The sequence below is a fragment of the Sinohyriopsis cumingii genome, chromosome 14 (genome assembly GCF_028554795.1).
Source record: "Sinohyriopsis cumingii isolate HCF-2022 chromosome 14, ASM2855479v2, whole genome shotgun sequence".
Lineage (NCBI taxonomy): Eukaryota > Metazoa > Mollusca > Bivalvia > Unionida > Unionidae > Sinohyriopsis > Sinohyriopsis cumingii.
This window is the reverse complement of record NC_142974.1, coordinates 39529317-39601405: the sequence shown is the minus strand read 5'-3', so window position 1 is coordinate 39601405 and position 72089 is coordinate 39529317. Positions and strand designations below refer to the sequence as shown.

Here is a 72089-nt window from a genome sequence, read left to right as displayed (position 1 = left end):
TTAACAATTTTTCAGTCATATCGCTACGATGTCTGCAGTGTGGCAGTTTTTAGTGATGTCTATGCACTGGGGCTTCATGCCGCAGACATGTGGCATGATGTCCCACCCAGTCACATTCTCCTGACACCGGGCCGACCAGTCTACTTGGACCTCTGGATGTACGCGGCGTGCAGGTGATTGTTCAATAATGTATGCAGTTGCTCTTGTTGCTTTTTTATATCATTCGTGCAGTTCGCTATTTTACGAATTGGACCTCACCACTGTTGTCCCGCTGGCGCTGCTACTTGTTCAACTATTGCTTTTGTTGACATTCTAAATTATTCAACACGTGCCGCAACTTCCTTTCTTGATTTAATCAGCGGTGTAAAATGTTTGTTCAAAACCACCACAAAGTTTTCCTGTGCTATCTGTCGCGACTTTATATCAATGACACCTCGGTGGCCTTCTATAACATCACAAATCAGTTCTTAATTTTCACGAGCGTCTTTTGTGACATCGCTGGCAGACATTGTATACACTTGTTATGATCGTTAAATTGTTGCATGCAAACAACCGCAAGATATTTATCCCCGTGATTGCAAGTTCCAGCCAAATCAATAGTGAAAAATCTATACTGGTCATAGTGATCCGCAAACATATTATATATATATATATATATATATATATATATATATATATATATATATATATATATATATATATCGAAATTCATCCCATGAATGGTTGGCGACACAACAAATCCAATAAATATTACCAAGACCATGCGCGTCAATGTCACACAGTATCATCATCATGTTACAGTTGACACAAATTACTTGACGCATGTGTACGTGTCGTTGAGCGAATAAATCAAGTCTGTTTTATTATGGCAACCTCATGAAAATATTTGCGCGGGAATAACGTGGCAATCAAGTATCACATCATCGTACACTACAAGATAATTTTCGTTTGCATCATCAATGGTAGGTGCTTAATCGATGGTGGACGCAGATTCGTTTGCATAGATTCTCAATAGCTTGTCAGAACACAACATTATTCATGAGCGTAAACAAACCTTTCTTAAACTCATTTGTGGCCGCGATGGGCATATCCGTATTCATCTGAATGTATGGGGCCATCCAAGCGTGCCAGTGAAATTCAAGCATTCGGTGGATCTTGGTTATACGCATACCCAATGTAAGATACAGCTGGAGGTTTCGCACGTGTAGTACCTAATTGTTTCTCGTCCAAAGAATCGTTACTAATTTGGTACATTCAGTAAATTTAAGTCAGGATTCATCAACAACTGCACACTGAAACGGGGTCGACCATGTGTCAGAAACCGGCAACGATTCTGGCGCTAACGGTAATTTCGTCGTGTACAATATTTTAAATGTTCCTGATATTCTAGACAAACTTCAAAGAACGATCCGTGGTCACTGATGATGTAATCCGTGTTTTGTTTGTCACTGTACCTATGAATAATACACAGAAACACATCAACGTGCAACAATTGCATCATTCTCATTCATAAGGGTTAATGGTGTCTAGATCCATGATGTAACTGTTAGGGGCCATACCTGTCTATGTGTGGGTTGTTAGCGCGAGCATATATCAGACTCTCCTTAGAAATCCCGTCACGAAGTGATCGCTCAATAAACAGATGTTGTTGAATGTCGGTGATCAATTCCAACTTGATTTTGGTTTTGGACAGCATTTCCCAATCTATCTCTAGCAATGAAAAGTAATGTATGAACCTAACTTTTACACGTGAATGGAATTGTCACGAAATTTCTCAAACACATCAGCGAGCAACAACACATTGACCCGCGATAAAAAGCGTGATAGTTATCCATTGAATGTTGACCAAACTTTGTTTGCATGTGCCTAATCTACTTATAAGACACCTTCGCGAGAATGGGATGAATGAAACGCTTCAATCGGTGCACACTGAGTTTCAGCAAATTTGTCCCAGTTAATCGTGCACTCGTGTGGATACACATCTTTTCTTGTTAACACAGGTCTGTGTTAATTGAATAATACCTACAGGTTATTTTTAAGTTTTCCACCTTAGATTGGTCACTCACGTGTCCCGAGAACGAATTAAGAAAACTGTAACTAATCAATGTGTGACTGACCCATCGGAAACTTTATATATTTTCCCATATTTTTTACATTTTCCCATGACCTGGCTGGTCGTAGAGGTGGAACCGATGACTTGTGACAATCCACTGCTCTTTTGGACTTTGCAATGTGCATGCCCGTCCACTAATTGAAGTTATGGTCTCATCTCTTCCACTGTTTGCTTTGTTTTCTCTGTCTTCTCACTGTACCCTGTATGATTGTTGTTGTTGTTGTTGTTGTGGGGTTTAACGCCATATTTCAGCACACGATAGGCTATACATGGAGCACAGTATTAATGGTGGAGGAAGAACCCAATAAAACCCCAGAAAGAACCACCGACCCACGAAAAGCTACTGGCAAGCTTTCTCACATACCCACATTGGCTGAATCCGAGACTCGAACCACCGCAGGCAGCGGTGAGAAGGCAATGATCCGTAACGGAGAGCGCTTTAGACCATTCGGCCACTCGGGGCCCCCTGTATGATTGTGTTTGACAGGCCAGATAAGCATGACACGTGACCATGCCATCTTTGCGTTTCTTTACCGTGGTGAGCAGATCTTAATATGGTCGGATTATAATGCGTACCTCTTGATTAGAGACGGGTTTAAGTGTGAGATTGTCTGGAACCTTCAAAAACATCTCGTCTCTGAAGCATGAATTCCTCTTTATAGTTTTGCTAGGGTCCATGTCTTTCATGCATACAGGTGTATGAACATGACTAGGAAGCGTCTAGCTTGATCTTGGACCCAAGCGTAATATTCATGTACTTCCAAATAGGCTTCGGTTTTGGCAGTGCGGTTGTTATTAGCGCAATCCGGGACAGAATCCCATGTTTTGAAACTTTACTAGAGGCTATAGCACCTAAGTACTTGAAGTTTGTAACTGTGACCACTTTCTGTCCATTCACTCTTATTTTCTTTTGGATGCCACTCAGGTTGTTTGTCATTAGCGTGGTCTTTTCAGCGCCGATCTCCATCCCCTAGCATAGTGTTGCTTGGTTGAGACAGTTCACTAAGGCTTCCAGTCCTTATTCACCTCCTGCTAAATGTTGAAGAAAATTGGCGAGAGAAGGCACCCATGTCTGCCTCCGATTGTGGTTCTAAGCCAATCTCATATGTTGCCGTTGACAACAACTGCGCTAGTCACTTTGTCAAAGAGGTCTTCTATGGCGCTGATTACCTTTGCGATTATCTGGTCTTCAACTACATAACAGAAAAGAGCGAAAACCAACAAGTTTTGTGAAATTCAACAAATATTTTTTCTCTCTGGAATACAAAGTGAAAATTTAAAAAAGAACTTACAGTATTACGAATTAAATCCCAAATAGCGCAAAACGTTCCATCACAAGTCCTAATGAATCAATATTTAATTAAATTCCAGTGGTGCTCGAAATATAATCCAGCTGTGAAGGACTTGATGTGCCTGTAGTCCTAAATGTACTAATGTACCAATGGCTCGAAAAATGATGATTTATTAACAGTCTTACAATTAATGACAATACTGTATTCCAAGATGTCCTTGTCTGATTTCACTGTAATTCAAAATTAATTGTTCCGTCCAAGAATATTACTGCGTACTTTGTAATTCCAGAGAATAGTAATTTGAATAAATAAATTCAACCCAAATGAAATACTTAGCAAAACATTACAAGTTATTCTGCTTTTGATGTTATCGCAAGAATGAATAACTTTTAAAGTAAACAAGACAAGATAAAAAAAAGAAAGACACAAAAAAGAGACAGGATGTTGGTCGAAAGTTCATTTCTAGAAAGTTCAACGCTGTAAATATATAAAAAATATGTTATTAAAATTATAATAAAGAATGGGATAAACATCAGGTAAAACAGGTTTATTAATGGGGAATACAAATATTCTGGATCCTGACACAAATAAACATGTTTACTTCAAATTGTCAACGACCTTCATATTAAACTCACAGAAAATATTATATATGTATTATTAAATAATATTTTTAAAAATCTTTTATCTACGTATTATCTATGTATCTACGTATTATTTCTTTACAAACCGCTCCGGTGGCCTAGTTGTTAGAGCGTCCAACTCCGATGCGAGAGGTCGTGGGTTCTATCCCCTGCCGAGTCATACCAAAGACTTATAAAATGGTACTAATAGCTGCCTCGCTTGGCGCTCAGCATTAAGAGGCTACTCTTAGGATTGGTCGGTCTGGCGTCAGAATCATGTGAGTGGGTGGGACATTATGCTGCTTGTCTACGGCATGATGTCCCAGTGATAGACACAACTATAAACTGTCACATTGCAGACATCGTAGCGATATGACTGAACAAATGTTAAAGCTAAGTTAACAATCCAAAATCTCTCTCTCTCTCTCTCTCTCTCTCTCTCTCTCTCTCTCAGCAGCAGAGAGGGTGAACAGACCATAGAATTCCGACAAAACAAATAAAACAAACAAATAAAATCATCTCGTAGAAAGGTCAAGATTTTACAAATGAACTTTTCCTTGAGATGTTTTATTTCTGTAATGACCGATTGTACTAATAAAACCTCAGTTCGAAATAGTAGCTGAAAAAATAAAGTACTCTACGTGTTTATTTATTTCTTGTTTATTTTTTTGACGACCAACGTTGGTAGGTACCCTCTCTGCTGCTCCTCTTCTGCTGATACTAATTAAATTATTATGTTATAATAAAATGATACATCCAGAATCTCATACTGCAAGAACAGCTCGAGAACGATTAGAAGCAATTAAAAAATTTCTTCCTGTCAAAGACTCATTTAGAAAAAATCTACAAGCGCAGCAAGAAGCACGAGTTGAGTATGAAGAAGAAACTAAAAAACTATTTAAACCCGTCACTGCAGCTACTGAGAAAGTTACAACTGTCATCAAAGAAGATCTTCTTCCGGTATCAGAAAAAATAGCAAGAAGAACTAAACAGGCAAAGAAGATTTTACGAGACCTTCCAACTGACATAGCTGCAGCTCAACCTCCACCTGTTGGTGAGGAAATACTTGAAGGTATTGGAGAACTTCGTACTGAAGTCGCCGATGTGAGAAAAAAACTTGCATCTAAATCCAAATCAGCAGGAGAAAGCTTAAAATTAATTGCAAGATTTAACGAAGGAGTTGTTGAGGAAATTAGAAAAACTGAAAGAGAGAAATTACCTAAGATGATATTAGATAATATATCTGATAAATCTAATTTTTTAAAACCCTTTTATGGAAAAACAGGTGATGATGATTTCATTAAATGGATATATCGCGTATATTACAATAAAAAACAAGCTAGAGGTCAAGAATTTAAAAGATTTAATGAAGAAGTAAATAGACTTAGAGGGAGACGGGAACAACTAGGACAAGGAGAGTCCTCCCAGTATCAGCTTCCTCCACCTCTGCAACAAATAGAACAACAGCAATCTTCTTCGCCGCAGCAAAGGTTGAAGTCGGAAATTAAAAGGGCTAAAGAGTCACTTAAATCACCCTCCTCGAAGAAAATTTCTTCACCTTTACGTAAAATTTCTGCACCGGATATAACATTTGCACCGATAGATTCACCACATGGATTTCGAGAAGGTGACTCACCCCCGGCCACCACTGAAGTACTTACTCCGGTAATGCAACCACCAGTATTTAAAACACCTCAAGATGAACCTAAAACAGGATCTGGTTTATGTCCTGATAATATCATCAATGACGTGTCACGGTTAGAAGTTCTCATAGGAGGAAAACGTGCCGGAAATAATTCACCAGAAATAACCAATGAAGCAGCTGATATTTGTCGGCGACTATTTCAAGGTGGTATCATGGATATCGGCGTTTACCGAGAACTTATTGATGAGCTCGTTGATGATTAGTCACCGCGATTAGATAAATGGTAAATAAAATAAGATGATTGTGCATGATAATCATCGTAAACCCACACAAGTTAGAGCGGTAAACTCACGATTACCAATCTATAGTGTTATTTACGGAAATGGACTTGGTGATGTCATTCAGGGATTATTTACAAGGATAGCTCCAAAAGTAGCACCTGTTGCAAAACAATTATCGATGAAGGCTATTGATATTGTTCGTGATAAAGCTCCTGGTGCAATTGTCAATGTTGCTGGTAAGGCGTTCTCGGCGATCAAGGAAAGACTAGCACGATTATTGCGACGAAAACAACAATCACCGGTGAAACTGGCAAGTACTGAGGTGATGCCCGCAGACGTAAGTAAAATAATAAATCAAGCTGCAAATCAAAAACTAGCGGCGATATCTGAAGAAGCAGAAAAAAATATAACAGCAAATTTAATAGCAGGAAGTGGTCTTCGTCGACGATGATCATCATTTGGAAAAATGATAATTATAATAAAAATGTTCAGGCGCGAATCAGACCCAGTATTTGATATGGAGGCACCTGTCCTTAAGTATGAATCTATACGTGATTATCAATTTTATTCTTATGACGCAAGACTACCAAATCAGCGGGGGAGAATCGAATTACAGGTTCATGATACAAGTAGATATTTCTTGCCCGCTGAAGCGTTTATTGAAGTAGAAGGTATACTTGTAAAGGAGGATGATACGGCATATGGTGCCAATTTGCGTGTTGGTTTTGTCAACAACGGAATTATGGCACTGTTTGATAGCGCCACATACATGATTGATGGAAAAAATATTGAATCAATTCAGAAGGATGTTGATGTTGCTACAACAATAATTGGTCTGGCGAGATATTCTGACGACTTTACAAGATCAGCTGGTCCAACAATGATGTTCGCTAAAGATATCACCGACAACGCTAACCATAATCAGTATATCAAGGTACTCACACCACGGGATACTTCTGTTGCTAATCAGGCAGAAGCTGCCAACCCAGACCGTGAAGGTAGACCAGCAGGCGAATTTGAAATCATAAAAGATATTGCCCCGACTTACAACTTAGGGTTTGCAGCACGCCGAGCGGCGCTGTCGGGAGATAATAGAAATTTTTCGTGTGCAATTCCATTATCTCACATCTTTGGATTTTGCAGAAATGTTAGAAAGGTAATCTTTGGAGCTAAACACACAATTGTGCTCGTAAGAAAAGGTGATGATAATGATGCAATCTGGCGAGGTGCTGGTGTTGCTGATGCTGGTAAAGTAGATATAACAAAACTTTCATTGTGGATGCCAGTAATGACACCATCTATTACTGAAGAACAAAAATTACTATCTTTTATGGATCAAGGTGGTAAATCATTGCTATCATGGTTAACAGTAACCACAGATGCTGCTCAAAGTAATATTAATGGTTTATTTACATGGCATATAGCATCACAACAGGGTGTTTCTGCACCACGACATATTTTTATTGCACTGCAAAATATTAACCGGATAAATAATCAACAACTTTCACATATGATATTTGATAACCTTGGAGTTAATGAAGTTTCCTTACGGATAAATGGACATCAAGAACCAACAGAAAATATACATCTAAATTATGCACAAAATCATGTAGCGCGCGCATATCATCGTTTGATGTCATTCATGGGACGTGATCAAAATGTGGATACCGGTTTGCAATTATCACAACTAGATTTTAAAGGTCTATATTCGATTTATTATTTTTCACTAGAACATCTTGATTTATCCAAACAATCTGTCGTTGATATACACTTTCGAGCTCATGTTACTAACCCGCCAGGTGGTGGTGCTTTCTACAGAGCGATCGCGGTCATACTTAGCGACAAAGCCATGTTACTTGAAGGTGGTAGTGGTCGAATGAGGGTCGTTGATGCACCAGTGGAAAATCTTTAATCGTGTTATTTAGAAAAATATATTTTATATAAAAATGTCGTATGGTCATGTTAATGTTACTCTGACTCCCGGTCAGGTGAAAAAGCTTCAGTCAAAAACCGCCAACAAATGCGGAACTAAAATATCACTAAAACGAGATCAGATTAGTGGTGGTCCAAACAAATTATCGTTGACAAATAATCAGATTAAACATTTCCATAAAGCTCTGGAATCAAAAACTGGAGTTCAATTTCATCTCTCCCCGAGCGCCATCAAAGACATGGTTAAAACGGGTGGTATATTTCCACTTCTTGCGGCCATTCCGGCATTAATAGCTGCAGCTGCTCCAACCGTAGCAAAAGCGGCCGCGTTAGGTGCTGCTGGAGCGGCGGGTAAAAAAATTTTTGATAAAATTACTGGTGGACGATATAGCAAAAAAAAGGGACGCGGTCTAAGATTGCCAGGATCTCGTTGGGGGAGAGGCCTAAGGCTTCCAGGATCATTTCGTTAGACGTTCCAGCATCAAATTTTGATTTACTTGATGCTGCTAAAAAATTAAAAATATCTGCCTTTAGAGGTGTTTTTATGCGAGATCAATTACCGAAACAACCAAACAAACTAGAAACAGGTATTATTAATCTCGACGAACGTTCTGGACCTGGTACTCATTGGGTATCATACGCGGTTGATCCACGTGGAATCGTTTATTTTGATTCATACGGGTTAGCTCCACCTGTTGAATTTATCAAGTATGTCGCACCACTTCACGCAGGAACCTCTGGTTCCAAAGTTTGGTATTCAACGCTACCCACACAAACAATGACAGATCCGCCAATATGCGGCCGTGAAGTAATTAATGTACTCGACGCTATATCAAAATCATCCAGGCCGCCACATAAAGTCGTGCACGATTATACAAGCAACCGATTTGTTGCGCGTAAAGCATTTTAAACAACGGGTCTTATTATAATGGTTGACATTTACGGAAGATCTTCACGCGTTAAGAAAAAGCCCGGCGACGTTGATCTGTCGAAGTATGCGACTAAGGATGACCTTGCTGATATCATGAACCTGGCTGGAGTTGACCCAGATGAAGTTGTTATTTTTCAAGATCGATATGGTAAACTAAAAACCAGCAATATCAAATGGAATGTTATAGTTCGACGAGTACTTGGTGCAGTTACGGATAATATTCCCGTGTTTACTGACGGTGGTAGAATCAGAGATTCAAGTATGTCACTTAAAACCATCAGAGATGAAATTGCAAAAAGTGTTGCTAATCGCGTGAGAAACACCGGTGACACAATGACAGGTGAACTTAGCATGAACGGGAACAAAATAGTAGCTGTAACAGCTCCAAAATCTGACACCGACGTCGCAAACAAACTATACGTCGACGACGTGGATGGAAAACTATCCACGCTGCGGGCCGAGTATGACGTTCACACGGGCGCGTTTACAAGGCTTCGAAGAAATTTTCAGAAAACCGATGATGCCATAAATAAGTTCTTTGGAACTCCTTCCGTCATTGACATGAAACTCGTTGATATCAAAACTGACCTAGACACGATCAAACGAACACAGCTAGACATCATAGCGGGAATTCCTGAGATTATCAATAAAACCAATTTGATTAAAATTTCAGCTGAAATAACTCCCGGGCATATCACAAACATCGTATGCACGGTATCATCGGGATTTGCAACATGGTCAAAGCAAAATAATACTATCAAATATACCGCAACAGTCACTGGCGTGTACAGGCTGTCTGTGTTTAGTGCTGCAAAATTTGAAATATTTACAACGTTTCCATGGCGTCATTCCACCGACAGGTTTTCCGGGGTTGTATCTGTTATATTAAATATCGGAACCGAAGAAATATTTATTCTGGAAGCAGCTGATAAGACATTAACCGCAACATCTTACTGGTGGTGTTTGGAATTTGTAGCTGAAGCACATCAATTGGTTACTGCATAAAAATATATATGGACGGTGCACAATACAGATACAATCAAGCGCGTGAATGGCAGGCGGCGCTAAAAGATCAAGTCGATCAATATACAGTAAAAGTAAAAAAATATCGACGACGATTGGTTATCGTTGATGTGACTGTTTATTCAGTATCCGCTGTTGTTGCTGGAACCGGTGTAATATTATCAGCGTTGACAACGATGGCACCAGTAGCTGTAACTATTTGTATTTCAGCAGCAACAACTATTGCAGGTGTGCTTAATATCATCACAAAAAAAATATGTACTTGCACGAACGAAAAATTATCCGATTACAAAATAAAATTACATACAGCGACGGTAGCATACTCGAAATTATCCTCGTTGTTATCAGCAAGTCTCAGTGATGGAATTATATCTGATTTCGAATTTTCAATGATAACCAAAATATACGACGAAGGTATCGGTATTAAAGATACAAGTATCAATAATGACAGAATTACTCCAGCAGATCGTGACCAACACAACTCCGCCAAAGATAACGATGATCTCGGTAAGTTCAATTAATCCTGAATTTAGTGTTAATTTTCCTACTGCAATTCCAGTAAAAGAAATAGCACTAGCACAATTACGAGTATATTACAGCTGGCCAAATATCAGATCAAAATCATTTAATGGTACACCAGCAAATAATTCGCTTGTATTTGCTAACAAGAACAAACCCGATGGAACACCTGACTGGGTTGTTGTTGGAATACCAACTGGCAGTTATGAGATTGAAGAGATCAGTGAGGAATTTCAACGTAGAATAAAATCAATAACGGGAAAAGAAGCAAAAATATCAATTAATGTTCATGAACCCACCCTGTCCTCGACAATTGAAATAAACTCGCCTGATTACGTAGTTGATATTTATAAATCTTCAATCAGATCCGTGCTAGGATGGCCTGAAATTCCCAGGGTGTATGAAGGACCACCAGAACCAACGAGGGGTGATTTTACGTCAAAGACCAGTCTTCGTCATGATATTAAAATGAATTCAGAATGGTTAGATTACATAGAAGTAAAACCAGGATGGAGGGGGAGGGCACCTGTATATGATACTAGAGCTCTTTTTTATAATCTTAATGAACGTGTTATTGCTTTGAATATTGATTCTATATTTGCTTCAATAAACTTAGACCATGAAATACAGGTAAATAATTTACGTGATAGTTTTCAAGAGTATTTATTTGATTCAACATCTGCGCGCGATAATATTATTAGGTACATAGAAGTTTTAAATTATATAGTTAATTCTTCTGAAGTTATCTATAATAGAATTAGAGATATGGTTCTTAAGTCATCAGGCGATTATAAAAAATCCTTCGCAGCCAAGTACAAAATACCCGAAGCTGACATTGTAACGTTTAAGTTTCCTGATTATAATCCGGATAAATTAAGAAAATCTGTCAATGATGTCATTGATGAGTTTTTTCCTAAAATACATGATGCATGGAGAAAACTAGCACCATATCCAACCGTTCTCAGATATGATAATGATCCACATGGCGGCGGAAGACACGTATCTCCGGGAATCGTTAATATAACACCGACGGTCGCGGTCAATCTGGTTTGTGACGTAATCGATGGCAGCTATCAAATAGATCTCGGAAGATCAAATCAAGCTCAACAAGGATACATCCTGTACACGTTCACACCACAAGTTCCCCCTGGAAGTTTAATCGTGCAAGAACCAACTAATCCTGTGTATTTACGGTGTCACAATAATATGTTAACACGAATCAATTTTAAGCTCACAGACCACCTTAATCGCTTAATTGACATACGTGGAGAAGAACTTGTAATAAATCTGTATGTAAAGTCGTAAGACTTTTATCGTAGATCTTTGATTTTAAAGATCCAGTAATGTACCAGCACATGAGGGTTTTATACACTTGAAAACGCGCGTTTTCACAAAACAGAACAATTTAGTCATTGATGAACACGGAAACGAGGATTTCTTATTAACACAAGAACAGTTAGATGAACTCCGGCGCACTCCTGCATCAAAGTCGAATAAATATATCTGATGAGGTAATTCATCTTTTTTAAAATGTTTTATTTTTTTTCTGAAAATTTGATCATTTTCACATAAATAAGAATCTTCGATTCTAAGTACCAACTCACCCATCAGAGTTATAAATAAATAATAATTCAGAAATAAAATAATAATTCAGAAATAAATAATTTGTAAAATTATGAAATTTGTACAATTTTATGCTTTTGATGGGGTAAATGGTAGTCAAAATTAAGAAATTTGTACAATTTTATGCTTTTGATGGGGTAAATGGTACTCAAATTAAGAAATTTGTACAATTTTATGTTTTTGATGGGGTAAATGGTAGTCAAAATTAAGAAATTTGTACAATTTTGTTAAATTTCAGTAAAAAAAACAAATTAATTCAGTAAATAAATAAATTAATTCAGAAATAAATAAATTAATTCAGAAATAAATAATTTGTAAAATTAAGAAATTTGTACAATTTTATGTTTTTGATGGGGTAAATGGTAGTCAAAATTAAGAAATTTGTACAATTTTGTTAAATTTCAGTAAAAAAAAACAAATTAATTCAGTAAATAAATAAATTAATTCAGAAATAAATAAATTAATTCAGAAATAAATAATTTGTAAAATTAAGAAATTTGTACAATTTTATGTTTTTGATGGGGTAAATGGTAGTCAAAATTAAGAAATTTGTACAATTTTATGTTTTTGATGGGGTAAATGGTACTCAAATTAAGAAATTTGTACAATTTTGTAAATTTGATGGGGTAAATGGTAGTCAAAATTAAGAAATTTGTACAATTTTGTTAAATTTCAGTAAAAAAACAAAATTGATTCATTAAATAAATAAATTAATTCAGAAATAAATAATAAATAAGAATCTTCGATTCTAAGTACCAACTCACCCATCAAAATTGCAAATTGCATGAATAAGAATCTTCGATTCTAAGTACCAACTAACCCATCAAATTCAGAAATAATATTTCTGATCAAAGATCTCAGTCATCTTCAAAATTACTACTCTGGATCGTTTCACCAGTAACGAAGTTACTTTGGATCGTTTCACCAGTAACGAAGTTACTCTCTAACATAATTTTTCTTAATTGTCTTATACGGGTACTAATCGTTTTCTTTTCCTCGTACTCGTGGGATAATAACGACTTAATTCTTTCTACGGCGGCAGAGAGAGGAACGAACTCCTTCACATGATCATCTTCTACGGTAGCTAGCGACTGAAACATTGCCGCCTGAATCCGCTTCATGAGCCTGTATTCAGATGATAGTGTGTGTGTCCCCTGGGTTTTACGTTCTTGTAAAATCTCAAAGTCAGAAACTATTTTTTCAGGATTAAGTTCATCAGATATATTAATTCCATCTTTTTTCAATTTTTTAATAGCAACAATTACATCATTGATATTTTCATGGTTCATTATATAATATATAAATCTTTAAATAAAAAAAAAAAATATCCCTAGAACCCCTATCGAGTGTTTAGCGAGTTCGTCGGGATGTTTCAAGGACAGCACAACCAAGAACTCGTAGCTTGCCACCGCAATCTACCAAGTTCATTAGGCAAATATTCCCTCTACGAGAGCCCCTAACCCGCCAAACAACGGTCTAGAAGGCCCAAGAGGGAGGACGGCACAATCCTCATTAAACTCGTAGCTTGCCACCGCAATCTACCAAGTTTAGAGGATATACACATAACATATAACTAACTAAGGACAGCACAATCCTCATTAAACTCGTAGCTTGCCACCGCAATCTACCAAGTTTAGAGGATATACACATAACATATATACAATGAAATGGATATATACAATGAAATGGTTATATACAATGAATGAAGAGCCCCTATCGAGTGTATTAGCTAGCTCAGATTATGAATGAAGAGCCCCTATCGAGTGTATTAGCGAGCTCAGATTATGCATTGGACGGCACAAACATATAACTTAACTAAGGACAGTACAAACATGTACGCTCAGCAAAAATCCCACCCACAATAATTAATCCAGTGGGTGATACGAAAATATGTATCAACCACAAGTCAATATTGTGGTTGAATTTTGCTGAGCGGGGGGTTTTGCGGTTCCCCCACTATTATAAAAATCGCAATTATGCGCACACCACCGACAAATTGTCAGCCATGGGGGTTCGATCCTGGACCGCGAGCGTCACAGTCCAATACCATACTGATTGAGCTATCAAACCTTGTTACGAACATATATTTCGGAAGTTAATATATAGCTAAGGAATCAATATTTACACTAAAACAGCGGTTTCTGAATAATAACAGTTTCTGAATATAAAACAGCGGTTTCTGAATAATAACAGTTTCTGAATATAAAACAGCGGTTTCTGAATAATAACAGTTTCTGAATATAAAACAGCGTTTTTCCTAAGCAGACTGCGAATCAATAATAACAGTGGCATGAACACACCTGCAGATCGATTACCATGACAACGGTTTCTGTTCTGTACCTACACAGCTTCCTTGCGGATCAATAACATTATCATGATTTCTCGTAATGTTTTATGATGGGAAATATTTAAAAACCATAAATAATACTTCTACGAGTAATTAATTACGATGTAATTAGTTAAACTGACTAATTACGATCATAAAAAATCAAAAATCTACGAAGAAAACTATATATTACAAAGTAATCTCCCTTTTATATAATCAAAAATTCAGTAGTGTATGGAGGACATACTGTGACATAAATTAAAAAAATTAATTCAATGTGGTGATGATAGTTAATAATGTGGTGATGATAATTATTGATACTGAAAGGTAATTTTCTGTTTATATTTTTTCGAGAAAGCGGTTTTATATATATTTTCTGCCACTCTTTGTACTGATTGTGGGTGAATATCAAAATATTTCGCAGCAGAAGATATTGAACGAAATATAACTTTTTCGCCAGTTTCTATGTTTGTGGAAATTACCGCCCTCTTTCCGATTGTCTTACATCTTCCAGTATTACCACATGCAGAGTTCACGCTTCGAGTGACAACACGAAGGTTGTGTAGGGAGTTATTTTGAGTATCCCCGTCAATATGATCAATAACAAGACCGTCATTGATCATCCCATTATGACATTCATACGTAAATCTATGACATAGATAATGTTTTCTCTCCCCAGCAGTAAACCTTAGATAACCATGATTATTAATACAACCAACTTGTCTCTTCAACTTGCAGTGTCTGATGATACCATTAATATTTGATTCATAGTTTGTTATGACAGGATGTGGGACAAATTTATTTTGCTCCATTATAATAATATTATTCGTTTAAATCATTGTTTGTCTGAAATCTTGATATATAATCCTCCACGGATTTTATAGCGTTTTCACCGCTATTATTTTTTTTGTCATAATATCTTTTAAGTTCTCTGAACCGTTTTTAGCCGCACTTTCCACATAATTCTGTTTTTCCTCGCACTCCAATACCACACCGCAGACATGGTATTGGTCCTAGACTTCCTCGTCGTATGTTTTGTGAGTGCATCCAACAAAATTCCTTTCTGCAGGATTTGTTGCATCGATTTACTAAGCCGATCATCAACCATCTGCATTGAGACATTGTATATATATATATATATATATATATATATATATATATATATATATATATATATATATATATATATATATATATATATATATATAATTTTCTTTTTTTAAATATTTGTTTTAATTATATGAACGAGTTTGAGAGATTATCCCAAACTAGGCCTGTTAAATATAAATTCAAGCTTGACAGATTATCTTCTGACTTGCCAGTGCGAGATTTGGTTGATCCGAAAAATAAAAGTCTGATCTCGAAAATTCACGACGCCAAGAAAGAATTTTACACGGATGGTGCATCTCATACATGGTCAACGTTCAAGATCATACGCCTTGACGGAGTCAAGAAAGCTGACAAAGTCACGGACGCCACAATGAACGACAAGCGAGCGGCAACTATCATTAACTACATCGCTGAATACGAGGGCAATCAAAAATATTTCTTCAGAGTAAAATTTATTGTATTAACAGAAACAGGTAGTTGGATTATCCGTGACAAATATGATCCTGTCCTTGGCAATAATAAAACTGTCATATTAAGTAAAAATTCCAGACCGGGTCTACTGACTGGTATTGACAAACCGTATTATGAGCGAGCATATCCTGTAACAGCGGTTATTTATGGAATTTATGAGATAAATAAAAAACCCAACGTTGATAAACTAGCGCCGATGAAATTTTCAAGGTTAAATTGTGTAGCCGAACGAGTAATAGAACACTTTACAAACGCGATGCGTGGAAATGGATTAACTGATTTAAGGCGTGAAAAAATAAACTCGTGGGCTGATTCAGTTAAGGATACCGGTGCTACAATAAAAGATGTTGCTGAGTTAGGAAAAATATTAAAATTTCCAATAACCGTAGCAACAATAACGGGAGAAGTACTGTACCAATCGAAATATAAATCGAAGGGAGCTCCAATAAATATTATCGATCATAACGCGCACGCATGGACTAACGCAGTAACAATATTTCCACGTGATCGAACTGTTAGATTTTACCCCACAGATATGTTTGATTTTATCAACGAAATAAGTAAAACCGATCCTGTATCGGTATGGTTATTTAAAAGTAATGAAGAAGGTGAATTTGATCAGTTTGTCAAACCAAACGGTGAAATATATCGAACAGAATCCCTCCATGACGAGATGAAAAATCTCGCGAAGTTTTTAGAGTGCAAGCACGCGGAAAATACTGACAAATTACTAACTAATTGTTTTACCGTTCCATCTGTTGCGGCTCATTTCGCCAGAGAGAGAAATTCATGGAAACCAACACGATTTGATTTACTCGAGGACGTACGCACAAGTTGCGTCGAATATGGACATGGCGGATTATGGAATACCAAATATAATTACAATGATGTTATTTCGGTTGATATGGTTGCATGTTATCCAGGAAGTTTTCTGGGATACGGAGATTGTTCTGTGTACTTTGAAAGATTTGGTCACCCAACAAATGAGATGACGCGAGTGGCAATTAATGGACCATTACCTGATTTTGATCTGACTGGATTCGCCTGTATTGAATCATTCGAGTTTAACGAAGATCTTCACAAGATTTGTTATGTTTGGTTTGGCAGACATTTTTGTGAAAAACGTTGGGCACCTATACTTTTGTTGCGATATATGCTAGATTGTATGATACTGACATCGTTGGTGGTCAGTGAGGCAATTATATCATATCATGCACAGACCAAAGTTTGGTTGCCCATGTCAGATTCTGAAGTTATCAGCGAGTTTAAGGAAAAATATCCTGATGTTTCCGAAGATGATATTCCTAATAAACTCAAAACCGCAAAAGATCTCGGTAGAAAAATTATAGGTAAATTTACTCAAGGTGGTGCATATGATTATAAAAGACATCATGCACGATTAATTTTAGATGATGCCGAGTACGATTTTATAATCGCTGATACAACAGCGAAAAATATATTTGTAAATCGAGAAAGTGTTTATTTATCCGACGGAACAAAATTAGGTACGATCGTTAGTTACATAAATGACGTCTCCCCACAATATACTCATCTAAGATCTTCCATGTTGGCTTATGTTTCTATAAATTTATTATCGATGATTAATAGATTTCCTGAGACCGCAGTCAGAGTCGCAACAGATTCGTTTTATATTTCAAGTAAATATTTAGAACCTGTTATGAAATTTACAAGTAATGATGAACGATGGGGTTCGTGGAGAATAAAAAAGGAACTATTACACAATTATGCAGAATCAGCAGATGTTCCAATGAGATATTTTTATCGTAGGGGTAATAAAATATCAGAAATGTCGAAAGCACCATCGTTGAGTGATCCAATAACCAGATATAAGACAGTATATCTCAATGGACCTGGTGGATGCGGCAAAACAACTCGAACGATTAATGTTTTTAGAAATTCAGATATAATCGTGCTGACACCCACACATAGACTCGCACGTGAGATGAAACAGCGGCAAGTACAATCGTGTACGTATCATAGTTTCTTTCGGTGGCGCGGAGATACATGGACTCCTGAACGGATGGGAGAAAAATATATACCTAAAATAATTATTTGGGATGAGATATGCACGGTCTCATTGGATACATTAAAAACGTTTCTTGATTGGTTGTTCACGAAAAATACCGCTATAATAATGTGTGGCGATCATGGTCAACCGCCGCCTTTTGTTGGACCATCTCCACATGATTGGTTAAAAAATTTCGTTGATTATTACGAAGAAATAGATGATGATCATAGAGCTCTTGATGCAAATTTGAGGGAGTTTAAAAAATTAATCAGATTACAATCAAACAAAATTCAGTGTGAAATAATACGTGGAGTGATCTCAGAGACATCAATGAGTGATTTTTTGAACTCATGGAAACCCAACGATTTGATCGTAGCAAGTAGAAAAATAATCAGAGACGCTTTACAACAACAGTTATTTCAACTACATAAAGAACAATATTCAGAACTACCCGTACCGTTGTGTTATAGACCATCAGATACACGAAAACAGAATATTAATGTTGATATTCCAGGACCCTTGACAGAGTCAAGGAAACAGATTCTCGTATTAAATGATATTGTCGCCGTTGATATCAGTGTGGTCGAAGATGCATTACGCGCTGACAAATCTCCATGGGTGTTGGGATACGCTATGACGATCCACTCGTCTCAGGGATTAACTATTTCTGACACACGAGTCTGGATTGTAGACGATCGCATCGAGTGGTCAAATTTAGTTTATTTGGCGGTATCGAGGGTCAGAAATATATCTCAATTACGTAGAATCATAATTCCTGAAATCGTTGATAAATTTAACATCATCGATGATGATATAATAAGAAAAAAATTAATCGGATACAAACAATCTGATAAAAAAAATAAACACGACTTTGATCTTGATGTTGAATTTATTATTGAGTTAAAACAGCAGCAGAATAATCATTGCGCCAGTTGTAATTGTATAATGTTATGGCGGTATTCGAGTAATGATTCAAGACAATTTACCGTAGATAGAAAAGATAATAGTCGCGGTCATACACGAGAAAATACCATGTTAACCTGTCTCGAATGTAATCGACGTAGAGGCGCTAGCGCCTTGAGTGCAGGCACCCTTAGCGCTAGCGCCTTGGGTGCTAGTTAAGTGATCGCGGTGGTAGTTGTGTATCCGCGGGAATTATTTGTAGTTGTTCACGTGTAAATCCACGCTGAGGAGCGGCCAAATCTAATCTGTAGATTGCAGGTCTACCTGAGGATCTTGTCACGGTAGATATTTTGTGTGTGGTAACACTCCAAATAGGATCAGTTGCTCTCGCTTTACCACCTTCAAGTTCACCAGGCTCATATAAATATCTGACTGTAACATCACCCAATATTTTTTGTTTTTCAACATCTTTTCGTTGTGTTGGTATATTTTTTTTTGTAATTGCATTAATGGATTTCATGTTGGTTGTTCGTGTAATCTCATTATTTAATGCAGCTATCACGTTTGGTAATCTTGCAACCCATTCGCGAGATCTTTTATCCTGAATAAATTCCCTCGCGTATTGATATCCAAATAACCGCTCAGCAAGTGTTCGATTAAATCGCTCAACAATTGCTTGATCACGGTGAATTGCAGTATGACCTTGTCGTATTTTGGTATTATGTCGTTTCATCAGCGATGATACTGGACCAAGAAATTCCTTACCAGGATCAACCTGTAGTAGCTGTGGCCATCGCAGACCACCTCGTGGTCCGAGTCCTCGTTGATAAATTCGTTCAAACGCATCGGCTACTTCAGATGATTTTTCGCTGATAGCGGCTCTGCTTCTTTATATCTACTTGCAACATCAACTACGGTTAACGCATATTTGTACGTTTTTCTACGCACAGTATCATGCGGTAAAAACAGAATATCAGCTTGATGAACTTCATTAGGAACACTGACATCGAAATACGCGTACTGAATTTGTTTAGGACGTGGTAGATAAATTTGCCATATTGCTTGTTTGGATAACCACGCTTTAGCAGTAGAATGTTTAACCGCTGCTGCATCAGCGAGTTTACCAATTGCTGATTTGCCTCTCCATTATCCAACTGGTGAATAATAAATCGATTCCATTATTAATTACCAGCCCCAATCGCTAATTTACCTTTCATCGAGGATCTTACTAACCAATTAGCTAATGATTCTCTAATATTTTTATTTTTTATGGAATTTAACGCGTGAATTAATTTCACATCTGCAATATGCCTATCTTGTAGATTTTTACTCTTATAAGCTACATCATGAACATGACAAGCTCGATCAATAGCATTTATTGGTTCCTCACCTGGTTTTGGTTGATCTTGATTATCGAGCCTGATATCAAGTCTGGTACCAGGACCGCAATAATTATATCCCGGTAGATGTTTTTTCTCCACTGTATTTAGCCCATGGAGCACCTGGAAACTTTGACATCAAATTAGCAATATCACCACCGCGCTTATTAGGTAAAAACGAAAATTTCTTTCTACCGCATATAGAACATTTTCCACCGTACGCTATTTTTTTGTTTTTTGTTATAACCGTAGCTAAATCAGTAGTTGGAGTTTTAACTTTACAGCGTAAACAATATAAATTCATGTTATAATATATATGGATATAATTGATTTCTCAGCAACTCGGCAGCGAGAGCCAGTTAAGCATCATCCTGCGCTACCGAACTCCATCAGAATGATTATCATAGGACCATCTGGATCGGGTAAGACGCAATTATTACTTAATCTGATAATGAGATGGTTGAAATGGGATAAATTATATTTAGTAGCACCATCCGCTGATGATCAACGATGTTATGATGTACTTAAAGATTTCAATGAAAACGCCGATTACTGGATGAAGATAATGATGTTATAGAGTTTATAACCGATATTGATGAAGCACCATCCGTAGATGTTTTAGACGGATTTATTAATAATTTAGTTGTATACGACGATGTGATGCTAGATAAACAATCAAATCCAGCCAGAATATTTTCCCGAGGTAGACATAAAAATACAGACGTAATCTATGTTACTCAACGATACACACAAATTCCGAAGGTGATTAGAGACAACTGCAACATTTTAGTTGTGTTTAATGGCGTAGACACACACACGTTGCGAAATATTCATCAAACTTGGTGTGGTGGTGACATGGATATAATTAAATTCAAAAATTTCTTCTCACGAGCGCAAGCTACTCCGCATGGATTTATAACAATAAATTTACATGATCCAAGAACAAGATATCGTGTGGGTCTTGATAAAATATTTGGGTAACAGGGGTGATGATAAAATTAAATTTAATTAAACAGATATCATTAATATAATGAACAACTGTGCGTGGCTGCGTCAAGGAACCACTAACAAATGTAATAAAAAATGCCGTGGAGAATATTGCAAGAAACATAATTATCTTATAAAGAAAAACCCTCATGCTGGTCCACGAAGTTGTGTTGGTTGTAACAACGGTGTTAGAGGATTATATCAGATTTGCAAAAATTGCGGTGGAGATCGATATCGAAGTTTGATGATATATTATAAACACAGAAAGAACATAAATCCAAAAATAGAAAAACCACCATCAGAACTTGAATATTACTTGAAACATAGAACAAATAAAGATGAAACAAATAAAGATGAAACAGATGAGGAAAAACGACAGCGAGAACGCGTTGAAAAATATTCATCAAACTTGGTATGGTGGTAAATTAATAGCAGCAGAGAGGGTACCTACCAACGTTGGTCGTCAAAAAAATAAACAAGAAATAAATAAACACGTAGAGTACTTTATTTTTTCAGCTACTATTTCGAACTGAGGTTTTATTAGTACAATCGGTCATTACAGAAATAAAACATCTCAAGGAAAAGTTCATTTGTAAAATCTTGACCTTTCTACGAGATGATTTTATTTGTTTGTTTTATTTGTTTTGTCGGAATTCTATGGTCTGTTCACCCTCTCTGCTGCTCTCTCACACACACACACACACACGTGTGTTTACAAAATAAAACATTAAATGTCAGTTACACAATAAATTTGATTTTAGACAAGGTCAAGTTCAAAATGCAATTATATATACCATATAATCATGGAGAAAGTAACAAAACAAATTCACACGCATTATGTCAATACTGCAACATCAAACGCAACCTTATTAATATCTGATTCATGTTGTTGCCATGGAAAGTAAAGGGGTTGTTAATACAATTATAGGAGTAGGAAATTAATTAATATGTGTTGCAGAGCCAATATCAAAAGCCAAACATTCATTCTCTATTGTGGAATAATTATTCTGCTGTTTATTTGATTTCTTAGGAAAATAATTCAGTGGATGCTCTACATCACTTTTCACTTTTGTTTTATTGCATCATTACTGTTTTTAGCTGGCCGAACATATGCATCAGCCGTATCCGCTACGGTCATGCGCATTTGACGTAGGGCAACTCGAGTGACCTATTATTTATTCATCGTACGTGAAATGAGAATTGGTGATTATCGACTGCCGCATATAGTAAAGAGTAATATAACAGCCCATTGTTGTTGTGTTGGTTATAACAGCAATGTAATGTTTGTCTTTTCAAACAAATGTACAGTAAGCATTCGAACACAAGCACCGTCCACCATTTTTAAAACTGGTATTTGGTCGCCTTTTTACAGTCTTGACCTCAAGGTCATTTCAAGCTGAAATTTGCCTATTTCATTCACATGGTTATACCGAAATGTTTTGTGACTATTCAACTTAAAAAATAAATTCACTTTTTCATTCGATCAGGTATTTAGTTTTTTGTGCTATTTTTAACCTCCCCAAACATTTTTTGCATCTAATACCATAATTATGAGTATTACACAATTTTACATTATATCTTATTATTTAAACTAATAACACAGATTCATTACACTGTTACTTTACATATATACAGTGAGATGAAATCACAATTTAGTAAACAACAATTGCCATTTTAAAATTGAACTATGTTAAGATAGCTTTGGTTAACTTTCATCTCTTTAAAATAAAGTAAAATACAAAAAATTATGTTGAAAATAGCTTACCTTGAATACTTCCACAATTCTAAAAATGATAGACAGAAATTCTTAACAAATTCATAATTCACATTTACATAGTGTATATAATTGTTTATTACATTAGATCTGCCATTGTATAGTGTATGAAGTATCATGCTGGTACCGTTATCCCATTTTTACCATGGATTCGCAAAAAGTAACGGAAAACAGAAATGTGTAACCGTTAGCTAGTAATTCAAGCATATGTTTACTTCCAATCTTTTCTCTCCAAAATTCAACGCAAAGAAAAGATACTACTGAAATAATAGCTCAAAATATGGATGACCCCGGGGTCAAAAGGTCCGCGCTAACAAGTGGTTTTGGTTATACACCTTATCTATACAGTGATTGACTGGTGCAGATATTGTTAGCTTTATCTGACATATGCAAAGGTAATTTTACCATTACAGTCTGAATTCAAAACGAGGCAACCAAAACAACGTATTTACGTACGATGATTAATAATGTAAACAACGTTGTGATTAATCTCTAAAATTATCACAAGACACGTTTTTGTTATTCAATCGACATTCTGAAGGATACAAGAGCATACCAGACTTAAACAGAGAAAAAAAAAAAAAAACCCAAAAAGAAACAAAAGATGGAAGCAGAGCGAAAGAGACGTAACAGAAAGAGGGCAATTTCTTTCACGGAGGCATTAAGGGAAAAGTATTGTAGCAATCAGGATTTTTGTACACAGGGTTTTGTTATCGTCTTTCAAGGACGCCATAAATCAGATGATCAAAGTGCAGAATTCGGATACCTTCAAAATGTGGTATACACATTGGTCAAATTATAACATAAACATTTAACATCTTAGATTTGAGATCGTAATTTTGTGAAGTCATTTGATTGTCAGTCATAACATTTTTAGTTTACAGTTGTTTTTTGTATGCGTGTGGTAATTTAACATGTTTATCGATTTATTTAGTCTAAATATTTTCCTTTCTAACCCCCACCATAAATGTTGGAGGGATAGATAATGCTAACCTACTCCTACAATGTAAGACCTCCCTGATACTTATGTTTTGGGCAAAACATAAATATCAGGGTTGAGGTCTTACATTGTAGGTCTAATGTTAACCTTGTCTGTCCATCTCTTGTAATGGGTCAACATTTTGTAAACATGGTAATACTAGTCCTACAATGTAAGACATTGACCCTGATATTTATGGGTGGGGTGTATGGGTCACCAAAACATAAATATCAGGGTTTAGATCTTACATTGTAGGTCTAATGTTAACCTTGTCTGTCCATCTCTTGTAATGGGTTAACATTTTGTAAACATGTTAATACTAGTCTTACAATGTAAGACATTGACCCTGATATTTATGGGTGGGGTGGGCGGGTCACCAAAACATAAATATCAGGGTTGAGGTCTTACATTGTAGGTCTAATGTTAACCTTGTCTGTCCATCTCTTGTAATGGGTTAACATTTTGTAAACATGGTAATACTAGTCCTACAATGTAAGACATTGACCCTGATATTTATGGGTGGGGTGTATGGGTCACCAAAACATAAATATCAGGGTTGAGGTCTTACATTGTAGGTCTAATGTTAACCTTGTCTGTCCATCTCTTGTAATGGGTTAACATTTTGTAAACATGTTAATACTAGTCCAACAATGTAAGACATTGACCCTGATATTTATGGGTGGGGTGTGTGGGTCACCAAAACATAAATATCAGGGTTGAGGTCTTACATTGTAGGTCTAATGTTAACCTTGTCTGTCCATCTCTTGTAATGGGTTAACATTTTGTAAACATGGTAATACTAGTCCTACAATGTAAGACATTGACCCTGATATTTATGGGTGGGGTGTATGGGTCACCAAAACATAAATATCAGGGTTGAGGTCTTACCTTGTAGGTCTAATGATAACCTTGTCTGTCCATCTCTTGTAATGGGTTAACATTTTGTAAACATGTTAATACTAGTCCAACAATGTAAGACATTGACCCTGATATTTATGGGTGGGGTGTGTGGGTCACCAAAACATAAATATCAGGGTTGAGGTCTTACATTGTAGCTCTAATGTTAACCTTGTCTGTCCATCTCTTGTAATGGGTTAACATTTTGTAAACATGGTAATACTAGTCCTACAATGTAAGACATTGACCCTGATATTTATGGGTGGGGTGGGCGGGTCACCAAAACATAAATATTACTTCAGACTTTTTAAATTACTGATGCAATACAGTATATTTAAGCGAATTATATACTTTTAATATTTTTCACATATAATGAATTAATAAACAAAATGGGATAACATTTGAGTGGATGAGATGACACATCATCATGATCTAGCGTCCCTTTGTGTGGTGGTGTGCAAAATTATGTTTTCCTTCTTCTACTTTTGTGCATTGATAAAGTAATATATGGTGAAAGTTCACATCCAGTAAGATTTCCTTGAAAGCTGATTGAGGGGCCCCGAGTGACCGAGTGGTCTAAAGCGCTCTCCATTACGGATCACTGCCATCTCACCTCTGTCTGCGTGGGTGCGAGTCTCGGATTCGACTAATGTGGGTATGTGAGAAAGCTTGCCAGTAGCTTATCGTGGGTAGGTGGTTCTTTCCGGGGTTTTCTAGGGTTCTTCCTCCAACATTTATACTGGCCGCCATGTATAGTCTATCGTGTGCTGAAAAATGGCATTAAACCCTACAATAACAAGAACAAAGCTGATTGAAAGTCAACTCTATGCTCACCCAAGTTATTTCCCCTTTATAAATATTTGTATACATAAATAAGTGCTCATCCCCCTAGTCCTGCCCCCAAAGGGATGGGATTATATTAGAATATGCCCAATACCAGTCTCAGGATCTTACAATTTACTTGTCATACATGTACTACATAATATATATTTATTGTAAGCAATGACACAAGTCCCAGTGGGATAAGATAAAACATCTTTCAGGCAAGTGCACTTTATCATAAGCATGCCCTGACAATCAGTCTTTTTACCTGGTGAAATATTCATTCAAGTTTTGTTTCTGTAGTATGCGCTGCCATGCAACCTTTTTCCATGCAAAATATTCATCCAGGTTTTCTTTCTAGAGCATGCCTTGCCATGCAACCTTTTACTAAGTGAAATATTTATTTAAGTTTTCTTACTAGACAACATTTGACACTGACAGCAGTCTCAGGGTTATGCTCCATCTGCTGGTAGGTTGATTGCCCAACCTTAAATGGGAATGAAAAAACAAGCCCCAAAAAGATAAAAATTGAGTGAATGTGAAAGAAAGTTTGAACATAAAAAAATACAAAAAAGTATATTAAAAAAATTGGATACCACTGCGAGTTTCAAACTCATAATATCTTGTTTGCAAAGCATTGCACAGAAAGAGAGACAAATGGGTGTTTATATACGAGATGCCCTAATCTCAATGATTGCTATAGCCAACTAACTGGTTGTTACCTGAGACCATGCACATGTATTTATAATGGGCGTGATAGGGGGATGAACAGACATGCACATGTACTTATAATGGGTGTGATTGGGGATTGAGCATACATGTAGTCATACATTCAAACCTGTCTTTACAGTCACCTGAATTAGACCTTCAGCAGCCATGTTTCCTAACCAAACAATGGTTACTATCTGCCTTTAGTGATCACAGGAGCATATCGACAGTGACTGCTTTGTCCATGCAAATTGAATATTTGCTTCAAGAGGAAGACATTTTGTGATAAAGGAATATAATGTGAATTAATGTGCAGACATTTCTATTCTTGCTTTTACTCGAACTGCATTCATGTTGGCATACTGTTTCAAAGGCATCAATATGTGACATTTATGGATTTCCTATTCATCCAGCTTTTATGGATTTCCTATTCATCCAGCTTTTGTGTATTTCCTTTTCATCCAGCTTTTATGTATTTCCTATTCATCCAGCTTTTATGTATTTCCTATTCATCCATCTTCTTTGGATTTCCTATTCATCCAGCTTCTATTTATTTCCTATTCATCCATCTTATATGGATTTTCTATTCATCCAGCATTTATGGATTTCCTATTCATCCATCTTCTATGGATTTCCTATTCATCCAGCTTTTATGGATTTCCTATTCATCCATCTTCTATGGATTTCCTATTCATCCATCTTTGGATTTTCGATTCATCCAGCTTCATTGTATTTCCTATTCATCCATCTTTTTTGGATTTCCTATTCATCCAGCTTCTATTGATTTCCTATTCATCCATCTTCTATTGATTTCCTATTATCCATCTTCTATGGATTTCCTGTTCATCCGTCTTCAATGGATTTCATATTTATCCATCTTCTATGGATTTCATATTCAATCAGCTGTTTTGGATTTCCTATTCATCCAGCTTCTATTTATTTCCTATTCATCCATCTTCTTTGGATTTCCTATTCATCCAGCTTCTGTGTATTTCCTATTCATCCATCTTCTTTGGATTTCCTATTCATGCATCTTCTATGTATTTCCTATTCATCCATCTTCTTTGGATTTCCTATTCATCCAGCTTCTATTTATTTCCTATTCATCCATCTTATATGGATTTTCTATTCATCCAGCATTTATGGATTTCCTATTCATCCATCTTCTATGGATTTCCTATTCATCCAGCTTTATGGATTTCCTATTCATCCATCTTCAATGGATTTCCTATTCATCCATCTTTGGATTTTCGGTTCATCCAGCTTCATTGTATTTCCTATTCATCCATCTTTTTTGGATTTCCTATTCATCCAGCTTCTATTTATTTCCTATTCATCCATCTTATATGGATTTTCTATTCATCCATCTTCTATGGATTTCCTATTCATCCAGCATTTATGGATTTCCTATTCATCCATCTTCTATGGATTTCCTATTCATCCATCGTCTATGGATTTCCTATTCATCCATCTTCTTTGGATTTCCTATTCATCCGGCTATTAGGGATTTCCTATTCATCCAGCTTCTATGTATTTCCTATTCATCCAGCTTTTATGTATTTCCTATTCATCCAGCATCTATGTATTTCCTATTCATCCATCTTCTTTGGATTTCCTATTCATCCAGCTTATATGGATTTCCTATTCATCCATCTTCTTTGGATTTCCTATTCATCCAGCTTCTATGGTTTTCCTATTCATCCAGCTTTTATAGATTTCCTATTCATCCAGCTTCTGTGTATTTCCTATTCATCCAGCTTTTATGGATTTCCTATTCATCCAGCTTCTATGGTTTTCCTATTCATCCATCTTCTGTGGATTTCCTATTCCTCCAGCTTTTGTGGATTTCCAATTCATCCATCTTCTTTGGATTTCCTATTCATCCAGCTTTTATGGATTTCCTGTTCATCCAGCTTCTATGGTTTTCCGGTTCTTCCAGCTTCTGTGGATTTCCTATGCATCCAGCTTTTATGGATTTCCTATTCATCCATCTTCTATTGATTTCCTATTATCCATCTTCTATGGATTTCCTGTTCATCCGTCTTCTATGGATTTCATATTTATCCATCTTCTATGGATTTCATATTCAATCAGCTGTTTTGGATTTCCTATTCATCCAGCTTCTATGTATTTCCTATTCATCCATCCTCTTTGGATTTCCTATTCATCCAGCTTCTATGTATTTCCTATTCATCCATCTTCTTTGGATTTCCTATTCATGCATCTTCTATGGATTTCCTATTCATCCATCTTCTTTGGATTTCCTATTCAGCCATCTTCTTTGGATTTCCTATTCATCCAGCTTTTATGGATTTCCTATTCATCCAGCTTCTATGTCTTTCCTATTCATCAATCTTCTTTGGATTTCCTATTCATCCAGCATCTAAGTATTTCCTATTCATCCAGCTTTTATGGATTTCCTATTCATCCAGCTTCTATGTATTTCCTATTCATCCATCTTCTTTGGATTTCCTATTCATCAAACTTCTATGGATTTCCTATTTAGCCATCTTCTTTGGATTTCCTATTCATCCAGCTTCTATGGTTTTCCTATTCATCCAGTTTTTATGGATTTCCTATTCATCTAGCTTCTGTGGATTTTCCTATTCATCCAGCTTCTGTGTATTTCCTATTCATAACAGGTTTCTCATATAAGCAAACTTCTATTTGAAATTGGCAAGCAACTGGTTTCTTCAGATATTACTTTCAAGCATTGCATAGTAAAGCCTTTTCAAGTCTGCGACAGAATAGTCAGTCTTGTAATTAACCGTGATGTACAGGGTTCTGCAGGATACCAAAATCTGCATAAAAGTATGAGTCCTGGTCTTTTTTTAATCCATGGTATGCAAGATTTTTTGTGAGTGAAATTTTTTTATTTGATCAGTTCCTACAATACAAGAATCTGTCATGTAGTATGTGAGCAATCAATCAAAGTGATTGTTATGGAATTAGCTAATTAGCTGATGGCCCATGGGTTAGATCTTAGTAGACAAGGAGATTAAGACATCTGTTAATCTATGACAAATACCTAATGATCATTGTGACACGTGCTTTGACACCTGTCTTTGATAAATAGTTACTCATCACAGTTTTGATTTATTATCAGATCCTAATAAACCTCCTTCTGTGATGTTTAGAACACTTCCAGTGAGTCTGCTTTGTAAAGGGAGAGATGTGTGTGTCTGAGTATGTGTTTGATTTAGGATTTTATCGTAGCTTTAACAAAAATTCAGTCATTTCACTACTATGCCTACAGTGTGGCAGTTTTTATTGATGTCTAGCACTGGGGCGTCATGCCACAGACATGTACAAACATTTCCCACCCAGTTACATTATCCTGACAGCAGGCCAAACAGTCCCAACACTAACCTCTTCATGCTGAGCACCAGGCGAGGCAGCTTCTAGTACATTTTTTTATAAGTTTTTGGTATGACTCCGCCAGGATTTGAACCCGTGACCTACAACATCTGAGGTGGATGCTGTAACCATTAGGCCACCAGAGCAGTCAAGTTTTGTAAAGAAGTACATGTATGTTACAGTACTCATTATAATACTGTCCCTGTGAGCATTGTAATATACCATCTTATACTGGGACTAACTTGTAATGAACTCCATCATTATTCTGGGGTCCATGTCACCTGTAACTATTATACTGGAGTGTTTCATAGTGAAGAAGTGCTGTACATGCAGGGTATTAATACAGTAACTTGATCTGGGTGCCTGTTTATTATGGGGCCTGTTGAGCCGTACAGTGGTATTAATACAGTAACTTGATCTGGGTGCCTGTTTATTATGGGGCCTGTTGAGCCGTACAGTGGTATTAATACAGTAACTTGATCTGGGTGCCTGTTTATTATGGGGCCTGTTGAGCCATACAGTGGTATTAATACAGTAACTTGATCTGGGTGCCTGTTTATTATGGGGCCTGTTGAGCCGTACAGTGGTATTAATACAGTAACTTGAGCTGGGTGCTTGTATATTATGGGACCTGTTGAGCTGTACATGCGGGGTATTAATACAGTAACTTGATCTGGGTGCCTGTTTATTATGGGGCCTGTTGAGCCGTACAATGGTATTAATACAGTAACTTGAGCTGGATGCTTGTTTATTATGGGACCTGTTGAGCTGTACAATGGTATTAATACAGTAACTTGAGCTGGGTGCTTGTATATTATGGGACCTGTTGAGCTGTACATGCGGGGTATTAATACAGTAACTTGATCTGGGTGCCTGTTTATTATGGGGCCTGTTGAGCCGTACAATGGTATTAATACAGTAACTTGAGCTGGGTGCTTGTTTATTATGGGACCTGTTGAGCTGTACATGCAGGGTATTAATACAGTAACTTGATCTGGGTGCTTGTTTATTGTGGGACCTGTTGAGCTTAGCATGATCCAATGTTCTTTCTTGATCCTTGATCTGGGTGCTTGTTTATTGTGGGACCTGTTGAGCTTAGCATGATCCAATGTTCTTTCTTGATCCTTGATCTGGGTGCTTGTTTATTGTGGGACCTGTTGAGCTTAGCATGATCCAATGTTCTTTCTTGATCAGATGCAATTCAAGTACTCAGGTAAAGTTACTACACTGATGATGTGTTTATTTATACACTTAGCCTATCTAATTATTTTTTTAATAAATGATAAGTTTTTTATGTTGTGGTTCTTTCATTTTGATTCCATAAATCTGCTCCCTTCATGTGGCTGTGTAAGGTGACATAAACCAGGAATTTAAATGTGTATCAGGTACAAGATTTCTGAAAAAGCAGCCTTTATCATGGCAAAAGAGAGAAGAAACTTGTCTATAAAGGACGCTTATTAAACCACAACAGAAGTGCTTTGTATGAAGTTGTACTTTATAGAAAGGTGGGATATGTGGAGGATTTTTTTCAAACTTTCTAAATATCTTTTACGATTAGGTTTCCGATATTTGAAGGTATCTGCTAAGGCAGGTTACATTGCATATGAGCATTAAGGCAGGTTACATTACATATGAGCATTAAGGCAGGTTACATTGCATTTGAGTCTTAAGGCAGGTTACATTGCATTTGAGCATTAAGGCAGGTTCCATTGCATATGAGCATTAAGGCATGTTACATTGCATATGACCAATAAGGCAGGTTACATTGCATATGAGCATTAAGAGGGAGAGAGAAAATTACTGAGTAAAGGAAAATTCTTAAAATACTTTTGTCTGTTTCAGGTACTATGCAACAATCACATATCCAAGGCAGGTCTTCCGGCAGGTGGTTTGTGCTCTCTGTGTCCAAATGTGGTTGACTTAGATGTATCGGGAAACTTGTTCACTTCCTGGAATGAAGTTTTGCCCATCCTGTGTCAGCTTAAGCACCTAAAATTTTTCAATCTTAGCTACAACAAAATCAGGGAAAGCAGGGTGAGATATATGCCTTAGAAATTTTTCAGAACATTTTGTTCTCAATGATGTTTAAATTTATATTAGAACAGCATATATTTCAAAGTCTGGTGAAGTTTTTCTGCTTGCTGGTCATGCAGCTAAAACAACCTTAAATCAAGAGCTACATCCATAGCTTGTTTGTTACTTAATATTGCCTTTACATTCACCCTATGGGCTGTGATATAGGGGATGTAACTCACAAACTGTTATGTGTCCTTCTGTGGTATGACTACATGTAACAAGTTATTTATTGATGTTTTTATAAAAAATATGTCACTATAGCGCTGTATTTTTATAACTGACATTTTATGCCCTTCCAAGAATTCCTTGGTAATTGCACAAATAATTCATCCCTTTTGCAGATTGCAACCAGATTGGCAAACTAAATACCAGGTTTAGTGGATTTCCAGCCATTAGTATTGTAGAAGTCACAGTTGCAAACAAGTGGATATAAAAATAATGGTTGAATTGACCTACCAATGTGGGATAGCATATTTGAAGTGAAGGGACAATTACTTAAATTTATTTTGTTATTTTTTTGTCTTCATTTTATTAATTGAATCATTTACACCAGCATCTGCTTAAGCCATAGAAAATGTCAGCTCTGTGGTCTAGATTAATATATCCTGGTCCTGAAAATTGAAGGTCCAAAACCTGTCTGATGTTAATAGTACTAGCCTGAATGATCATTAGTATTTCTTGTTTCTAAATGTTCTTTATAATCCTTAAATTATCATTTTGAGGAAAATGCATGTTTTAATCTTTATTTCATCCAAAAAGAGTCATAAAATTGCACTGAGGCATCAGAAGTTGAAAGACTAGTGGTTGGTCAGCTGGTTGCTGTGGCTTTAATGTCATTTTTCAGCAAATGATAAACAATGCATGGCCTTCAACATATATGGTGGTGAATGAACCCTGTGGAAACCTACATTGGCCAAGCCAGAGACTGAAACCAACCCAGACAAATAAGAGATGAAAAACCACTTGGCTACTCAGACACCCAGGACCCAGAGGGACAGGTGGTTTGAAATTTTACTATGAATTGGAAAATTTAATATTGATTCATGGGTCACCAGTCTACACTTGATCTTCAGCAATCAAATATTTTGTCTGTTCTCAGCCTTAACTAAAACTATGCATCATCAGTATTGGCTTGCTGTACGTTTTATATGGAAGACTTAGAGTTTGATTAAGTATGGATTTACCAGCATGGGGCAAGAATCCACCATGGGGATTTCATCTGCTACATGTTACACTGCAGTACCATTAAAGGTGCCATGTCACAAAAATGTCACAAACAACAACAAAATAAATGTATTTTGGACTTTCCAGGATCAATGGAAAAGACATGGCTATAGGTTGAGTTTGGACTTTCCATTGTCACTGGAAAAAGACATGGCCATGGGCTGAGTTTGGACTGTCCAGGATCACTGGAAAAGACATGGCCCCGTGGATTGAGTTTGGATTCTGCAGTATCACTGGAAAAAGACATGGCCATCGGTTGAGTTTGGATTTCCACGATGACTGGAAAAGACATGGCCCTAGGTTGAGTTTAGACTTTCCATGGTCACTGGAAAAGACATTGCAATGGGTTGAGTTTGGACTTTCCAGGATCACTAGAAAAAGACATGGACATGGGTTGAGTTGGACTGTCCAGGATCACTGGAAAAGACATGTCCCCATGGGTTGAGTTTGGACTGTCCAGGATCACTGGAAAAAGCCAGGACCATGGGTTGAGTTTTGGCTTTGATCAGCATACAGCATACCCTAAGTCAGCAAATCATTCAAGTGCTATGTTCAAAAGCACATCTGATTTGAAAACTGAATCACTGGTAGCTCAAGACACAAGCATAGAGCATATTACTTACACCAGAATGGTTATTGATAATAGGTCAAGCATACCCCTTTCTAACATCAGAATCCTGATTGCTCAAACCTTTACAAAGTTGTGGGCAGGTCAGAAGCAAAGGCCTGAATGACTTTTCAATACCGCATGTGAGGTGATTACAGCTGGGAATATTTCTTTGAATTTGAGTTGGCTTCTAAGATTCAGCAAAAGAATGGTTTAGATTTGTACAAAATTACATCAGCAGAAATGGCTGAACATATTTCCTCAACTCAGTGGTTTAGATTTGTACAAAATTGCATCAACATTCATAGCTGTACATATTATCTCAATTTAATGGTTTAGATTTATATAAAATTACATCAGCAGTCATGGCTGTACATATTTCCTCAATTCAGTGGTTTAGATTTATACAAATCAGCATTCATTGCTGTACATATTGCCTCAATTTAATGGTTTAGATTTGTACAAAATTACATCAGCAGTCATGGCTGTACATATTTCCTCAATTTAGTGGTTTATACTTGTACAAATCAACATTCATTGCTGTACATATTTCCTCAACTCAATGGTTTAGATTTGTACAAAATTCCGTCAACATTCATGGCAGTACATATTTACTCAGTTCAATGATTTGTACCTGAAAGCCTAATACTTGCCTGAATTTTCAGTTTGCTTTAAATTTTTATATTATTTCCTATCATTAATGGTAATGCACTGTAAATATTTGAATGTCCAACTTAGATGTTGGACCATGTAGACCTTGGCAGGGCAGGGTCCTACTAGTCATACACGATTGAGGCTAAAGCTGAAATGGAAGGCCCTGATATACATTGTGTAAAATGTTTCCTGTATGTTCTAGGTTACACACGCACACACACACACACACACACACACATACATACATAGTTCCCAAAGGAATTGGCTTGGACTGAGAGAAAGGAGAGCTATGCAGTAATAGCCAATAAGTATTGAATATTAATTTAAATCAGTTCACCTCCCACACAAAAAGCTAGATTTCCTTGAACTTGTTAATCTGAACTTTTCTTAAAGAGCAGCTTCATACTCATTTATCTAAATTATTTTAATCCCTTTTTTCCCACAGGATCTGCTGTATTCCTGGTCAGGAGCTTTGCCTTCAGTGGAGAACTTTGTTCTAAATTCCACACAAGTCCCATTTGAAGATGTTCTTCATTTGTCCAAGTTGATGCCAAATCTTAAGGAACTACACATTTGCAACAATGGTAATACTTTTTTTAGTTTTGTAGTTTTTCTTGAAAATATGGAACAGTCAATCAGGGTGATATACAAGGGAGATAGGGAGATGAAGTAGCTCGTTAGTTTTGTGTCAGGCTTGTAATCCATTGGTCCTGAATTTAATACCAACCCAGATCAGCAGCTTTGATGTGTCCTTGGTAAACGTACTTTGTTCCAATTTTCAAGCTAAATATTAACCATTTTGAGTGAGCTCCCTTGCGTGTCATATGACCCTGACATTTAATAACAGCTGGTGTAACATACTGTGAAGAAAAATTCAGTAATTTTTTATGATTGGCTTGTAAAGCTTGCCATATGCTTTTTTGGAAAACGGGGTTGGTTTGGGAATGCTGGATGGTCTGTACAATTACATACTTTTAACTTTTAAAGGGCAATTGTAATCTGAGGGTTTGTAAATTTAGATCAGAAAAATCACATGGGGTGCATGGATTGGGGCTTGTTGTTATTATTATGGTATACACAAATCTTCCTGTACAGTGACATTGAAATGGGGAGTCAAAAGTAGTTGGGAACCAGAAGTAGTCCACAGAATTTACAGATGTGTAAAACATTTAAGATCATTATCATATGACTGTTTATATCCAGTCAGATTGCAGAACCCTCAGTCAGTTCATAACAGTTGCAGTTATAAGCATGTAAAACAAGCCCCATTATAAATGTGATATTTCCATAAAGCATGTTCCATTATGAACATGCACATGATTTGGTACAAAGTAAATTTCTTTATAAACCAGGGGTGATCAAATTGTTGTTTTATTTACTAGTCGAAGACAAGTGGTTTCAGAAAAACTACTTGTCCCACATACCTTTTCACTTGTCCCAAAATTGTGATCTCTTGCATAGATTCAATGAAATGTATGCATTTTAATCCATAGAAAAAAATAAAGAAATAATCTACAACACATTTATTTCATCAAAGGGTTGAAATATTTTTCTTTTTTCTTTTCACTATTTTATGCTCTGATACAGTAACATCAGTACTATAGTTATTCTAATAGATGCCCCAGGGGCAGTGCAGTGGGTGTGTTGAGTACCATTTATCACTGTTTGAATGAAAATGTTTATAAATTATTTTGATTTTTCAAACAGATTTTGTATTTCGCATGTTCCGTTTTAATTTGTTGGACATACCATAATTGATATATATATATATGAATCTCTAAGCCTCTGTAAGGAAAATATTGTTTTGTTGAAAAATGTGGGTATTCCTTAGAAGGTGTGCTTCTTTTAGAAAAACTATGGTACTTTCATCAGCAAGAATGGAAAGGAATTTGCTGGAATTCAGATGTTCCCTAACTTTTTTTCTCAAGACTTGAATAATTGACAGAATAAAGCCTCTTGCCAGAAGATGTTGTTGGACTTGCTGACCAGTGTCATGACTATACAAGGCTTTATGAACTCCTAAACTGTCTAGAGACTTGCGCGATTGAATCTTGAACTTGTCAGTTCCATTGAGAAATAAACTGGTTGAATTTGAACCCATGCCAGGTTTAGATATTGTTTGCTGTAACTGCAAAAAGTCTTCTTGCAAGTCTGTGAATTCAGTTTGTGGATAATTATCAGCCCAATATAGCTGACATTTGTCTCTGTATTAGACAGGACCTAGCTAGAGAATACTTTAGACTCATACCATGTTTTATCACTCCACCTTAACATTAATTTTCCTTCTCACCATGGAGATAAATTTGTAATTTGTGTGTGTCTTGAACCACAAACAGGTTTATAAATCCTTGAAAAAAACATGGAAACAAAACTAAAAATTTAAAACTGAATTTCACTGCTAACCATGTTAATAATCATACTTGATATGTTTTGTTTAAGGTATTTTGATTGGCTGATAATTTGGTTGCCTAGCTCAATATGTACTAAGCTGTAATTATAGCACATTTGACAGATACCAATGACACTTACTGTCATATCACAGGATGTGACTATATTCACATAGAGAGGTAGAGTCTAGTATTCGGGGAGGCCCAAAATATGTGAATATCCAGATACAAGTAGATAAAGTGACTAAAGTATGAATATCAGTGCTTGGCTGACTTGTTACTAAATAGGAAAAGAGCATTTGTCGAGGACTAGCACTTTGGAAAAGCATTATTACTTGATGTCAAAAATGAATAGTCCATGATGTGAGGCTGTGGGATTTGTATCAGCCCAGTAAACATAGATGTAATTTTGCTTAAAGCTAACCCCATGAAAAACATACGTGTGCTTTTGCATAAAGCAAATCCCATTGGTTCTTCTATATAGTTATTATACATGATGTATTTCTGAAAGAGGGACATTTATAAGGCGAAGTTATTTGCATTTCCAGCATATACAATTGAGAGAATTGAGCTTGGACTAGTACAAATTACAGTAACTTGAGCAGTTTCTAAAATAGGGAAGATGAATTTTTTGGCAGAAGAGTCACAGAGTGCTTCCATGTATTTAACTAACCAACCACCCAGGCTGTGTCAACACAGTCCTTCTATGAATTTAATTGACCAATCACCTGGGCTGTTTCAAATAAATTACACAGTCCTTCCAGGTATTTAATTGACCAATCACCTTGGCTGTGTCAGATAAATCACACAGTGCTTCCAGGTTATTAAGTGACCAATCACCTGGGCTGAGTCAGATAAATCTGGGTCTTGCAAGTTGTCCATTCAGTTAAGTAAGACAGCAGCCTCTCAATGCAGCCTGCTTGGAAAACATTTAAACTGAAATGCCTCCTCCTGATCACTCAGTGGGACATTAAACAGATCTACCTCCTCCTAATCACTCTGTGGGACATTAAAACGAGCTATCAGCTCCTGATTATGTAACTCATACTGTGTAATTGTTTTCTAGTTCATACTGGGTAATTCTTACCTAATTCATACTGGGCAATTCTGTCCTAATTCATACTGGATAATTCTTACCTAATTCATCATGGATAATTCTTACCTAATTCATCATGGATAATTCTTACCTAATTCATACTGGGAAATTGTTTTCTAATTCATACTGGGTAATTGTTTTCTAATTCATACTGGGCTATTGCTATTTAATTCATACTAGGTAATTCTTGCCTAATTCATACTGGGTAATTCTTACCTAATTCATACTGGGAAATTGTTTTCTAATTCATACTGGGTAATTGTTTTCTAATTCATACTGGGTAATTGTTATTTAATTCATACTGGGTAATTCATTCTTAATTCATACTGGGCAATTCATACCTGATTCATACTGAGTAATAGTTATCTAATTCATACTGCATACTTGTTATTTAATTCATAGCAGGTAATTGTAACCTAATTCATACTGGGTAATTGTCAAGCACTTTATATATTTACAAGTCTTTAGGAAAACTGAAAAAGCTTAATTGCAATATTAATTATAGCGGTAGGGAAAGGTAGATGGCCTCTTCATTGATTCAGCTCGCCACATTAATGCTAAGTGTTAACTATAATAACCTTACCTGTTCAACTTAATTAATGCAATAGAACTTAAACCTCTTTGGTAAAAAATTCATTTAAGTTAAGGTCAGTACAATTTTTTGCAGTTATATCAACATTTTTGCTCAATATTTTGTTTTCTTCAAATGATAAATTGACAGAATTATTCACCTCCAAATATAAAACTTTGTCATCAAATTATAGAATATGATTTCTAAATTTTTTTAGTGAATCATGGTATCTTAAAAGAAGCCATTATTTGTCCCCAAACTGTAGGTTATGGTTGAGTATGGACTATATATTTTACATATCAGTTATAATGTAATGTATTTCTTCTATGATGGATGGTTTGTTCACCATTCCCTTTTATGTTTTCCTAAATATTAGCCCATTTTAAGCTGATGATAAACATATAACCCCCCCCCCATGCCACCCCACCCCACAACTATAAAATTACAACATGGACCTCATGGCTCTGTTGTACAATTTGATACATTTATATATTGTCAGTATCTGTTTGCAGTGTGGTTTAATTTCATTTGCAGTATCTAGGAAGCATGCATGTCCAGTCTGATACAATTCAGTGTGGTTAAATATAAGAATGCCCAACATGGAACATGTCAGCATCCTTTTATAATCATTCAAAGGCACACGAAGATAAATTGCTGACAGTTTTTTAAGATATTTATAGTCAAAACCTTGCAACTTTGTATACATGTGAAATCCCTTTTATGTATCTGCAATTTATACTTATTTACATCCACAGCAATCTATGGATTTATGTACTGATTATGTTTAGATTTATTTTCTTCTTCCTACATCTTTCAGACTACAGTGTTCTTCATGAGAGAAATCATGCAGGGCTGAAGACAGTGGAATGTCTACGGATGAATAATAATAAAATCTCAAGGTATTTATATAAGGGTTGTCAAGCATAAATGCTCTTTGGAATGAAACTAAATATGGTTTGCTTTTCCATCCTGTTATGATGACCGACTTTGCTTTATCATGTTTTGCTGTTAATGACCAGCATCATTTCTTACCTAATTTTCTTATTTTCAAGAGGGGTGCACATTTTATAGAACTAAATTTATTTTGCAAGGTTGACCTGACATATAGGGTGAAAGCATTATAACTACCTACATGTGTCACATTCTTTGTTATACAGTGAGCAGTGTCTAACTGTTTAATTGATTCAGGGTGGTGTTTGTACAGGTAATCTCTGCTGGCTAATTGTTTATTTGAATCAGGGTGTTGTTTGTACAAGTAATGTTTGCTGGTGAATTGTTTATTTGAATCAAGCTGGTGTTTATACAGGTAATCTCAGCTGGCTAACTGTTTAATTGAATCAGGGTGGTATTTGTACAAGTAATCTCTGCTGGCTAATTGTTTAATTGAATCAGAGTGGTGTTTGTACAGGTAATCTCTGCTGGCTAATTGTTTAATTTAATCAGGATGGTGTTTGTACAAGTAATGTCTGCTGGCTAATTGTTTAATTGAATCAAGCTGATGTCTATACAGGTCATATGCTGGCTAGTTGTTTAACTGAATCAAGCTGGTGTTTGTACAGGTAATTTCTGCTGGCTAATTGTTTAATTGAATCAGGGTGGTGTTTGTACAAGTAATCTCTGCTGGCTAATTGTTTAATTGAATCAGGTTGGTGTTTGTACAAGTAATGTCTGCTGGCAAATTTTTTTATTGAATCAGGGTGGTGTTCGTACAGATAATCTCTGCTAGCTAATTGTTTAATTTAATCAGGCTGGTGTCTATACAGGTAATCTCTGTTGGCTAATTGTTTAATTGAATTAGGGTGGTGTTTGTACAGGTAATCTCTGCTGCCTAATTGTTTAATTGAATCAGGCTGGTGTTTGTACAAGTAATCTCTTCTGCCTAATTGTTTGATTTAATGAAGCTGATGTTTATACAGGTAATCTGCTGGCTAGTTGTTTAATTGAGTCAAGCTCGTTTTTGTACAGGTAATATCTGCTGGATAATTGTTTAATTGAATCAGGTAGTGTTTGTACAAGTGATGTCTGCTGGCTAATTTTTTTTATTGAATCAGGGTGGTGTTTGTACAGGTAATCTCTGCTGGCTAATTGTTTAATTGAATTAGGGTGGTGTTTGTACAGGTAGTATCTGCTGGCTAATTGTTAAATTGAATCAGGTCAGTGTTTATACAGGTAATCTCTGCTGGCTAATTATTTAATTTAATCAGGCTGGTGTTTGTACAGGTAATCTATGCTGCCTAATTGTTTAATTGAATCAGGCTTGTGTTTGTACATGTAATTCCAGTTGGATAATTGTTTAATTTAATCAGGGTTGTGTTTGTACAAGTAATCTCCACTTGCTAAAGCTTTTATATACCAAACATAATTAGGATTTATTGTCTTGGTAAATTTCATTAGATAAAATAATGGCAGCATGTCTGAAATGAAAACACTGGTGTTGCAGTCAGGGATGTCATTTCTACTTGGGGAGAGGCAAAATTTTACAAGCTTGTTAATTTTCATATATGGGCTACAGCAGTTTTACAGCAAATGCAAATTTGGGGGGGGGGTGCAAATCCCCCCAATGACGTCCCTGGTTGCAGCTGGAGGAGAAAGTTTAAAAGCTGAACAGTCCAGTTAAAATGAATTCGTTTTTATCAGTATAACTTCACTTTCATGTTTCAGTACATTCATTTATGTCTGTATTGATTTTTATTTGTTTCTTATCTTTGAATTAATAACTAAATTAGAACACTGAATGCCATGAGAAGTCATTGAAAACTGAAAACCAGTCATTGAAAGCTGAAAACCAGTCATTGAAAACCCATTGAATTTCAGTTCTGATTTGTATGTACCCTATGTATGTTCTATGGCAGAACTAAGTTTTTTCCCCCCTTTCTAGATCAAAAATTGAGCTGCATTTTGTACATTAATACATGATATACACAGCAGAATATAGTCAAGTTGTGAACGCAATGTAATGTGATGTATTATTATCAAGGTATGAGTTGTAAGAGCGTTCTTTTTTCGGACACAAATTTTGTTTCTTCATTATAATTGTTAAAAAGCCTGCAATGATTGAAACCACTTGGTATACAGTTCTACAAGAAGAGTTAGGTCCAGTTTGATTTTCACTATATTAGACATAATATATGTGAGTTACAGTCCATGTACGAACATTGCATTGATATTGGTAAGGACATCTGTGGCATATCTACCCATAGTGTATGATCAGTATCTTGAGATCATCTATCTGCTCCCTTTTTTCCTATCCCAGCGTTGTAGTGTATATACTGACCTATTAGTCTGTTCAAACTACAGACACTACTGACCCTGATCTGCCTTTGCATAGTGGCCATGTCCTTAGGAATAATCTGTAGATCAGGGGTCTGCAACCTATTTTACATAGCATGCCACTTTTTTTTCTGGATTAATTACAAAATGAATAAGCATGTGCCACCAGTAAGAGAGTAACACAGTTAAAATAGAGATTTTTGGCTGCCTTTTGTGTGCCACCTTGTGGCTTGGATGCTGTAGATTGTTGACCCCTGCTGTAGGTTAAAAAACGTATACCTTGATCTGTCGTTGCATTATGAACTGGCAGAACAGGGCCTGTGTTTTTTGCAATTGGATCCAACTTATAAGCGATCAAATTTGATACATTGAAACCTGCTGTAATATACACCTAAATAAAAAAAAGTTTGAATGTTGCTGTTAAAAGACATTTATGGACTCATTATTATTTCACTGGCATGTTTCACCTTTATATAAAGAACATCAGCCAAGAGAGGGGGAACCCCTGAGTGGCCTTTATTGACAGGATTCACGGTACTGATAAGGTACCGTAAGTTATATCCTTCTGACTGTATTGGTACATACTGTTTATCATTTTCATTTAAAAACCTTACAAAAGTCTATTTTTAGCACTTTTAGGTATTTGAACTAATTTAGATTTATATGCATCAAAGCACTGTTGCCATATATTTGCAGTGTGCTACTACACTCCCCCCTTGATAACTCGCACCCTGATAACTTGCAAACCTGCTTATAACACGGGGTCAGGCATGGATCCCATATTTTTAAAACCAGAAAATACCAAAAAGCAAAAGTGATCCATATTTCTTGAACTTGAAAAAAATTGTAATCCAAATTGGTAACGGAAACATTGATATATCGCTTGTTTTATGGTCAAAAGTGGTAGATATGACCTGGAAACTAATTAGCATTTTGAAACGATCAGCATTTAAAAAGAAGTCATATAATTGGTTACATTTCCTTTCCAAGCGACAATTTTACTACACTGTAAATAAAGATATTCAAGGAAATTTTGATCAATGAAAATGTCACTTATGCCTAGTGTAGGCAGTACATTAATACTTAAATGCCAATTAAATAATTTGTATTAAGTGAAATTTGTATTTCAGTTCTATCTGTTAGTTTCACTTAAGCGTAATCACCATAAATGCAATGTGTATTTAAACATAAAATGTGTCAATCTACCATAACAGCTATGTCTGCAAGCGTTTCACTAATAACCTGATTAAGTGCAGACTGTGTTTTGATAACTGACTTGTAGAAGTATTTGTTGTGTTGTTGCAATAAATTAACAGCTGGCCTCCTTGGCATTAGGCCCTATCATGTTAATTATGTCTTTTGGATCAAATAAAGGAAGTGGAATATATAAAAAAGTTAAAAGGCACGCAAATCCTACATACTTAAAATCTGGCGGTCCCAGTCATGTGTCGGGTGAACTCACTTCACTTGATCAATTGAATGCTGTTATAAGTTTTATTGTGTATGTAGCATAAACTACCTTAAGTTAACTGACTCAGTCATAACTGTGATCAACGATAGTCATGCAACCAAGCAAAACGAAACTTCATAAAATAAATAGCTTGGTTTCACAGATACAGACCATTGTGGGCAAGTGATTTTCTGAAAATTTCTGAGCTGGCACATAGAGATATCCTCAGGGATGATAAGGAGTTTCACTATTCCTTTCAATGAAATCACGACATCAATACTGACATAGATGACTGTCTCAGGAAATAAATGTCATTAGTTTCTGAGAAAAAAAAGAAACTTGTTTGGTGGTATATCTGCAGATAGTCAGGTTTCCAGCTAGTTTACTATTTAATACCACTTCAAAAAGCAGACTAATCAACAAAACAAAAAGCAGTGACGTAATACACATGTATTTACTTACACATGATGGATGGTTGTTGAAACCAGTTGAAAAATCTTTTACATGTTGGAAATTTTGAAAATAAATGTTATTTATACAGAATAATGAACAACTTCATTAGAAAAAGTGTGTTATTAACAATTATTATCGACATGACTGTAAAAGGTGGATTCAGTCATTCAGTGGCCCAGTTTGCTACCCCCCCCCATTTTTCTCATGTATAAGCAAATTTTTTGATTGTTGGAGGTCCCTCGATAAATCGCACCCTTGCTTATAGTGTGGTCTATGTTTGTGGACCCCATTGTGCACGAGTTATCTAGGGAGAGGTGTATGCTGTTTTATTATTTCCTTTCATGCCATTTAATTATCTCCCTTGGCAATATAGTCATGTGAGTTTATGGTATGGTCCTTTGTCCCATTTTGCGCATTGTCCATATACAATGGCAATTTACAAGTTCTTTTAAAACCCTGCTGGACAGAATTTGACCGAATTCGATAAAAGTGTGCTTTAAATCTGACATCAAATATGGTTGCCACTACTTCAGATTTGACCAACATTAATAAAAAATGAAATCTCTTAAAACAACTTCTCAAAAAATCCAATCAACATTATCTAACCAAATTTGATGGATTGCATCCTAGCATAAAGTATTTTCAATTATTGTACACATGATCTCAGTATGCTGCAAAATATGGCAATAAAACAAGAAGTATAGATCCCTTCTTTCAGAAACAGCTCAAATACTATTCTGGTTTTGAGGGGTTTTCAAATTTATGAAAATGATGCTTATTCACTTTTAAATATGTCCAACATTACCAAACATAAACATTCTTTCAAAACTTCTTATTAAACGTCTCAACAGAATTTGACCGAATATTACACAAACCAACCATTCTGGCATGAAGGAATTTTAGGTGTATACAGATGTAGCCAATCCATAGTCAAAGATGGCTGCTGTTAAGAACTTGAGTTACTTGTTCTAAAACAGTGCTCAACAGAACTTTTCCAAATTTGACAGACTGCATACTGGCTTGAAGGCCTTTAAAAAATTTATATAAATTATGCCAAACCATTATTAAGTATGACCACCAGTGCTAAAAGTAATAATGTAAACAGCTTTATACTTGAAAGAACATATTTAACCAAAATAGATCAGTTTTGACAGAAAGCATTGTGATATTGTGGCGTTTAAATATTGGACAAATGTGCCGATGTTCCGTGGAATATGGATAAAGATACCAAATAGATGTCTTCATAACATATGCAGTCAACAGCATCAGAAATATTTAAAGGTAGAATCCTACTGACCCAAATTCTTGGCCGACTTCATTTTCATTTGACCGTTAGACGTCAGCCAGATGAGTGATCTCAGGCCTACATCATGACCTTCTTGTTTTCAGTTGGTCTGAGATATGGAAGCTTAGATCTTTGCCCAATCTGCACACCCTGATCCTGTCTGGCAACCCACTTAAGGATGTCTTTTGTGGGAAAACAGAAAGCAGCCAAAATATTGACAATGTTCAAGTCAGTTTAGATGAAAACAGGAATGAAACACTCACAGATTGCTCTTCAATTCTTGATGAAATTATCCTTCAAGTTGCAGAAGGCACAATAAAACTTAGTGCTGATGAGACTGGTCTCATGAGGGAAAGAAATAATGCGAACAATTGGTGCAGAAATCTTGTAGAGGAAATTTTGGCAGCTGTTGTTCAGGACTTCCCTTCATCAAAATGTTGGTGTCAAACAGTCAACAGTGAAAACTTCCATGATAAGAAAGAATTCAATGCTGACAGCCAGGAATGTGAAAATTTCATACCATCTAGTGGTAACTCTGGTGATCAACATTTTCATGGCAAGAAAGACTACCAAAGAGATGAGACAGATTGTTGCAGTCACTATAATGAAACCAGCTGTTTTTATACAACTAATGCATTGTCCGCTCCAGTTGATATACCAGAAAGATGCATTGGTCCTATGGAAAATGGTAATATAACAAATGAGGAGAAAATTGAATCTGTGATCTCAAATGAAATCAGACTAGACATGAACAGTGTGATCTCAAAACCAGATCGTGACAGTGAGATGTCTGGCCAGAGCAGGTTTCTTGCATGTGATCATTGTGAAGTTGAGAAAAGGTCGCACATGGATGCTGGTTGGAAATTCTCAAATAACAACTGCACATGTGAGACAGACACAGCTGGTGAGATGAAACAAGAGAAATGCAAGACATCTGATGACCCAGAGAGAGACATGAATGTGAAACAGGCATTTGAAAGACTTGAGACATTGTGTGTCAGTGAAACAAAGCTTCACCACTGGGACCACCTGAAATCTTTATGTGCATTCCCAAACCTCAAATCACTCAGGATTAAGGTAATTTAACAATAACACAACAGCTTTTTGTGACTTCTGTATAGTGTAATACACATGTTCTTGCTTTCCATGAATGTCCTTCAGGCATGTACAAGAGAGACTGTCATTCAGGCATGTACAAGACACTGTCATTCAGACATGTAGGGTTTAGTGCCATTTTTCAGCACATGATAGTAAAATGGGTTTAGGATGAACCCCGGAAAACCCTGGGAAGAACCACTGACCCACGAGAAGCTACTGGCAGGCTTTCTCACGTACCCACGTTAGGCGAGCCTGAGACTAGAACTCATGCAGACAGAGGTGAGATGGCAGTGATCCGTAACAGTGAGTGCTTTAGACCACTCTGCCACTCGGGGCCCCCATTCAGACATGTACAGAGAGTATATCATTCAGGCATGTACAAGAGAGTGTTATTCAGGAATATACAAGAGAGTATGTCATTCAGGCATGTACAAGAGTGAGTGTCATTTAGGCATATACAAGAGAGTGTCATTCAGGAATATACAAGAGAGTATGTCATTCAGGCATGTACAGTATTGTGTGTCATTAGGCATGTTCAGTAGAGAAAGCCATTCAGGCATGTACACAAGTGTATTATGCAAGCATGTACAAGTGAGTGTCATTCAGGTGTGCACAAAAGAGTGTATCACTCGAGCATGTACAAGAGAGCTTGCCATTCAGACATGTACAAGAGAGAGTCTCAGTCAGACGTATACAAGACAGTGTGTCATTCAGGAATGTACAAGACTGTCATTCAGGCATGTACAGAGAGTGTGTCATTCAGGCATTTACAGAGAGTGTCAGTCAGGCATGTACAAGAGAGAGTGTCATTCAGGCATATACAAGAGAGTGTTTTATTCAGGTGTATAGAAAAATGTATGTCATTCAGGCATGTACAAGATAGAGGATCATTCAGGCATGTACATGGGTGTATTATTTAGGTATGTACAAGATTGTCATTCAGGCATGCAATAAAGTGTTATTCAGGCATGTACAAGACATTGTCATTCAGGCCTGTACAGAGAGTGTGTGATTCAGGCATGTACAAGAGAGAGTGTCATTCAGGCATGTACAAGAGTGTGTCATTCAGAGATTGTGTCATTCAGGCATGTACATAAGTGTGTCATTCAGGAATATATGAGAATGTGTCATTCAGGCATGTACTAAAACATCTGTCACTCATGCATATACAAGAGACTGTCATTTAGGTATGAACAAGAATGTCATTCATGCATGTACAATAGAGTGTGTCATTCAGGCATGTACAAGATAATCTGTCATTCATGAATATACAAAAGAGTGTCATTCAGGCATGTACAAGATAGTGTGTTATTCAAGATTATACAAGAGATCAATTCATTCAGGCATACACGAGACAGTGTGTTATTCAGGCATGTACAATAGAATGTGTCATTCAGGAATATACAGTAGAGCAATTTATTCAGGCATACATACGAAATTGTGTCATTCATTCAAGTACAAGAGGTTATGTCATTCAAAGTTGTTCAAGAGAGAGTGTAATTCAAGCATTTACAAGAGATTTTGCTATTCAGACATGTAAAAGAGAGTGTGTCATTCAGGCATGTAAGAGAGTGTGTCATTCAGACATGTAAGATAGAGTGTCATTCAGGTATACCCAAGAGAGTGCATCTTTTAGGCATGTATAAGAGAGCATGTCATTCAGGCATATACAAGAGTGTGTCATTTAGGCATGTAATAGAGTGTGTCATTTAGACATGTACAAGAGTATCTTTTAGGCATGTAAAGGAGTGTGTCATTCAAGAATACGCAAGAGAGTGTGTCATTCAAGCATGTACAAGACAGCATGTCATTCAGCATGTACAAGTGAATTCAAAATATAGTAACCCTTACCATTCATTATGTTGCCCCCTTGACCTCCAGCAAGACTTCCTTTATTCAACAATCAATAGCCAAAACCAAGCTCTCTGGTTACATCTGGGCTCAAAGCCGGACTACATGTATTCGACATACTTTAGCCCACACCTATCATTTTGGTTGCCTCCGGGCTCCAAGCAGGATTAGCTCTACTGAGCATGCAGTAGCCCAACCAAGGGTTCTGGTTGACCCAGACCTGAAAGCAGTACTGTCTGTTTTTAGGATTTGAATAGAACTTATATATTTTATTTAGCATTAAATGGCCACATCATTGTATAGCTACTGACATAATGATACACAAATGACTTACTACGGAGGACAGGTAACATTATTTTAGTGAGTATAAAATGGCTAATTCATTGTATAGCTACAGACGTAAGGATGCACACATGACTTACTGTGGAGGACAGGTAACATTATTCAAATGAGTATTAAATACTTCTTGCCTTTCATCCAGTGTAAATAAAAGTTACTGTTAAATTGTACACAAATGTAAATACCAAATATAATTACCGGTAAGTAAATTAGTTATAGAATGCTGTTTTGTCATTAATTAATTATTACACATTTAGATGTTTTCTGACTTATCTGCTTTGTAAAGCATACAAATTTACACCATGTGTTCAACATTCTTTTTGAGTTTGCAGTGAAATCAACTTTAAATGTTCTATATATATATATATATATATATATATATATATATACACACACACTAACCCACACCCGGCTCCAAGCTCAAGATGTATCTAGCCCTGTTCACTGTTCTAGTTAATAAATTTACTGATAATACTTGATGTTTGTCTACAGAATGTGTTGATTGCCTCAGACCTGTCTCCAGAAGAGACGAGAAAACTGTTCATTGCAAGGTAATTGTTTACGTTGCTCTAAGTTTTCAAAATCACTTTATATTGAGTTTACTGCACAATCCTGTAGCAAAACATTCATCCCAACACTTTAGCATGTTGGATATTGTGTTGCCTTCAGTATTTCTGTTGCATTATTAACTCATAATCATCACTTAAGTTCGTCTTTTCCTGTTGATACTGTAACCATTTTCATGAGGGTCAAATTTAATATTGGATCCCTTCCCTGCGATCCCCAGGGTGGAAGATGGTGGAGGAGGGAGATCAGAGGTTAAATGTACTGCAGTTTCACTGAATGGGACATCTTCAAATATTATTTGATCAAACTTATATTTGCAGCTATAGTTCGTAAACACATTAAATATGCAAAAAAAGCTAATTTATTGCCCTTAATCACTGTTCCAGGGAAGAGATGGCCAGGTAGGGACTAGTCCCATATTACATACTGCAACTGGTAACAAGACAGAGATACGTTTTCTTGTATTTTTCAGACAAGGAGGAGAAACCATGCCTTTTTATGAACTGTAGGAGAAGCATGGTATTGTTTTGGCCGTTATATACATCAGTGTTACACATGACCATAATGGTCTTGCTTAAAATATATGTAAATATTTGGTTTCTCTTGTTTTGGTTGTTTTCATTCATCTTGCCTTTAAATTGTCCAAAGCGGTGATGATGATGGTGTTACCAGTTGTAGTATGTAATATGGCAATATGCAGTATAAATTAAGCTATAAAAGTCACATCATTTATAGTAACTAGGGTAACTTGGATAGCCCTAAAAACTAAATTGTGTTATTCAGATGTGATTGATGGGATAGTTCGTACATGTACATGTATATTTTATTAAGCTGGTAGAAGTGTAGTCAACTTTGCAACAGTTTTTCAGACTCATATAATTTTTTGGTAAAGCTATATTACTACATTTTGTAAATTTGTTTATTATGGTATTTACAGCCTGCCTAATATTAAGGTTCTAAATGGAAGTGAGGTAACGCAGATGGAAAGAGACAAGGCAGAGAGACATTTTCTTCGCTATTTCTCAGACAAGGAGGACAAACCAAGTCGCTTTTATGAACTGCAGGATAAGCATGGTACTGTTCTGACCATTACATATACATTACTGTTACACATGACCTATGGTCTTGCTTAAAATATATGTAAATATTTGGTTTCTCTTGTTTTGGTTGTTTTCGTTCATCTTCCCTTTAAATTGTCCAAGGTTGTGATGATGGAGCCATTAATAAAGTTATAAATAAATCTTGGACACATTAAGATAAATTCTGATGTATGTACTGTAATAATGTGAATCTGTTAGAATTTCATATCATTTGGTATGAACTGAGATTTGTTAAACAGGTCACAACTCAACAGTAATACAACTTATTGCTCTTAGAGATTTTAGGTATGTTAATCATATTGTAATCACATAGGGATATTTTTAGATCATGATTTGAAATAAATTAAAAGTATTCGTTCTTGTCTCTTAGTACGTTATTTCTTTTGAACTGGGAAATACAGGTATAAATCTCAGCTTCATTCTGGCCATTATTTAATAGCTCCATAAAACATTGTTTTGAACTCAACAAATGCATATATTGGTATAATCTAATAATGATAATAATAATAATAATAAAAATTATAATAATAATAATGCTTTATAGAGGGTGACTCATTAGTCAAGGACTATTCTACCTTGAGGCCCTCTTACGGAGAGTATAACAGTGCACATTATATGAAGATAGCATGTGTGTGTGTGTGATTAGGATTTTTAACGTAGCTTTAACACTTTTTCAGTCATATTGCTATGATGTCTGCAGTGTGGCAGTTCATAGTGATGTCTAGCACTGGGGCATCATGCCGCAGACATGGTATGATGTCCCACCCAGTCACATTATCCTGACACCAGGCCGACCAATCCTAACACTAACCTGTTAATGCTGAGTGTCTAGCGAGGCAGCTGTTAGTACCATTTTTGTAAGTCTTTGGTATGACTCGGCCAGGGTTCGAACTCACAGCTTGAAGCTTTTGAGGCGGATGCTCGAATCACTGGGCCAATGGAGCATTATTATGATGATAGCAATAATTAATGTTTATTCAAACATATTTAGTATTAAAATACTAAATTCCATTATCTGTTAAAAACACATACATGATAATAAAGAGAATCACAATTGTATGTAGGTTGCCAATTTTCCTGGATTTTATGGCTTTACTTGTAAAGTGCAAGTTTAACAAAAATGTTTTTTTCTTCTTCTTAAAAACCCTAAAGTTTTGACATGAAAACAAGTGAATTGATAACATGCTAGCATTCCGTTGAATTGCAACAAAAAAATCTGGTGTTTCATGGTCATAACTGTAACAACATTTTTGAGAAATCAATGGACACCCAAAAGTTGACTAAATTTTATCTGTGCAAAATTGAAGAATTTGAGTATCTGTGGTTGCCCTGGAATAAATTACAGCACTGTAGATGACTGGGGTGACCCTACATTGACCAACACCAAAATAAGGCATCTTTTAAATGTACATGTACAGATCTTGCTCAGTATTTTTTGGCGGTGGTTCTTTCCGGGGTTTTCCCGGGTTCTTCCTCCACCATTAATACTGGCCGCCATGTATAGCCTATCTTGTGCTGAAAAATGGCGTTAAACCCCACAACAACAACAACAACAACAACAATCAATATTTTTTGGTAATTTTTATGCAGGTCATAAAAAAGGAGGATTGCATTTATTCTAGGTTCAACAATAATGTTTGCAAACCACTTTTTACATGAAACTTAATTGCTATGAAGGATGGCTGGTAATGTTGTAGGGAGCACTGTAAATTCAAAAGGCAGTATCTTAGCAGTTACATACTGATGTTAAACTTCAAAACTAGGTTTAAGGAGACTCGTTTCAAAGCATTTTTCTCTTGAACACCCGATATAAAGTTGATAAATAGTGGTTTTCAGTATTACATTTTATTGATGGATCAGCATTTTGCTTTACATTTCTATTATATTTCTCCATTTTTCTCTACATCAGGAGTCTTGAAGCCCTTAGTTGATATTGACCTTGGAGCTCGATTCCAGGAATGGGCAACCTTGAACTTTGTTTTCCATTCAAAGACTGTATTTACAGAGAAAGTCCATGTGGTTCAGCCAGTAGGCAGACTAAAGCTTTTGATAGCTGAAAGATTATGTTTGTATGCAAGGTAGGAACTAAATAAATGCACATGCTTGCTAAAATCAATCTTTTTCATGTTTTAACATTTGTATGCTGGTAATTTTTTATAGGTTATACACAAAAGTATCTTGATATTCTCTCACCTTGGAACAGATTTTTTTCCATATTGGGACACAATTGGAGCAGTTTGAGAGACACAGATTTTTTAGTTTATTGCTAACAACATTGATAGAACCTGATGGAGATCAGAACATGAACAGTTGCCTTCTAATTAGTAATACCAGAGGTTTACAATGTTGTTATTTTCCTCCATTAGATTTGTACGGAATGAAGTGGTACCCTCATCTGTCCATCTGTCTATCCAGAAGTCTAACTAATTATGCATTTAATTAACTCTGGAGAGCAATTCATGTTTCCTAAGCACATTCTGAGTTTTATATTATTCTACAGCAAGTTACATACTCTTCTATGGCACGTTCCTGATGGTTTTTATGTTGGAATAGCATTGTTCATTAAGGAACCTGGACTTGAAATCGCTTAGAAAAGCTGAGGTGTCTTCTTTTATTTATTTTCATTTACTATATGTGTTATTTTAATTTCTTCAAGTAAAAAAGTTCTTCTATAATTGTCATATCAGTTTCATACAAGTTTGCTTCAAAAGGAAAATGGCACACCCAGCACATATAATGCAGATAGTATATTTACTGGAATCTTAGCAAAATATGGTGCCAAATAAAGGTAAAGCTCAAGCCAATAAAAACAAAAATACAAAGATGAATCTTTCCAAATAAATGCAAACTTGAAGCAGGGTAAGATAAAATATAAAATGTAACGATATTAGTGTCTGTAAAATATGTATCAAAATGAAAGATAATGGTAACACAGGTAAAATCCTTTAAACATGGTCAAGGCAACTAGAACTGTGACTAAAATTATTGGACTGCTGTCTTTGCTAGCTCAGTTGAAGAGAAAGATAGTAGAAGAAACACATACCTGGCTTGCAGGATGTAAAGAGAACATTGTACCTGATAAGAATATGTTGTTATCAATGGTAACATGTTCCCTTTCCATTTTAGTGGTATTTATTGGGGTAGGGGTGATTGATTGAATTATGAAAGACAGCAATATTAAAACAGGCTGTACGATTTAAACTGAAAATAATTTTTTTGTGCATGAAATGACTAACCTTACCTGCTTCTTGGACATCCTTCTCAAGTCAGACATAATTTGCATAATGCCTGCACAGAGACATTAGACACTTTATATGTTTGCCTGGATAGGGTGAGTAGGGGAGACACATTAAGTATATAACTTGTAAACATTTGTTTTATTTTAAATGTTTGCAGCTCAGTTTTAGATGTGAGGTGTGAGTAAAGGAGTTTTGAACCATTTTATAAATTTATCCAGCATATTGTCATTACATTGGCAAAGTATGCCACAAACTCTCGGGTATGAAGGTACATCAGACTGGATTGTATTGCATGTGTAAAATTCCATGTCACTACTTACCAGTCCAGCTAGGTTGTTCCCAAACAGTGCATTGACCTTGGAGGTTACTACTCTCAATAAAATTAGGTCATAGTGATCTATACACTTTTGTATATGCACTAAGTTTGATGGTTTCGTCCTCATTTGAAATCACCATATACAGACGGTGCTTGCACATAAAATTACATACTTGTACATCATGCACAGTTGCATATCTTCTTTTTATTTTTTAATTATTTTTTGTTACATTTCTATCATGCATGTGCAGCTTTCTCAAAGGCTGAAAGTCCACACTATGATGCAATTAGCAGATACAACCAGATTACTGACCATAGGTTGCACATACCCGATAAAACCAGATTACTGACCCTAGGTTGCACATGCCAGATAACACCAGATTACTGACCTTAGGTTGCACATGCCAGATAAAACCAGATTCAGTGTATCCCCCAGGGGTGTAAAACTGAGGGTAAAAAAAAAACCTTGGTGTCAGAACTGGGGGTCAAATAAAAAATGTGGGTGTCAAAAATATACTGACAAATTTTCATATGACTCATACTTTTTCAGCTTGAAATAGGATATTGCCACTTGCACAACATACTCTCTCTCTCTCTCTCTCTAAACATGCAAACAAACCAATATACACAGTTAACAAATGCATTGTCCATTCAAAGAATAATTTTATTAGTTAATTTTTCTTTTAAAATCGTAATTTTAACAGTCTCCTTATAATCTTATTACATACAAGCCAATACAAAAAGCCTAATAAATCTTTAACCGAATGGCAGTCAATTTACTGCCTGTCCTAAAATGTGTACTATAATCGGTTTCATTGTACTTCGTCCTAGAACAAATTTATCCAAAAATCAAGGAGGCTAATGATTCATCTTGTTTTTAATAAGTTACACTTGAACTTTAAGGTCTTTCTTTAATTGCAGCAAAGTTAAAAACCAACAAAATCTCCAATGACCCCCTGACTGTGTAATCCAAAAAAAGGCATTTGTCTCGGCAAGCTTACTGATCTCTTTGTTGTGAAAGAATGTCTTGGGTTATAATGTGTTCTCCAGATATCTTGTGGCGAACGAGAGCAGATTTGTTAAAATTCTTAAACCTTGTCACGAAAGGATTATTCACTTCTGCAGTCTTCGCAATCACGCTATCAGAAGTCACACCGGTAATCCTAATGGATGTGCCATATTCCAGTCAAGGGAATTATTTTCTCCATTTTTCATTAAAGTTAGATCCACAGTTACTCTTTTGTGTTCTGCTTCTTTGCTAATGATTTTTAGTGCACAACGTTTTAATCTGGAGATCACTTTCTAGTGCAACAAGCATTGAGGGTAAACATCAAGATAACATCTTGCTGAGCTAAATGGAAATCGCTTGAGAGTTCGCGAGATTAGGGGAAGCTACTCCGTCATAACATTGCCTATGCTAGTCTGGTTCCTTATTTTGTATGTTCCCTGCGTTCCACTCCGCTATACAAATAGAGGAGCCCAACACAGGGAGTAAACAAAGCGGGGAACCAGTCAATGCTTATGCTTGAAGTATACACGATGCCACCCTTCGTCCAACGCATTGGATATTAAATAAAAAATCCTGATTGCATTATGCGAATCCCTTGCGTCAAAAAACGCACGGCTACAAAATGTGTGCATCAATTTTCTCCAGCGTGCATCCCTGACGCACAGATGTGCGTAAAGGGAAACACTGAGATTACTGACCCTAGGATGCACATGCCAGATAACACCAAATTACTGACCATAGGTTGCACATGCCAGATAACACCAGATTACTGACTCTAGGTTGCACATGCCAGATAAAACCAGATTACTGACCCTAGGTTGCACATGCCAGATAACACCAGATTACTGACCCTAGGTTGCACATGCCAGATAGCACCAGATTACTGACCCTAGGTTGCACATGCCAGATAACACCAGATTACTGACCCTAGGTTGCACATGCCAGATAACACCAGATTACTGACCCTAGGTTGCACATGCCAGATAACACCAGATTACTGACCCTAGGTTGCACATGCCAGATAAAACCAGATTGCTGACCATAGGTTGCATATGTCATATAAGACCAGATTGCTAACCACAGGTTGCACATCCTAGATTTACATGTAGCAGATTGTCCTGGTTTCCAAAGTCACATGGGTGTTCATAAGATTAAACTTTGACACTTGACACCCATAAAAACTCAACTGTTCTTGAGTTGACCTACTTTTCATGCTAAAGTTGCTATCTTAAGCTTTTGGATTATGCACATATGAAGCAAGACAGATCATTCCACAGCATTTCCTGTTGGTTGATAATTATATGTCTTGTAGGTGAAGTTTTTTTTCAAGGGTGGGGGAGTGGAAGGGGCCATATGTTTGAGTTGGGAAAATACTGCATGAAGGAAAGTGGATGCCTGTACTCCCATCTGCTGGAATTGTTTAGTAATCCACACTCCCTGACTGGCTATGTTATCATTGTTATTTGGCTTAGTAATCCACACTCCCTGACTCATTGTTACTTGGCAGAGGGAAAGGATCTGGTTGAAGCATTGATTCAGCTGTATTTTATTAATATGAGGTTTATATGAACCTCCCCACTCCCAGTAAACTGGTACGGCTGTCTTTTGGGCCATGTGACATCAGCACAACCAGTTTGTGGTGGGCAATAATGTTTTTTTTTAGCCATTGCGTTTAAACCAGTAAAACTGAATATATCCTGAAACCTTTGAGATACCTTGAGGAAACTATAAGCTTGGTCTTTTAATGTGATATATGTCCATTAAAAATAATCTGAGCAGCTTGTAAATCCATCTGTCCATAATGATTTTGTTGGCTAGTATCTCTTGAACTCTGAGATATACTCGTGAAGCTTTTAGGCTTTCTCATCATGACATAACATTTGTCCTATAAATATAAATGCAGATCAGCATAGTAAGAAATATTCCCATTGTTATTACAACGTTTTTCGAGATAATAAATCATTTGATGTGCCTTATTGAATCTTTACATCTATTTGTATTAATGCAAGAGTTGTTGTTGTTGTTGTTGGGTTTAATGCCATTTTTCAGCACAAGATAGGCTATACATGGCAGCCAGTATTAATGGTGGAGGAAGAACCTGGGAAAACCATGGAAAGAACCACAGACCAACGAGAAGCTACTGGCAAGCTTTCTCAAATACCTACATTGGCCAAATCCAAGACTCGAACCCACGCAGACAGAGGTGAGATGGCAGTGATCCATAACGGCGAGCGCTTTAGACCACTCGACCATTCGGGGCCCTAAGAGTTGGTGTCCCATATAAAATTTGGCTTTGTTTATTACTTTTAGAATTATCCACCAGTATTTTTTCAGATTGTATTTACACTTTGCATCTACTTAGTTGAAGTTTCTTCATGAAACTTGACTAGACAGGGTTCTGATACATAATGGACCGTCGGATCAGCATTTTCCCAGTTTACATCACTTTTACCAAACCTTGTGCCCATTTATCTCTTTTTAGATTCTGGACAGCAGATGTCTTCCCAGATGTTTCAAATATATTCATGAAAGATTTTTGCATTTGTATCCTGACAAGAATTGACATCCCATCAGATTAAGCTTATTTAGATTACTTATTTAAAGTTATCTCCCTTGTTTGAAAATGATATTGTATTTATATTTGCCCTTACCACTTCAGATGTTTTCATGAAATTTTGATATGCTCTTGCACCTTGACTATACTATGTGTCTTGTTAAGAAATGTCTTGGTACCATGACTAGATCTTGTGTCTTGTTTAGAAATGTCTTAGTAAAATGACTAGTCCATGTGTTTTTCCACAGAAGCATCTTGTTACCTTGATGAGACCATGTGTCTTGTTAAAGAAGTGTCTTAGTACCATGACTAGACCATGTGTCTTGTTAAAGAAGTGTCTTAGTACCATGACTAGACCATGTGTCTTGTTAAAGAAGTGTCTTAGTACCATGACTAGACCATGTGTCTTGTTAAAGAAGTGTCTTAGTACCATGACTAGACCATGTGTCTTGTTAAAGAAGTGTATTGGTACCATAAGTAAACCATGTGTCTTGTTAAAGAAGTGTTTGTGTTTCTTCAGCATTGTAAGACTTGTCCACATTTTAAAATATTGGACCTTTCTGTCTCTGTATTGACAGTGAATTTATTACAAACTGTTGAAATACCATGAAAATTGGTGTGATATTGTATCATGATATACATGGACTTATTAATGGACACATTATAAATTTTAGAGTAGTGTGTATTCCATAAGGACTTGTTTATTTGTGTGTCTAGTTAGCACAGGCCTTTAAATTTGTATTGGCTATAGCATAAAAGAAAATAAATATGTTAAATTTCAATTGATCTTTGGAGGGGAAGCACAATAACAACTCTTTTTAATGTAGGTTCACCCACATTCTCACATGATACTTTTCTAAAATACCAGTGTTATTCTTATAAAACTGTTGTATCAGCCAATCACCAATGATGTTACATTTGAAAAACTTTTTTTCTTCTTGGCTCATACTTTAAACTCAGTTTCAGACTCTTGTTTCTGCTTGGCTCAATGTGGAAACTTAATCTTAGATTCTTATTTCTGATTGGCTCATAGCGAAAACTCAGTTTCAGACTAGCTCATGAGTTTTATGTTCAGAGAAAACCACTATTTTGCATGGGCAGCCATTTATCCTTGCATGTAATTCTGACTGGGGATTTAACTAGAGACCATAGAGATGAAAGGCTTGCATGTTACCATTGTACCAATTTGATGCCGAAGTACAAACCAATTATTTTTACAAATATTCAAATAATAAGTTTTAGTTTGCAGTGAAAACAACAGTATCCTCTCATGTTTCAGTTATCCATGCACACTGTTACACACAATCATATATTTCTGCAAATGGTTCAAATCTGCATGGAATAAAATTCTATTAGTATTCATATCCACAAACCATCTCCATTCATGTTACAGTGTTTCAAGTTCTTATCTGGAATTACATATGAGATGCACAATGTCACTCTTGTATGAATACATATGTCTTGTCAGTCATACACACACATCCAATCAGGCATACACACACATCCAATCAGGCATGCACACACATATTGTCAGATATAAACTCAGATCCAATCAGGCATACATGCATGTCCAGTCAGGTATACACACATGTCCATTCAAGCATACATGCACATCCTGTCAGGCATAAATGCACATCCTTTCAGAAACACACACACACACACACACACACATCCAGTTAGTCAGGATACCATCATTCCAGTTTTGTTTAGGAAAGTGTGGGGTAATAATAATAGAAGACAAAGGGAGTAAACAACTTGATTAAAATTTTCTGTATGGTAAATACCTAAATTCTGGTTTGATTTAAAAAAAAAGGAGGAGTAAGGGAGAAAGAAAGCTTGGCAATCTTTAATGTTTAGTTCCTTAAACAGAATTAAAATGTGCAAATGTAATTATATAAAGATCAAGCCAGAAAGGTTTAATATAGCCATAAAAGTTGTGCTGCTTTGGTACTGGTAATTTGAATGTTTAGTTGCAAGATGTACCCTTTTTGAGGTTATGAATTACTTAAATGTGGCAATTGGTTTATCAATTAAGTGGTAATTGGTTTATTAATTAAAAAAACAGGCAACAGTGATATATGAAAATTAAAATTCTTTGTTGGTTTTTTTTCCCATTAGTTTGAAAGCCATCAGACTGTATCACAAGCTGTGTGGTCCACACCATGACAAGCAGAATGAGCCAGAATTGCAGGAGCTGCGACTTGATTCTCTGCCAATGAGCCGCTTTGATATCATGGAAGGGGATGAAATTCACATTGATATAAATGATGAATTTCAGTCTGGATCTCTGAGCTACATCTTTATTAAAAATTACCTCTAAAGCATCTTACTGAAGTGACTCTTCATTGTATTTTAGGTACTTATTCAGTAGAATCTCACTAATATATTTCTCCTTTTACAGTTTTACATTTTTAGTCTTTTTTGCTGGTGTTTTTTCTTGATAATAATGGGACTGTTTAGTTGGCTTTACGTTTTTATTTTTTTATTTTTTGTGTTTACCATCTTAGTTTCCTGAAAGAACAGCTAAGTTGGCTTTAAATGTTTATAAATCTTGTCAACACATCTATTCAGTCTTACATTTCTTCTGTGTAAATCATAAATCTCTCTTTCTCTCTCGCTCTCTCTTTGTAAGTCAACAGTGTATATGATAGCACAGTACTCCCTGTCTCATAAGTATACAATATGTATGTATATATGATTGCATAGTGTCCCCTAACTATAACACTGGTTATGGGATGCACAATGGGACTGATTATATTAGGTCATCATGATATTCAGGTACTTTATTTGTCATAAATATGAGGTTGTCTGATAAATGTATATTTTATACATATTATTACTAAAAAAATTTCTTTGTGATCCATGACCTGCTTTGTAAATGAGGCTACTTTATAGTGAGATGACTTATAACGAGGATGATGCGTGTGTGTGTGTGTGTGTGTGTGTGTGTTTAATTGATCTGACCTAGATAAAGGGTATCTCTTTGTATATATTCTTTCTGTGCTTCTTTATAAAGAAAAAGCTGTGAGTGTTTGGCCTATAGAGATATACATAATGTCTGGGTTTGACTTAATAGTTTTATAACTTTTTTTTACATGAATCTCAAACCCAAGGTTCAGTGCCCACATGCATAATCCCCTGTATGCTGGGAGATCAGGGTCCATGCTGTTTGCTGAATGTTTTCAGTTAGAGACATGTCCCAAATGGTTGTATTCAGTATTTACCAACCAAAGCAGCTGTTACACTAAATAAACTGTATTGCCTATGTTATTCTTCTGTCATGTGGTTGTAGTTTGAATCTTCTTTTATTATATAAAAGCATGATATTAATTGCTTTTTTTGCAGTAAATGTTGCATATATTGGTTAAATGTTGCAAAGTTGATGCCCCATAGTAGAATGATATCATATGCCATGTATTTACTAACTGGATATTTTAGATGCATCCAGAAAGAAGGACAGGACACCAGAGTACAGTGCCCTCCTAATATGACAGGCAAGACACCAGAGTACAGTGCCATCATAATATGACAGGCAAGACACCAGAGTACAGTGCCCTTCTAATATCAGCTAGGTTTATTCATACAAGCAGAAACTGAACATATGCCATGAGTAATGACAGACATTGAACCCATGCCATGTGTAATGACAGACTTTGAACTCATGCCATGAGTAATGACATTGATCCCATGTCATGAGTAGTGACATACATTGAACCCATGCCATGAGTAATGACGCACATTGAACCCATGCCATGAGTAATGACACACATTAAACCCATGCCATGAGTAGTGACAGACATTGAACCCATGTCATGAGTAATGACACACATTGAACCCATGCCATGAGAAGTGATACACATAGAATCCATGCCATGAGTAGTGACATACATTGAACCCATGCCATGAATAGTGACAGACATTGAACCCATGCCATGAGTAATGACACACATTGAACCCATGCCATGAGAAGTGATACACATTGAATCCATGCCATGAGTAGTGACATACATTGAACCCATGCCATGAATAGTGACAGACATTGAACCCATGCCATGAGTAATGACACACATTGAACCCATGCCATGAGAAGTGATACACATTGAATCCATGCCATGAGTAGTGACATACATTGAACCCATGCCATGAATAGTGACAGACATTGAACCCATGCCATGAGTAATGACACACATTGAACCCATGCCATGAGAAGTGATACACATTGAATCCATGCCATGAGTAGTGACATACATTGAACCCATGCCATGAATAGTGACAGACATTGAACCCATGCCATGAGTAATGACACACATTGAACCCATGCCATGAATAGTGACACACATCAGCTGGTTTTGATACGTGAGCACTTTTGTCTATTCCGTTTGAAGTAAAGGACTGGGAAACCAACTCAAGTCAACAAGTAGAAATTAACACTCACCCAAATTAACACTCACCCAAACTAACACTCACCTAAGCACACAATTCCATTGGAGGGGTATTTAATTACAGGATAGGTGTTTATATCGGAGTGATATCCCGCTGAATCTGTCTGAGGTCTGGCACTCCATAGTGTGACAGATTTCTACTCCACCAGGATACCATCTTTTTCGTAATTGACTAAGATCAAATCCTCAGGAAGGGTGTCCACATGTTTCATGTATATGGCTTTGTCATGAATCATATGGAAGTACTGGGAAGGTTCTGTCAAATACTCCGTCTTGAGGAAACATGGTCATTGTACCATTTTACCCTACAAGCAATTTCACATCACTTTTGCAAACGATCATCTGCCTTCATTTTTCTCAGTTTGGTCTAAAGTGATGTCTTCTTGTTACCAGTAATTCTGTTTGAATGTCTTTTGTCTTCAGGTGTGTGACACCAAGAAGGATAGCCACTGGCTTCTTGTTTCAGTTTCAAAAAGGCATCCATGTAGTCTGCGAAAATGCCTTTCTGAGTTGGGTCACCCTTGTGGTATTGTTGTGTCTTGGGAAAGTGGTAAATTTCATACACTTCTAACAGTTGGTATCCCAGGTTTAGACCTTTGAACAATTCCACACTGACCCATGTCCCCGTCATGGCGCTTCCTGGGTGTCCTGACAAGGTTGGTCTTGATTGCACATGTCGGCACAAGTACGGCACAGGGGAAACAACAGATTTCCTTGGCAATGGTGAGGTAACACGTGATGGTACAAGTCCATGGGAGGCAAGACTTTACATTAAATCAAGCCTTCGTTTTGTCGAATGTGGTCCAGGTTAGTGTGTTCCGTCAACAATTGCGGGTGCCCCGCAGGAAAGAGACTATATTTGGACATGTAAGGATACAGGGAACTCACGTCCAACTATTTGATTTCTTCTCCTTTCTCTTCGTCAGCATGGTACAGCAAACATGTGGCATTTGTCCTTCCTCCGTACAAACTGTCCCTCGGGTTCAGAAGGTCCATCAACTTGTAACTTTCCACGATGCGTTTAAACTCTGGATCAGTTTTCAAATGGTGATCGTACTCGTGTTCCCACATTTCCACCACTTGGTATCCTTATGTTCTAACTTTGGCATTGCTGACAAGTGGTCTGGTATAAGTCTTCCATGGTCTGTTGTAAAAAGTGACTTTTAGTGCCACCTTCAGGGTTGCAGACAGGACATCCATGAAATAAGCAGCCATTAAACTCGTACACAATCTTGGGGTTTTCTAAGTCCCAGCCATCTACCGAATACGTTCTGATGGTCTTTTTGCCCCCTCCATTTGGGGCGTGCTGAATCCATTTGTGTTCCTTGTCGCACAAGTAATGTAACCAGTGTAGGTTTTGTACGGAGTATTGATGTTTTACAAAGTTTGCAGTTGGGCCTTACTTATATGTAAGTACACGCAGTAACGTGGTTCAATTTTAAATAAAGTGAAAGTGATAGTGAAATGATTCCATACGTGGTTTGTCTATCCAGCCAACATCAATTCCGTTGTATGCATTCTAAAGTTTGTTAGTGATCAGTTTCAACTGGTTGATTTGCACGACGACTAATCCCTGGTCATCAGAAACACCAACAGCAACCTCTGGATTGTTGACCTGGTACATCTGTCTGTCCTTCTGTAATTCGTGGTTATATCTGGCACTGAAAATGACATAGAACCAGCATAACAATTTTTTTATGTTGGAACAAGGCCATACGCAACCAACACACTTAAGCTGACAGATGTGCAGAACTTAATATCTGTAATAATGCTAAAAAATCTGGAATGAATGACATCTCTGAGGTAATCTAATGCAGACGTGATGACTACTGTGCCTAGTACACAAAGCAAGAAGCATTGATGATTGAACTGACACTATGCTGCCCAAAATGAATGTTAAAGAATTTACAAAGAAGTGTTCAAACGGTGAAGTTTTCAGTGACAAGATTGTCAATAAAGCCATTGTAGTGACCATACTGGGTGTAAGAAAGCACGATTTTCATACAGGGAAAATTAAACCCCATTTTATGACTTTTAGTGACAACCCAGTGCCAACATAATGACAAAATTTCCAGTATGTTGATTGCAGCTACCATATTGATGTCTACAGTGCACCATTCTTTATTTAACACAAAACAGACATCATAAGAAGTATGTTGGCAAAGACACTGCGTCAATATCAACATAAATTATGATGGAGTAGTGATAACAAGAGTTTCAAGATGGCCACCATGGGTGTTGAAACATAAACCTTTTTAAGTCAAATAAGACATCATAGGAAATATTCTGGTGAAAATCCCATGCCTATATGACTTTCAAATCAAGATGAGAAGTGACAAGATTTTCCAGCTGGACACCTCTGTTGCCATGTCTGAGTACCACCTTTTTCAGCTAGGACAAACTAGACATAATACAAAGTCTCTTAATGAAGACCCCTATGCTGATATGATTTCCATTCAGGAACTTTGGTAATTCTTGGTTTTCAAGCTGACTGCCATGGTAGCTATAATAGTCATCAGACTTAAACCATTTTCCTTTAGGATCATCCATTCCGTAGAAGTAGTAATAACACAATGTAAATTTTCATGATGGCCACTATGGAGACGATATTGGATGTCCATGTGGTATGATTTTTATTTTGGACCAAGTAGATATCACAAGTCCTCTGGAGAAAACCCAAGGGAATTGGCAAGATCAAAATATAGTGGACATCAGATTGGCACCATTTTCATTAAGGACCAACTGGGTATGATAAGAAGTCTTTTATTGATCATGAATGTGTTGCTTGATTGACAGTAAATGTGATACTTGATTGGTGATCACAGAAATGATACATGATTGGTGATCATCATAGCAACTGTTGTCATCAATTAGTGATCATAGTACCTGTGATACATTAATAGTGATCATTATAGCAATTGTGATACTCAAATCGGTGATCGCGTTAATGATGATACTTGATTGGTGATCATCACAACTGTAATACTTTATTCGTGATCATCACATTAACTGTGATTCTTGATTGGTGCACATCACTGCATGAGACTGCTGTACAACTGGACAATTGCAGCAACTGTTAGATCAGTTTGGTGATTGTGGAGCATGAATTGGTTGGATGAAACACTCACACACATGAGTGTACACACACATGCACACAGCATATGTTTCTTGACAGTGGGATAAACGTTTTAATTGTAGAAACTTCGTATCTTTTTATGTCAGCAAGACCAAACAATTGTTCACAATTATCATTCAGATACAATATTTCATGTACATGGTAACCAAGGTTATACCTGTTTAGTAACAGTAGCGCTGGATTCCTGGAAATTCATGATGGCATCAGATTGGGCTTTTTTTGCATCTATTGCATCCACCACTGACTCGATGTTAAATTGTCATCTTGAGGGTCTCAACAAAAAAAAAAACCAAAATAAAATTAAAAAGATTCTCAAGGAAAGGAACCAAAATATGCTGGGAAGCAGAATTCTTCCCATGCCTCTTCTGGTAATGTATAGCTGTCCCGCCAATCCATTATCTTATAGCCTCCCATTTTTTTAGATTTTCCTAAATGAATCTGTAGCAAGTATTTTTTGTTTAAAAACTAGAACTGATTGAGCTAGGATGTAACTGCTAGGGCTGAATCATAGTGATGCATTTGTTGTAATTGCACCTGGTTTACATAAAGAGGTGAGATCACACATAACCTGTCAAAACCTTTGAGGTTCATTAGAAAAACAAAGCCACCATTCTAGGTCTCAAAAAGATGGACCGACTGATATGGAATATGTTCAAGATCGATTCTCGCCGCTTGAACAAATAATTTAATTAGCGATAGTAGTCTATTAGAGGAGAACATATGATTAATGATAGCAATGTTTTGACTGGAACAAATAATTTTATTAGTGATAGTCATCTTTTGACCAGGAAAGCATTCATTAAGGGTAGTAATCTCTTGACTAAAAAAAAAACGATTAGTGATGGAAATATCGTGGCGGAGAAACTTCACTAGCGATAGCAATATCATGGCAGAGACATTTGTTTAGCAAGAGTGATTCTTACATTGGGAAAATTTGATTACCATAGTAATCTCTTGACGGAACAATAATAGTAATATCTTGACTGATAAAGTTTTCTTCAGAATGATATTTTGTATCTCATTTTATATTTGAAGAAGCAAAACACAATAATATTTAGAGAATGACCGGGAAGAAACAGGATGCCTGAAGTTTTTCTTATGTTGCTAATTCACTATATAAAAGTTGATTCAGAATGCAACTGGTATTTCTCTAGATACCAGAATTTTAAGTTTTTAAGTGTTTACGATATGTTTAGGTCTTTGTAACGGTTCCATTTCCCAATCCTCCTGCTGCTTGACTGTACCGCCTCTCTCTTCACTGTCACTTCATTTGTGTACAATTTTATTCCTTTCATGACCTTTCCCATGTGTGTTATCGCCGCTGTCAAAGCTAGTCTTGCACACCATTCCTAATCATTTGATTTCTCTACTGGAATTGGGTCACGATTAGTACTTCGAGTTCAGTACCCACAAATGTAGTTCCAGTCCTTTTTTAAAACATTTTTTTCTCTCTCATTTTGGTAGTGATAGAAGAGTCTTTTTATGTATGTTTGGTATGGATTTAAAGGTAATTGTTTATTCTTAAGAATATGAGCTCAGGGTGTGGTTGTCCGGGTGTATTTCGGCAACAGTGCAAAATGAGTAATAAGGCCTTGGTGATGATCTGGAATTGAAATCTGTGTTCTGTTTACATGCTGCTCTGTTGACAGTCCAGCATCTCAAAAAAGAACAAGTCAACCTTTGACAAGACTTCACAGTGAAATCACCTTTGAAGGTATTTTAGATTAGCATGTGATTTGTATTGATTGTCACACTGTGGAAAGGTCAGTACTGAGAAACAAATGTAGAGAACATGTAGTAAAATTAATTGTGTTCTATAGCCTACTGTATCGTCACCACACCATATCCGGTGGCATGCCTACTGTATGACAATCCTATGTCGACGATCTGAGCATGGTACCAATCTGAAGATTGTGATGTGACTAGGATATTTGAGACTACCCTTTCTGCTTTGACAATGACGAAGTGTCTAAAAGGCTGCTTATGTATACTAGCTTAAATGTTTGCACTTAGCATGTGTATTATTCGTGTTTTTTTTTCTTGTAGCAATGGACGGGCCAATATCAACACGGTTTTTCATCCATTAAAATCCGATTGAGGATTTGCAAAGAGTATTTATTCTAATTGATGTTTGTCTCATTTCTTTAGAGAAATTGAAAGGCAAAGGTTGATTAGATATCTGGAAAATAAACAGTGCGAAAACAAGTAAATGCAGACGATGTGGCAAAGTAGACAATGAAAGCAAACTGCGTCTCGGAAGGAATAAGGAAATGTTCAGCAAGTTACAGGTAGTTACGTATTGTCTTCTCACATCTGCAAACTTGTGACAGATTCCGAGTGTATAAAATACTCTCCGTTTGGTCATTGTATGCGTGTATAAATGCTAACAAAGTGGCCATCCCTACTGCATTAGTAACAAGCAGACTCATTTCGGTTTAAAAATTGACATAGCAATCCCACCAACATCCCCATTTCGAAAAGGTCTCCAACCTATTCCACGATTGTGTTCCATTTTTGAAGCTATGTTATTTAAGATCACAATATTGAGTAAATAAATAATTCATTGTCGCTTTATGATCAGTTGCACAGCCATTTTGCTTGTGTTTCTATAAATTATATTGACCACACTTAGCGAAAGAAGCATGCACTGTTCATATGTGTGTAAAATTGTTTACATTGATCATCGATGGTGATCTATATTTCACTACATTGATTATCCATGGTGATCTATATTTCACTCATGTATGTTCATAAGTTCAATGCTATAATTCTCATTTGATTACTCGGTGAAGTTAATTCTGTGAAAAGTTCACTTTTGGAAAGATATCGTTTCCTTATATCCTTTTATAACTCAGAGCGCTTCATTCTGTTAAACCAATCGTTGGTTTTTATACGTACATGTTTGGTGTCAAATTCATTCAAAGCCTGGATAAATCCTAAATAAACTTCTCATTGATGAGATTGCTTTCACTGCTTTCGTTAAATCCCAACCCATCTCGGCTTCTTCCTGTTACACTTGGAAGCTTTTCTCAAGTTAATCTTTATATTATTCATATATGTTAAGTCAACTTCAGTTTCTTTTTTAAGACTCTGTGGTCCAGCATCTACCTGTCTGGGGTAAAAACAAAGAAGGTCAGGTGGGAAAACAGGTCAGCTAAAAACAATTAGGTTAGGAAAGGATATAATACACACATGGCAATGAGTGTGTGTGAGATCACCATGGAAAACCTATACATTTCTTGAATTTGATCGTAATTACCATGTACTTCAATGGTGGTGATTGTTCTTTATTTAAAAGATATGATTCTAATTAACCTTCACATCCAACGGTGAAATTTAAAGACAGGAACGAGACCCAAAGGATATCGTCTAAGATTTTTTGTTTTCAATGCATTCCCCAGTTTCTCTCTGACAAAGGTTTCCTGGTGATGTCATGTATTATTATCAAAAGGCCCAGTTAGACCTATACTAGTGTGCTGTCATGTATTCTTATCAAAATGCACTGTTAGACCTATTCTGGTGCGATGTCATGTATTATTATCAAAAGGCCCAGTTAGACCTATACTGATGTGATGTCATGTGTTATTATCAAAAGGCCCAATTAGACCTATACTGATGTGATGTCATGTATTATTATCAAAAGGCCCAGTTAGACCTATACTGATGCAGTGTCATGTATTATTATCAAAAGGACCAGTTAGACCTATACTGATGTGATGTCATGTATTATTATCAAAAGGCCCAGTTAGACCTATACTGATGTGATGTCATGTATTATTATCAAAAGGCCCAGTTAGACCTATACTGATGTGATGTCATGTATTATTATCAAAAGGCCCAGTTAGACCTATACTGATGCGATGTCATGTATTGTTATCATAAGTACCAGTTAGACCTATACTGATGTGATGTCATGTATTATTATCAAAAGGCCCAGTTAGACCTATACTGATGTGATGTCATGTATTATTATCAAAAGGCCCAGTTAGACCTATACTGATGTGATGTCAGGTATTATTATCAAAAGGCCCAGTTAGACCTATACTGATGCGATGTCATGTATTATTATCAAAAGGCCCAGTTAGACCTATACTGATGCGATGTCATGTATTATTATCAAAAGGCCCAGTTAGACCTATACTGATGCGATGTCATGTATTATTATCAAAAGGCCCAGTTAGACCTATACTGATGCGATGTCATGTATTATTATCAAAAGGCCCAGTTAGACCTATACTGATGTGATGTCATGTATTATTATCAAAAGGCCCAGTTAGACCTATACTGATGCGATGTCATGTATTGTTATCATAAGTACCAGTTAGACCTATACTGATGTGATGTCATGTATTATTATCAAAAGGCCCAGTTAGACCTATACTGATGTGATGTCATGTATTATTATCAAAAGGCCCAGTTAGACCTATACTGATGTGATGTCATGTATTATTATCAAAAGGCCCAGTTAGACCTATACTGATGTGATGTCATGTATTATTATCAAAAGGCCCAGTTAGACCTATACTGATGCGATGTCATGTAATCTTATCAAAAGTACCAGTTAGACCTATACTGATGTGATGTCATGTATTATTATCAAAAGGCCCAGTTAGACCTATACTGATGCGATGTCATGTATTATTATCAAAAGTACCAGTTAGACCTATACTGATGTGATGTCATGTATTATTATCAAAAGTACCAGTTAGACCTATACTAGTGTGATGTCATGTATTATTATCAAAAGGCCCAGTTAGACCTATACTGATGCAATGTCATGTATTATTATCAAAAGTACCAGTTAGACCTATACTAGTGTGATGTCATGTATTCATATCAAAATGCACTGTTAGACCTATTCTGGTGTTATGTCATGGTTTGTTATCATAAGGACCAGTTACCCCAATACCCCCTATACTTGTGCGATGTCGTGTATTCCTATCAAATCAATCAGGATTGTAATTGAACGATTTAGAAATGTTTAAGCTCAAAAGTTGGTGAAAATAGCACACAAATGAGTTAAATCAATTTGTTTTGACCACGAGCTGTTATTTTGTAATGCGCTAGGTGATGTGGGCTTAAAATTAAAGAGAAAGGAAGTAGGGGTCGAGTGTCACTTTAGACATAGCTGCTGTACAGATATGGACTTAAAGAGAAAGGAAGTAGAGAGCGAGGGTCACTTTAGACACACATGTACTACTGATATAGACTTAAAGAGGAAGGAAGTAGGAGTGGAGGGTTACTTTAGACGTAGCTGCTGTACTTTTCACCGAAAACTAAGCATTCTGTAGATTGTACAAACAGGGGAGCTAACCTGAGCATGACCAGAAGCAAGTAATTGAAGAGTTATGTACCTCAACACACTTGCATTGTTGTTAGTAGTAATTGGATGAAATATTTAGTTGCCAAATAAATTTTAATGACATGATGCTGCAATAAGAACATGAAAGTTTTGGGGAAGCCTTGTATACACACATCCTCTGTAAATTGTATTTTACATACTTTTTTAATGTATATTTAATTTAATTATTTGTTGGTTTGTTTAAATTTCTTTTATTGTATTACATTTATTGTAATGTAACATTGTATGCTTGACATGACCTTGTTGAACATTGAGTTAATATGCTTGACCTGATTGATTTTTTTTTATTTCGTTATATATAAACAACTAACATATAACTTCATTATTCTCTATGTTTACGGGCTTAAATATAAAGATCTTTATTAATATAATAAGTTAATATGTTGATTTAGGTCAAACGTTTGGACTTTCCAAAGTGAATTTTCTAGGTTATGGTTTTGAACTTATTTTCCCTTAGGTAATATTGTTTTAGAAAAAGCTAACTGTGACCTGAGGTCAAGTTAAGAACTATATAATCTTGCAGTTGTGACGACTTGATCGTTCGTACTGTAAAATCTGGCACTTTCAAGTTGCATTACGATGTGACAAGTTGAACTGAATTTTATTTTCTTTAAATTATTGAATTCAAGTGATATTTTCTCTGGAAATAAAAAAGTGCTCCGATAAAATTCTTGGATAAAGACATTCATTGCAATTTATACAAAATTCAAACCTGGAGTCTCAGTACTGTCATTCAGCAAAAGACTGTTGACACATCAACACTCTAATAGCTATAACTTACAACTCGTCGCCTTCGGTTTTGGAATTTCCTTGGTACTTTTACTGAATTTTATACAGGCCTTTAAATTATTAGAACTTGTTTCTGTAATTTTTGAAATATTTTGGGATTTTATTCACAATACTGTAAGTTCTTTGTTGTCATTTTCACTTTGCATTCAAGGGAAATAAATTATTTTTTGAATTTTACAGCGCATTTTGTCTTTCACACTTTTATGCTGCTTATTTTACGAGCATAGACTCGTAACATGTCTAATCTTAGGAAAGCAGACAGGAATGAATGATTTCTAACAATTGGTGAGTTATGTTTTCCCCTTGTTTGCGATATTTCATTATAATTACAAAAAAAAAAAAAAAAAAAAAAAAAAAAAACAGGTCTTGGTAAATAAATGCTGAGGTGTCCTGTAGTATGGAAATTATTGTTGTTGATCCTGTTTGTTTTATGACCACAAGTTACCTTAACTTCTAGACTGATAATTTGCAGGCATAAAGGAAATCACCTAAACTGGTTGATCGACTATAAATTTGTGATAGTAACTGAATACAATTTAGCGGCAATGTGTTTTTTAATTTGCATATATTTTTTTTCTAAACTTTGCATTACAAATGTAGCAAACATTGGGTTTTAAAATAAATGTAAAATTATAAGTTAACTTCTGTAGCATGCAATGTGTGACAGTGAGGCTTACTTGTTGTTGGTGAGTTAAACTCAGAAACAGAACGCACCCATTAGGTTTGTCAACATTTCGTGCCCAAAAAAGAAGTTAAATTCAAAACAAGAATGTAACCTCTGCAACATTAGAATAGGCCGCTCATATTTGCCTTTTTTTACATTTAACAAATACCGTAAATCCAAACTAAATTAAATTTGTTCAACATTGAAATCGAACATTTCTGTGTATGTTAGATATTTCTGATACCAGTTTGAATGTGTATGTCACGTGTCTCTTACGGTAGTAATCGTAACACCGTAGAAGGACGATTTAAAATTTAGATAGCTTCGGGCACGCAGTCAGCAATGCCGACGGTCTAGGTGTAACACATAGTCATGGTGAAATGTATAACAATTTAATAAATAACAAGTATTTAACTAGCTCATCTACAATTTCTCAAATAATGCTTTCGACAAACACAAACAGTGACCTAATCCGTCGCCAATTATTATCCTCATGTGAAATTACAGTCTTAAGAGAGTGTTTCCCTTCGGTGTTGATTCCGTTACTCATCTATCCACCTCTCGCTTTTCCATTCTGGTACTTCCGGTGCCATCGCCTCTGTGCTCTCCTTGCACTTCCAGGACTCACTTCCACGCTTGTTTTCGGTACTACACCTCTCTGGTACTATCGGTACCCCCGGATCTGTTCCCTCCTTGCACTTGCGGATCTATCTTTCACGCTTCCTTCCGGTACGATGCATCCATCCTAGTGCTTACGTCAAAATATCCCTCCCACGTGGCTTTTGCGTGTCTTCCTTCTTTCCGATTCTCGGGTGTCGCCTTTCGCTCT

The 72089-nt window shown here is 36.3% G+C and overlaps 1 protein-coding gene across 2 annotated transcripts; it reads left to right on the top strand.

Annotated features, from left to right (window-relative positions):
• The first annotated feature begins 23359 nt into the window (after window positions 1-23359).
• Window positions 23360-70773, top strand: LOC149783615 (uncharacterized). Of its 2 annotated transcripts, XM_089931867.1 has the most exons (10): window positions 23360-23736; window positions 31564-31755; window positions 34728-34866; window positions 39154-39235; window positions 44899-45871; window positions 48575-48633; window positions 49587-49723; window positions 51659-51827; window positions 58986-59223; window positions 66594-70773. In XM_089931867.1, exons 1-9 carry the CDS (start codon window positions 23563-23565, stop codon window positions 59185-59187), a joined length of 2127 nt encoding a protein of 708 aa, XP_089787993.1. In that variant the 5' UTR covers window positions 23360-23562; the 3' UTR covers window positions 59188-59223; window positions 66594-70773. The 2 variants fall into 2 exon arrangements, with proteins under 2 accessions (XP_089787993.1, XP_089787992.1); XM_089931866.1 differs by having other exon boundaries at window positions 58986-70773.
• Window positions 70774-72089: the final 1316 nt, after the last annotated feature.

What these genes read in the sequence shown, in the direction of transcription:
- LOC149783615 (XM_089931867.1), top strand. Translation starts at nt 23,563, where the DNA reads ATGGAAGCAGAGCGAAAGAGACGTAACAGAAAGAGGGCAATTTCTTTC. An exon ending in TCAAATCACTCAGGATTAAG is followed by an intron (nt 45,872 to 48,574) that starts GTAATTTAACAA and finishes GTTTGTCTACAG; the next exon opens with AATGTGTTGATTGCCTCAGA. An exon ending in TGAACTGCAGGATAAGCATG is followed by an intron (nt 49,724 to 51,658) that starts GTACTGTTCTGA and finishes TCTCTACATCAG; the next exon opens with GAGTCTTGAAGCCCTTAGTT.